The sequence below is a fragment of the Notothenia coriiceps genome, unplaced genomic scaffold (genome assembly GCF_000735185.1).
Source record: "Notothenia coriiceps isolate Sejong01 unplaced genomic scaffold, NC01 NC01_scaffold00008711, whole genome shotgun sequence".
NCBI classification, from domain to species: Eukaryota; Metazoa; Chordata; class Actinopteri; order Perciformes; family Nototheniidae; genus Notothenia; species Notothenia coriiceps.
This window is the reverse complement of record NW_011341412.1, coordinates 130,617-202,705: the sequence shown is the minus strand read 5'-3', so window position 1 is coordinate 202,705 and position 72,089 is coordinate 130,617. Positions and strand designations below refer to the sequence as shown.

Sequence of the window (72,089 nt, the reverse complement as noted above, 5' to 3'; positions counted from 1 at the left end):
CCTCTGAAATTGTGTCTGAAAATGTGCTATATAAATAAACGTACCTTACCTTAAATAAATAAATAAACCATTGCTTTATATAATGTATAAACGGACCATGCTGGGATTGTTCCAACAGGGGACTTCCAAACAGCAGGGAAGCTGGCATTGCCAAGTATGGAGGCAGCAACAACGCCAACACCTTGACAGAGCTTAGACTGCTCACTTTAAAGTTATGCAGCCCTGGTTGGACGCAGGCAGGTGGAGAGGAGGGCTGGGAAAAATGTCAGATGAGTTGATATGTTCCGGATGAAATATACAGTACCTGTGTGAGTAATTGATAAAGTGTCCATGAAACCTGGAAAAGGCTCCCTTGAACCCAGCATTTTCAACAGAAATAATGTTGTTGAAGTCTGCCCTAAATGTTTTACTTTTTAGTGATGGAAGTTCAAAAGTCACTAAGAGAAAATGGCAGGGTGGAAAAGGTTTATCGGATTGTGTGGTAATATGATTTCAGATGTTTGAAAAGCATGGGCCTTGCCATAAAAGAAAATGTCTCCTGACAAAGAGTTTCTGAAAGTGTACCTTTCAAAGGCTGTGATGCTGGTAGCCTTTGCAGCTTATTATCCATCCTCTTCCTTCAAACAAAGACCTGCCTTTTATTTAAACCCTTAAAGGTCAACCTGAGTGGCACAGAAAGGATGCTGCCTGTTGAATAGGAGCAATGTTTAAGATGATCGATTATGGTGAAGTTTTATTGACTTTACCTTTAAGAACGTTGTTTTAAAAAAAATCTAAATGCAGTACACTGCACACTACAGCCAAAAGAAAAAGTAATGTTTGTAATGTTTATTAGACCTAGTTCTAATGGATGCTTTACTGCTCTCAGATCACAGTGATTCAACCATAAGGGTGTGTTTTGAAAGCTTTTTAACCCTCCACACTAATGACAGAATGAGCACTCAGACACAGCCACCATCTTTTGAAATACACAGACAGCGTACTCCCACTCACTCTACTCCCAGAGTCTCTGTTCTGCAGAAAATATCTCCTGCCAGTATCAACTGCTCCCAGTGGGTTTCTGTCTTCACCGTACGGGGTGGACAACAGATAGACATCGAGCCTCCTTTGTGCCTCAGGCCATGCAGTTACAAAACTGAACAGGACAACAACAAAAACCCATGCATGTAATGTAGAAACAACTTTCCCCAGCTATAAGTAGCAGCTGAATAAATGCACTTACTCTTATGACCTGTGCCGTTATACGACTGTGGTTGAGTTACTGTGAATCACTCTGACCTCAAACAACTCCCCGGATTAGATGTAAAGATAGAAGACGTATTGGATTGGAGTTCACTGAAGCTAACAGACCATGAACTAAACTGAAATGAACCAGCACCTAACTGAACTGAGTTGGTGGTGTATAGGATGAAATGCTATTTCAGAAATGCTAAATGAGGTGTCAAGCGAATAAAATGTGAATATGAGCAATTAAGAGATTCACCTCACCTCACCTTTACTTTCACTCAATCCAGGTTTATACTAAAGTGGAAATGTATGTCTGGTTTCAGGGTTACTGCTGCAGAATAAAACCCCACAACAGACAGATATCTGACAGTTTGGTGATGTACTGTAGCTCTTGGCACAGAGGTAGTGTTGGTCTGCTGCCAAAAAAACATATATATTTATATGTACTTTTGTAAAATTCTTGACCACACTAGTAGCATGACTCCGGGGATTGCTATCTTCGTTGTCCGGAAAAATAATGGTCAAGAATCAAATATCTCAAAAAACCATTAGATGGGGAGCAATGAAACTTGGGTAGAGCGATTTAAATGTTAATAGGGATCAGCTCTCAACAGACTAAACAGCGTGTAAATAACACATTGCTGATAAACATTTGCAGCAGATATCAAGGACTCTCACTCCACACTCCACCTTCTTTTGGCATTTCAGCAGAATACATGCCAAGTATGTCGTAGATTTTAAGGACACACATGCAGACTAAAATACAGAGATTTCTTACATTTTTACAATATCTCAATAAATATAAAATGGAAAAGGAATGCTTGAAACAACCAAAACACTCAGTAGCCTTGTGGGTGTTCAAAAGTCAGCTTTTTGTCAGTTTGCTTGTTTGTTGTTGTTTATTTTTTACCATTTGAATCCCTCTTACTAGTGTTCAAAGAAAGATACACAATAGGGTTAACTACCAATATAACTCTTTATAATTACACTTTGAATCCCTGTTGCCTTGCACCTTGCTCACAGAGACGGGACACGTTTTGGGGTCATACAATGTTGTTTTTAAATGCCTGGTTAGCACAAATGCATATTAATGAAGTGGTGTGTTTGCAGAGGAGAGAGCACAGGGCATGTAAGGGGCAGGACAAAGGGATTGTATTCTATAAGCTCTCTAATAAAGGTTTTGAACCATAAAATCAAGATGTGCACTGATGCTATAGGTTGTCAACCTGCCCCTGTGACTACAATTACTCTCAGTGCACACCCGAGCCGGTTTATATGAAGCATGTAGTCTGTTAAATACAATCATATAATTATGAAGGATGGTGAAATATATTAGATAATTGAAGTGCTGTTAACAGTCTTTGTCATAAAACTGGCTTTAAGTAAATGTTTATTTCATGGGTATACATAACCATGGTACATTTTAATCCAATGTCTGAACTGGAGTAAAGCTTCACATACTGATGAATTAGCATGAGGACTGTAGCTGTGACTGGCTGGCTGGTAAATATGTGAAAGAATTGGAACAATGTGACCTTTTGCAAATATAAATGTCTCTCACAAGACAATATAATTGGCTCCACTGAATTCCACGGGGAGAACAATTAAGGATAACAACCAAATATCGTTGTCCCTGAACAGTGGTGCAATGGATTAGAAAAATAAATGATTCAAAGCTGTGCCTGCAGGCTTTTTGGCTAACTTAGCATGGCATTCATACGTTCACAATAACTGTGTACATTTACAGTAAATGTACACTTTGCTGATTAGACGCCTTTCTATTGAAATAGATTAGCCACGCGGTGTGCTGCAGAGGTTAAGCAGAGCTCTGCACGTGCAGGAAATGACAGTGTAATTACTGAGATGACTGCAGCATCCCAGAGACCTGCTTTAGCTTACTGCACAGCTGACAACCAACAAGCAGCTCAGCCCCTAAATATGACTTGTCATGTCTTTGTAGTGTAGCAGAACCTGCAACACACAGCAGTACATTCAAACTGATCTCAATCAAACACATGTTTTCACTACACTGTGAAGAACATGAATCTAAACCTATCTGTTTTCAACATCTATCATTTTTGACATCAGATAACGATGGCAAAGAAGTTATAAATGTTGCATTCTTTCACATTCATAGTGTGTAACATGTATAAGATAAAAATAAGAACACTATTGTTAATTTATAAATGAGTTTTTCAGCTTACTTTTATTCCTCAGGAGTTTGTGGAGCCTGTGCAGCACTGCTGCTGCAGTGAGGCCGTGCTTGAGGAGTCTGTTTTTTTGTTGTCAGCAGGATTTTTTTTTTCTTCCCACTCCTACATAATTCATAACTCTGTCCTTCACTTTCATATAGTTCTAGTTGAATGCAAGTCAACCCCCTCCACATAGACACAAAAATAGATTTCAGTTCTGAGCATCCTTTTCCTGGCACAGTAAACCCCCTAACTTTCATCGACTTGAAAACTGAAATGTGTTTATGGCTAAGTCTGGCTCAGTGATGATTACAATGGAGCTTGTATTTGCACTGGTACTCAGTGTGCATGTGAATAAGTGGTTTTATTATTGTAAAATAAATCAATGTGACAATCAACTTTTCTGATATGGTGAAGGAGTATATTTTAGCCCTTTTACCACAATGAAATGGAGCGTTTCTTTCAGGAACACTCTAAGTAATCAACATCTATTTTACTTTCATCAACACATGGGTCGGCAATAGGCGGCCCGCGGGCCATTGGTGGCCCGCCAGCAATAATATTTGGCCCAGAAAATTATTTTGAGAATACAAATGTAAAAAAAATTGATTTATTTTTTATTTTTACAATATCGGACCGACAGTCGCACATATAGGCTATAATGTCCGAATAGAGATACCTACACCTGAAGAATGCTTATTGTACTTTTATCCATGTTGAGAGTGAATGACACACAGCACTGGCACAATCTGGCAGCGGGGTGCACTGACACTGATAGTGGATCAATAAGTAGGTGGACAGCGCGTGGTGCTGAAATAGCCAACATGCGGTTTGTGGTGTGAAAAACATAACACCAGCTCACTAAATCATTCAAACGTAATGTTTACTTATATGTGAACAGTAACACAGTTCAGTCAAAGAACTGACAACAAAATCGGAGAAGCCGCTTGATCATGGAGGGCGAGGGGTGGTGGTGCATATGCTGCCACCCCAGTTGGCAGCTTTGTTTTGAAAGAAAAGTTGTGGCTCATCGGACATTTATGAGAGAAAATCCCTAATGTCCGAGTGCAAGTGAATGCAGCACAAGACGCGAGCCTTGTCTACAATGACAGAGAAGAGACTGTCAAGTTTGGCTGTACTCAGCATTGATTCAAAACGCACTAGCTTTGGATCTTAATAAGCTTGTGAGCAGTGGCGGACTGGCCATCTGTAGAATCACAGAACAGCACCGCAGCGAGGCTCCCCCCCAGTTCACTAGCACCCCCAAAAAAAAATTGGCCCAAGGTCAAACTTATTTGCCGACCCCTGAACTACACCTTCGCAACAACAAGCCTCCTCTGAATCTCAATGATCTCAATATTGATGGTAAAAAAAAAAACTAAAGTCAATCAATTAAATGGATCCGTCTTGTTAAGGTAATAAATTGACTTTATGTTTGCAACTTTTTTCGTTTTAACATTTGTTTTTGCACGATTGAATAATAAACAACGTTAGCTTTGTTGGTACTGCTAGACAGTTTGAGGAAAACTTGGAAATACTTTTGCCAGAGTTTCTATATTCTTTAAAACAAAACACATGTAATATGTAGCAATCTTCTAATCAACTGGCAAGAAAGGGAATACACATATTTTCAAGTTTACAAGTAATCCTGTAAATGTTACATGAAGCATCAACGGTGCAATTAAGGGAAGCTAATTCTCCGATAAAGTTGGCATGTGTTTCATTTCCTCGCATGTTTCAAGTGTTATCATTTATTCTAGGTTTAGTCAGATTAAAAACCAGACCCCTACAAGAGTAGACTGCTAGTAAATCTGGATAAGAAAAATGCTTTCAGCAACAATAATAATTTATAGAGGCTGAAAAAACACAGGAAAAACGCATAATTTAAAAATGTGTCAACTATTGAGTACCAGAGAGAAAAGGGATTGTATAAGCAATATTATGATGTTTCTGTTTGGTGTTCATCTTGTGCCATCTGGAGACAGCAATAAGGCCAAAGGTCTAGTCTGTCTAAATGTGCTAACTGCATTTCTTGGGATTTGTTTCCAGAATAGGTCAAATCATGTTGCCATTAATATTTCAAACATGCTAAATGGAAAAAGATGTTCATACGGTCTCGGCGTCCAAATAGCTGTCCCCTTTTCTAATAAGACAATATATATGAGAGACAATTTCCAACATCAGATCGGGAAGATGGCTCAATTTCTTGTTGGGCCATTTATCTTACCAACATTGATGAATTCATTATGGTGACAATTTCTTTCGCTATAATGAAATGCCACCTGGTTGAAATGGAGAGCAGAGATATCTACCCCAATTATTATAAAATTTCACTCCTTGGGAGATCCATCTTTCTTCTTCGGGCTGATATTACTAAGCACGCTATTGTGTCTGCCATCGCTGAAGGTCCCTTTGACACCTAAGAGTTTAGAACATCCCCCTTCAGCATGCACTCTCCTTTAATTGGAGCCTTAACACAGGTTTAGACAAAGATGCTTTGATTATGGCTTATTAAGGACTAAACCTGTATCACAAGTACAAATCCACATTTGTATTACAGTATGGGTCGATATATATATAATGTTAGTCTTAGAAAAATCATTTTACAACAATACCCTTTCATTAGCATTCATTAATTAGCTGACATCAATAGCTTGATGCAAACTAGAACAGAATAGTGCCCATTATCTTTTATTGTATTTAATCCATTTAAAATGTGGATGTATGAGTAAGTAGCCAATAATAGAAAAAAAGACTCACTAACAATATCTCCTACACAGGCAAAGCATACTCAAAAGCCATTTGGCAAAACACTTCAAAATACTGGAAAATAAAACAAAACACAGTCTGATCACGATCCTCACAATGTTATCACTCGCTGCGGCCCAGTGCTGGAAAAGTTTTTATGGGATGTGTGTCACTGGATTATCTTGCCTACATCCCCCCCAGGCTTTCATTGGAGATCTGTGACATGGGCACAGGCGTTTAGTGCAACTCCCAAGTGTCACTGGCAGCACAGCAGGACCCTGCAAGGCTCCAGGAAGCACCATCTATCATTGTCATAAGACCAATCATCCACATCTGCAGGGCCTTTCTTTCCGCAGCAACCATGACACCCATTAAGCGGTCTCACTGACCCTGTTTTGGTATATATTATTTCCCTGCTATCTTGTTTTTTTTTTATCAGGTTAAAAAATAAATGGTGCTGCTACCATGTTGAATTCACAGCAATTACTGTTTGATGAAATTGCTCATAGACGTCAGGGCAGAGTTTAAGTTTTGCCTGCTAGATATCCAGTTGGATTTGGGAACTCAATTCTCCAGAAAAAAGTCGAGGTCATTTTAAATCACGATCGATAGAACATCCTACTTTGTTCCACACCAGATAAGAAACTGTTTATACGATAAGCGTTATTGGATATTGGACTTTGAATATTCACAAAGGGGGTCATCCTGTAATAGACCCTGTGTAACCACAATTGCAAAGGAAATTGAACTTCATTTCTTTATTTCTCCAGAGAACACCCGGCTATATAATTCAGGGGCGGTGAGGAGAGTATCTGCATGAACTATTCTGAAGACAGATATGATGATGGGGAGATAAGGTCAATCAAGTTCACATTGAAGCTTACTGTGTAAAATCCCTGCTAAATAAGACGTCAAATTATATTTACAAACATCTCTGCATAAATGCCTATGTGATATACATACGTATATACATATAAATATGGATATTTAAATAAATACAACATAATGAAATGTTTTTGGAGAGGACTGGATGCAAGAAATGCTACATGATTGACTCATGTTGAATTCATCTCAAATGTATCCTGAAAGCATTCCTCTGCACCAATGTGATTTACGCATATATTCTATACACTGATATTTCCACTAAAGAGCAATATTTCTGACTTTTTGAATAATACTACTAGGATTTGCTTGAGCCTCATGTGTGCATATACAAATCATGAGGCTATAGTCATGCCCCTTTTCTGTGATTAATTCTAACATTAAACGCATGGAAAAGTCATGTGTGCAAACTGTATGTTGTGAGATTTGCACAACCGTTGCCCTGTTATATAAGCTAAAAATTATTGGTAAGAAAGCATTTGGATTTGAGTTGAAGTTGAAATTAACTTACGACCGAGTCTAGTGAGCCAAAAAGTTAATTTCAAGCCATGGTGGCGGAACACAAATGAAATGGAGTTTATTTTGGTCAGTAAAAACGTTTTCATGAGCCTATATTCCTTGCATGCTTATCGCTCACTTTACACAGCCTGTAGCTCAGCCATGAAATCCAACTACAAAATGTAAAATGACTGGTCAATCAAAATATAAACATCCCAAATCTCAATGCACCGAGGGTTCTTACAAGACATTCACAGGCGTTAGTGCTTGCTGAGCGCTCTTGCCCACACTGCTCCCACGCTCCCGCAGCTTGTTAATGCAGATTCCAACAACGAGAACCTCAGGCTTTTATTCTCTCGGTGCAGATCATGAAATAGAACGTTAGCTCAATCAGTTTGATGGAGCTCGCTGCTTGGGCTTATCCAGTGAGATAGTGCCTCGGCTGCTGCCTGTGCAAAGATGAGCTCTGGCTCTGTACACATCTGGAATAATCCACCTGCACCTCTGGAGAGTAGTATCAACTCAGGGCATGCAGCCATGTTTCAGCAAACCTGTGTCAAAACAGCTTACAAGCAGGATAATGCATAATTTCATTTGGTTGTCCAAGCAGCAAATGGTCATGTCAATAACTGTGTCAGTCAGTCATGAAGGAAACCATTTACATCTAGCATTAGCATTTTATTTCAGGATTTTAAATTATTCCAAATCCCAGAGTTCACATTTCTACAGGCCTTTTATTTCTCCTCTGTTGCACACATTTTGTTTATCTTAAAATATATGAACATCATTTAGCTCAACCCTTGAGTAACTTGAATGGATTGTCTGTACATCAATCATAAATGAACGCATAGCTGCAGAGGACTGCTGTTTTGCCCCAAGCTGGAGAATAAGTGCTTCTGTGCTGTCCTTTTGGAGACATTCGTTGTGAGAAGCTGTGTTGAACAGCAGAGAAAGAAAACATCCTGCAGCAGAACAGCCATGAACACGATTGATGTCGGCGACCGGGACGTTTGACTCTATCCAGTCGAGCTTGAGAGGGATCATTCAGCTTCATTGAGCTGTACTGAAGTTTTGATCAAATTGTTTTTACCACAATATTTTCTTCACCTGTTGCCAGACATCACCAATGGATGTCATATAATCGGAGGATCAAATGAAAGCAAATGTGGTTGGCTCAAAAGCTAACAAATGTTATGTTATGCCCTTTCACTAGGGATACTGTAGCGGTTTAACAGAAGATATTTAAGTACAAAAATGGGTTACTTCATGTTTCGAGTTGAAATGCAAACTCTCCTTCTCTCAAGAACATTACAATTTATTTTTTATTTTGTTAAAATACACAACCTAAATTGAAAAATTGAAAATAGATATTTCTAGTAGAACTATGATTAATTAGCATCCCAACGAATAAGCTCTGAAACATATTCATTTAAAATCACATTGCATTCAGTTAGAGACATATATGTTATATATAATGTATTTAATGTTCATCGACACTTTAATTAATGAGCTTTTCTAAGTTGAAGATAATTCTATTGATACAGATCATAATAGAAATACAATACAACGACAAGCCTTTGCTTTCACTGTAGATTCAGTTGCGCTATTTGGCAAATCCTGAAGAAAGTGTATCCATTTATTTGGCCATGAATAAAGATGACATCATTTTGCCTGAAACTCACATAGAAGTTAAATGGCGCATTCATGATTTGAAGCATTAAAACTGTATTTGAATTCATCCTTGTGTTTATGAAACCACTTTTGTATTTGTTTTGTGTTGTGCTGGGAGGCATTAGCATTCTGCAATATTGAAACATAATGAAGGAACACTGTTTGCACCATAGGATGCATCTGGTCCTGCAGAATATCTTCATATTCAGTGGGAGCTACTCATAATGCATTGCAATCATGGGACCTATTGTCCCTCCTGCAGGTGGGCTGTCCATACTATTACAGCCCCACCACCAGCATCATGTTAAACAGTCGGTAGCAGTCATTGCATTTTGAATGCAATCTTCTTCTTTTTTCCAGACTGAAGCCCATCTGGATCTTGAAAAATGGCCCTGAAATATGACTGTGTCCTGTTGCCCTGAGGTAGACCTACACGTATTCTGCTTTTTATAGTAGACCTTGAACACTGGAAATTGATCTTTTATTAGTTTGTTGCAAAATTAGATTAATTAGATGTCCTTGGTTCCGTGATTATTGTTAAATTGTTACTGTATCACCTGAAAAATATAAAAATCATTATACAATATACTTGCTTTGTCAACAGACTCAGGGACAGTTTGATCCCAAAGGCCATACGACTGCTAAACACCTGAGCCCTGTTAAGTGCCCCGTTAAACATTCCTGTTGTCATCTTGCAATATACTAATTTATATAAATAGTTATCACCGCAATAAACCGTATTTAATTGTGTCTTCATTTACATTATTTAATTTCATATTCTGTTCTTGTACATATTCCATATTCTATTTACATATATAGAGACTTTTTGCACTACTTTTTATATTTGTATTGCATATATGTTGCATTGTTGGAGGAGCTCAGGTCAGAAGAATTTCATTACCATTTCTACACTGTAGCTTTGTGTATATGACAATAAAACCTTTGAATCTTGATCTTAAGAAATTGTTCCCTCTGCCAACATTAATCTGATGGTGGTTGAGGTGAGCTAGGTTCAAAGATGGCGATATTTACAAATGCTACTTATCTTTTTAAGCTACATTTAGTGCATGTTATAATGTGCAGCCCCAGTTCGACTCAGTGTCCTCTCTGCTGGGCAGACTGTGCCACTGAAGTGTGTTTGGAAATAGCCTACATTTGTGGTATAATCCGAGGCGGCACAGGAACAAAGAAGAATTTGGGTGCTACCTGCTACACTTTTCAATGCACCAATTCAGGACATTGAAAAAGGAAAGTGGAAAGAACAATTTAACCTAAACTTGGTCTCAAATTATTCATTTTAAATACATTATTGACCTACATTCTGTTATATTTCTTTATCATAATATTTCCGAAAAATGGATGTAACAGGGAAGTAATAATATTATTTCCCTCTATTTCTTGAGTCCTGTGTTAAAAGAGCATGGATTTGTTGAACTGCAAAATTATGATTGGTTTTCTTCACATTGGATTCCAGATGAAGCACACCAGGCACAATTCATGCGAAAATGAGGGCACAAAAACTTCACTTTGCTAAAGCGGAAAGTCAAAAAGTACCAAAAAAAAGGTACAGTAGGGGCCTAGTTCCTCAAAACTCTTATAGCACAATTTGCATGGTATATAAAGTATACAACACAATGTCTGCCAGACCCTTTGTTTAACTCATCCATTAAGGTTTTGACTCGCTGTTTTTCTTAATTTTAATCCCACATATAACACAACACACATGTTTTCCCGTCATTTAATGCCTATAGATAAATAGATCCTGGAGGATGCCAGAGTGAATTGCAACTGTATATAATTAAGTAAATGCTATAAATGTATGTGGTAGCAATTTAATATTGCTGATTCCATGTCCTGGGTGAATACTTGATTGTAATCAAAATAGCCTTATCTAATCACTGCAATGCAGATTAGACTAAATTATGCCAAATTGGGTTTGGAGAGGGAATGTTTGAAACAGTGCAAACAGCCTGTGCCCAGCAGTGAGTATCTTGTTTAGTGTAACGACGCACAATGGATTTGAGACTGCAGATCTTTTAAAAAAATGATCAATTGAAACCCTAAATACTAATGAGGCAAAGTGTTTGTTTCAGGGAAGAGTTTTCCAATATGTTGCTGGGATAAACGTTCCACTTAAAGGGGACCTATCATGCAAAATGCACTTTTTTATGTCTTTTATACATATAAATATGTGTCCCTGGTGTGCCAGGGAACTCACAAAGTGTAAGAAAACAAACCCTCTCTCTTTTTCCCCGTAACCAAATCTCTAAAAACGGGGGTACAACGGAGCTGATCCAGATTTGCGTCCCACGAAATGTGGACCCACGGCACTATCAGAAAGTTGCTATCAGAAAAAAGGCCCGACGTGTTTTGGACTTAATATGGTCTTTGTCTACATTAGCAAGCATCGCTAACACTCAGAGCTAACCTTTACTGGAGAGAGTATGTGTAAAAAAGCAGGAAATAATATGGAACTTACCTTGTGGTGAACCCGCAAGAGAAAAAGCATTTGAGCTCCATACCGTTTCAGAAATAATCCTTGATGTGGTTTGGAACACGATATGGCCTTTCATCACGCAGCATTTAGCTGTATCTCGTACACCTCCTCTTCTTTTCTTTTTTTAATTAAGGACCCCGATCCTGCAGTTCTCTAATGCCTCTTTCACACCAACGCGGTTCCAGGGCCGGTTCAGAGCTAGAGCCTGAAAAGCACAGTTTTTTCCTGTTCACACCGCGGCGGAGCCGCCTCTAAGCTCCGGAATCCGGTTCGCTTCAAGCACCAAAAAGTTGTCGGTCTAGAAAGCAAGCACCACATACGTCACGCTTACGTTGGAGGCGGGGGCAGGGGCGGGATCAACCTCTAACAACAACAAGCCCACGTTTTATCCAGTTTGTACACAACTATGAAAAACCTAAAACTTAACAAGCAGCAGTGGTCCACTGAAGAGACCAGCTACCTACTGGGAATATGGTCTTCCGAAGAGGTACAGAGGAAGCTGGAGGGGAGCACGCGGTCCAAAGCAATTCTATAACAATTGCAGCAAGAGATGGCAACAGCTGGTTTTGACCGTACCGTTGAACAGATTGGCAAAAAATTGAAAAAAGTCAAGAAGGATTATCGGGACTAAAAGCGAGACCTCGGACGGAGTGGCGGTTTAGCTTTATGAAGCAGGCACGCAAATGGTTACGTCATGACGCAAACGGTTACGTCATGACGCAAACGGTTACGTCATGACGCAAACGATGACGCAATGACACAGCACCAGTCGGCCTCTGAGCGGTGTGAACAGAGCGGGAGCTGAACCGAAGAACCGGTTCCAAACCAGAAAAGCTCTAGCACGGAGCTAGAACGGGAAAAACCTTGGTGTGAAAGGGGCATAACAGGGCTGAAATAGAGAGATATGAGGGATTTCTAAAATGCATGATCTGTTAGGTATTTTGAGCAAAACACATCATAGACATGTTTTTTATATATTTGTATTAGGGCCGGGACTTGATTAAAAAAATTAATCTAATTAATTAGAGGCTTTGTAATTAATTAATCGAAATTAATCGCATTTTTAATCACATATAAATATTTGACCTGAGAACAGTGAGAAGCAATTTTTTTCACATGGATTTTAGTATACCATTGAATAATGACTGAATANTGGCCACACCCCAATCAATAATATCTTAGCAACGTTCAGCATGGATAGGTGTTGACAGCAATGGCATGGGAAAAGGATTGTGTAACATTTTAAAAGTGGCTTCTGCTCTTCACTCAACCAGTTCAAATATTGCAAAAAGATGGGAAGGTACACTAAAACTTGCACGGTTGTGATTGACATCTGTCCACATGCATTTAAACACTAGGCAAAGTACTCAAAACCACCTCGGTGTGTCTTCAGGACCACATTGCCATGGTGACACACACATGCAGACTCAATAGGTGAAAAACAATACCAGCGTTGCTTTAGCAGCTGGTAATAATGGCTCTGAATTAGCTGGGAGTGACAGTTCAAAAAGTATGCCATTACCGAAGTCATTATCTCTTATGCGCTAACCTATTATTTAATGTGCTTCAAAATGACATGAATATCGCCTTCATCAGTGACCAGTCCAACCTAGGATCTTACCATACGATGGCAACCATCGTGGTCGAGGGAAAGAAATGAATGAGCAAGCATTCTGCGTTAAATGTGTTCATATTGTTGAAATAATGACTGTCGGCAGAGTAAACATCTTTGTTACATCTTTTGTAAAATGTATGTGTGTGATCTGCAGATTGGTGGCCATTGAGAGTTTGTGACTGTAGTTTTACAAAAACTTTACAGATTTTACATATTTGGCACTGGTTTTAAATATGCAAAGGCCTCTGACTTCGATGTGATGGCAGCATTTATTTGCTGTGTCCCCATTTCCCATGGTAATATGGCTAATGTGTTTATATATTATTTGTGGGGCAATTTAAATTTGTGTTATTTATCTTTTTTTTCAAGATTTAAATGAAGCCCAGCGCAAGTTCTTTCAGGAAGACTGGGTGTATACATTCACTCCGCAGCTGCATATAATCAGCTCATCACAGGCGTTCTCTTTAACCTATTACATTTCACCTCATTCTCCAGCAGCCAATCAACGTGCTGCAGCCAAACTATAAAATGGTTCTCCTCTCTCCTACAGTCAGCTGTGATTTCAGGTGTTCATGCACCTTATCATATGGCATGTGTCAATAAATGTTCAAACAAAAATGAATTCTCTCCTGATTGAAACATCAAGTGTTTAAATAAACAACTGCAGTTCAAAATAAAAAGTGAATTGCCTAATATTTTTGTTGTGGAATCAATTAATTTCTTTCTTTAAAAGGCTAAAAAAAACAACTATTGAATACAATATATTTGGAGCAACTTAATTTATAAATGGTTGTCAACTTAAAAACGTGTGTTCACAATGATGGTAATTAAGTACATACAGCTTAAAATTCCTTTTAAATCATACGGTAAAACCAAGTCGGAACAACTTAATCTTTTGAGTAATCAACTTCAAAACTTGTGTTTATGCTACCAATTATTAAGTAGGTGGTAATTAAAAACACCTCTGATTGTAGAGGAAAAGCCTTCTCCCCTAAACCAAATAACTTTGTTGCTTTAAGACAATTTCATTAGAAGTTGTCTTAACTCAATAAACATTGATGCAAACTGTTGCGTTAATTTTCTTTGTTGAGCCAAGGCATTTGTTTTTAGAGTGTAATCAGCAGAGATGTTACATTTACATCAACATCGTAGAGAGAAAATAAAGCTACACAAAAAGACATTACTGTGAGTTCAAAACAGCTTTGTGGTGACAAACTGTTATTAGCCATATAAACTAATGTCAAGCCAGAAAGCCAATGTCAGGCTAGTAAATCTTGCTCTTCGTAACTTTGCCCCAGGTTAGCCATCTGTGAATGACCGTGTGTTTGCTGCTACATCTAGTTTGCCAGTTAGCCATTTTATGGTTGTAGAGGAAATGTCAACTGAGAACACCTTCAATGTTTAAATTTAAACAGCTCAACGTGTCAACCCAACCTGTAACTTTAGCAACCAACAGCACATCATTGTCCTGTTGTCTGTTTGTTGGCGAACTGACCTTCAACAAGAACAAAAGCAACCCTGTATCATATCAGCTTAAACAGAGGATGCATTCCTTTCATCCTCTCTGCTCTTTCTCTCTTTTTTTTATTTTTTTTTTAAAGCTGAGTGTTAGTCTCGCCCCAGTGGAGAAGTCACATCCTCTGCTCTAATGCTCCTTCCTCCGTGCACATATTAAAGCTTCTGCCTAATGTCTGAAAACAGACCTCCGTGCGCTTTTCTTCGACAATGCTCTCAGAATCACGGTTTTAAAAAAAATCCATTTGCTGCACATGCTGCGTACTGACGGGTGTAGCCATGAGTTACATCACTGAATGTGGATGTGCGCTCTCTCCTCAGATGGGGGACTCATCCAAAATCGTGATGTTTTGGTGATTTTAAAAACCATCAACAACGAATAGGCCAGCAACTTTAACCATTATATGCTTGTTAATAATCTCTATACTGAGGGACAGCTTTCTAGGTGGCAGAAATTGAGTGCTGTGCATCATTATGTAGTATTATTGGTATTCAAACACTGACACTTAGTGTAAAATTGCAGCGTAATTCTAGTGTGACATTTGCATTTCTTGGAGTGATTCAAACTGCAGTTCCTTGAAAATAAGTCAAATTATGGTCAATCAATGAAGTAGCTGTATACCTATCAAAGAGAAAGGCTGACTTCACACTGTACATGTTCAAATGTATTCAAATGTTAATGGGATCCTTAGGGTAGGCGGGACAGGTAATCACAATGTAAAAAAAGACTATCCCATTTAGAAATGGGGCAATAGCCCAAATAAATAAAGTAATTTCTCTTGTCCTTACCTGTGGCATTGGGTGGGCATCTGTTAAAGGCCAGTTCTCCTGAAGGCGTCCTTCTCCACACCATTGACACTGCATAGTCCTCCGGACAAATCTCATACGGCGCTTAAAAGCAAAGTGATACAAATGTAACTACATGGCTCAAGGAGCTTTTCAGTATTTCCAATATGATGCAACACTTTCTTCATATGACACACACGGAGGTATGGAAATATAGGAGATCAAAGCGGTATAGTATTGTTGTACAAGTATGCTGTTGATGATACGTGTACTCTCTTCTTTAATCACAATATTTGTGCATAGATGTGATATGATAATTATAATCAAAACAATAACTTATCTTTCGGGAATACTCTTTTATTTACTTCAGAGAATAGTATTATTAAGTGACTTTAAGAAAAAGACTCCACTTCAAAAAGGAACTTGAATTGAAGATCACATAATACGATTGGATGATACTTGCATTAATGAGTAAGTCAGCAGTATCATTCATACTTGTTCATCTCTCCTCTGTAGTCACTTACAAGCATCTCCTCTTCAGAATCTTTTATGTATCATCTCCTCACTCTCATTCAGCTTTTAGTCTTATTATCCTTTGGCTCACCTGGACATCGTTGCTCACTGCACTTCCTGACTTCCTCTCTGTTGCCATCACACTGCTGCCCAGTGACCGCTGCCCCCTGACACACTCGCGCTCGCCTCTTCCAACCGCCGTCGCAAGACTTAGAGCAGCCGCTCCACGGACCCCAAGGATTCCACTGGCCGTTAGCTGGAACAAAATCATCCTCTGTTAGAAACAGATACTCTCAGTGGCATAACAATAACATGTGTACATCTTATAATATGTAATGGAAGCTTTTATTTTATTGATGAGTTGATTATTATGTATTTATTTTGCTATCCAATAATTCTGTTTCTACATACAGTTTTTGAAGATTACTTTGAATAATCAGGAGAATGTGTATTTTATGGCTAAAGAAGCTGCACTGTGAGTGGTGATTATTTCATTCACTTTGCCAATATTAAAAGGTATTTATGCTGAAGTTTCCAAACCAGCAGCATGTTTTATGCCCTTGTAATGAACACTGTTAAATTGTGCATTAGACAAAAAAACAGATGCTCCCCTTCAGCAATGTAGTAAATCACATGCCCTTGTCTGAACGGAAAGGTACAACGCCCAGTGAGCAGGAAACACACTTTCATTTTAACCTCCGCTTACCCCTTCCTTCACACATGCGGGGCCATTTCATGTCCTACAACTAACCTTTCTCGCGGATGTATCCGAAAGAGAGACAAAACCGAGACCATTGTGACCTGTTGGCTAAGACTATTCGCAAGACATTGATCAAATCCCTGCAGATAGTGAAGCCTCGGCCCCTCCTCAGAGCAGCTGATTCCTCAGACAGATGCATGCTCATGGGTAACAAAGAGATCATTATGCCAGCAGCCCTGAAGAAAATCTTGAAAAAAATATTTTTCATTAAAATCCTACACAGGCCTCTATTGTAGTCATTAGTCCGTTTTCTTCTATATTTAAGTTATTTGTTTTTCATTCAAAAGAATGTCTGTTGCCTTGAAGCACACTAACTTAAAGTCAAAGATCATTTTGACTGCTTCTGAAAAACATATTGGGTTTGTAATGAACTCTTTTTTTGTTCTACAGAGAAGAGCAAAGCCTCCAGCAGTCATGGACACATGCTGACGTGTTCAATGGAGGCTTAGACGGCTTTGTATCACTAATGTTTGATCTCTCACCCCGCAAACAAATAAGAATTGCTAAATAGGTAGGCCTCATTAAATGAATAAATTGTATAATGCATCATCGCACCGTGAGGCAAACAACAGCATCTTCTGCTTCATTATCATAAGCACAAATTGGAAATACGCATTCAGAAGCATATTTAAAAGGGACCAAGAGAGCATAAAGGTTGACTGGTTAAAAATATTTCAGAGGAATATCTTCGCCACACACATACCAGTGAAACAAAGCCAGCTGTTTTAGGCTGTTACAGTGAAAATTGCATCAGGAGATTATGAGAGTGCTCGGGCCCTTCATGTGATCAGACAATTCAAAGCCTGATGGAGACCGCTAAGCTGACATAGTCAAGCCTCTAATACATCTATGATGTTGACAGACAGTTCCGACAGCTAACCCTGAATTACGTGAAAGGCACAGTATATCTAAATGGATTTCACAAATCCAATTGATCGAGCATGGTCTTAGACATTATTCTTGATTCTTACAACATGGCTTGATTCTTGCTGCAGAGCCTTTCAGTACGCAAGAGAAAGAGTAATACATTTCAGAAAAATCTGGCGGCTTTTTATATTTTAAACTGATGGTTATGATAACATAGGTTGATGATGATTAGGACAATATGGGACGGGTTGTTTTGAGTCTTTCCTTTCCCCCTCAATTGAATTCATGATTTCGTATTTAGACATCAAAGCGGATATAGAATTAAGAGGCTCAGGATTTTACCTGTGCAGTCAGGATTATGGCACTCTCTGCTCTCTGCCCAGTGACCGCGACACTCAGATCCCCCATGGGCGGCCGCTGAGCACTGCCTGGTCCTCTGCTGAGTGCCATTGGCACAGGTCACCGAGCAATCGCTCCAAGAGCTCCACTCCTGCCACTGTCCGTCCACTGAGGCACCAACCACAACCCAACAAGCATGTCCCATGTGAAGGCAAAAAGAGGGCAGACAGAAATGAGAGGAGATATTCAGATCACTATTCTCTCTCAGATTGGAAGCCAAAAAACAGAAAGAAAATGATATGACTACTTGAAGATTTTTCGAGAATTGTACTGCTTGTTTACTGCTCTCGTTAGAATTTCCAACATAGCCAAAGGCAAAAGGAGAATAAAACATAAAAGGTGTTTACAATATCATCATGTTAAGATTTATATTATTAAATGCCAAGGGTAAAAACTGCAGAGTTTATACTGTATGTCAGCTGTTTTCCTTTTTCCCTGTCTGGGCAGAGGGAAAGCAACAGGGATAGAGGGGTTTTTTCAAGTAGTCTGTTACAAGAGCAAAGCTAACATGTACTGTGTGGAAAAATGTATCTTTACTAATCTGCTTACCATTCACAGGCAATTATGGGTAGGAGATTAGAGTATTAGCCTACAGTAGTAACTCTCAACAGGGTTTCCTAAACCGCATTACAGTATAGGAACTGTTTCTTTAAACGCACCACAGACCTGGCTCCTTTTCAGTGTTTTACTCAGCTTTGAAGCTCTGTATTGATTGGGGATTATATATAGAAATATATAAGGTAAACTGATACCATTCTCAAAAATTAATCTTTTGAAATCAGACCATTCATCATGATGCCTTCAGGGAAAATTGTAAATATTGTTATTTCGAATATATTTACAGAGCAGATAGACGATACCTGGGCATAGGGCTATGTTGCAAAGCTTAGTCTGGGTCTCAGGTCCGTCACAGGCCCTGCCTCCATGCTGGGGAGGGGCACAGCTCCTAGTCCTAGTGCGGTGCCCCCGGCCACATGTGAATGAGCACAGGCTCCACGGTGACCACTCCTCCCATACACCGTGTACTGCGGGCACAGAAAAGGCGTCAGGCCTAATCAATGTCTCTATCTCTGCTATTGCATAAACACACCCATAACAAAAACTGCACGCAATAAATGAAATAAAATCAATCAAAACTAATGTAAATGAAACACTGAGCACACAGACACAGCGGGACTTTACAAAGCCTCAGCCGCAAGCTTCAATCACCTCCATACATTTAATACATTATAATAAATGCCATCCCACTAACAATGCTTCTAGCCACATGAAAGGCAAAGGATATGATAAATATGTCAATCTTTAACACAGCAGTTTTTAACATGGGAAGCCTGATTCTCAAAGTGTGGGTGTCGGAGCAGCAGGTCTGCACAGCGTTACAGATTGCTGAGTCTTCTTGGTTGACTGGGAATCTAATAGCTGCGAACCTTCAGGTTAATGTGGGCTGACAATGGTTCTGCAAATCTGTCGTTACACCAACATACTTATCATGGTAATGCTCAAAGCAGACAGCCCGTAACCTGGTTCCAGACCTCTGAATAATTGCCAACATTTTACGATTCGTAATAAAATGGCCACCCAGACTCAGTATCAGCATAGACAGCCCAAATCCAAGGGGAAAATGTTTATTGAAATGTCTAATATGGTGTTTCCTCATCAGAGCCTGAGCAAATTATGCGTACATGTTTCAGAGCCTATAATGTTGTCTGGCATATAGTGTTTCTTTTTAATCATTTCACAAACTTATAATTTAAAAGGATAATTTTTACATTTTTCAAATTCATTTTCAGCATTTACACTATTTAACACATCAGATAGTTTTCTTCAAAAAAAATATAGTAAATGTGTAATATTCATACATTTCTTAATAAAATACATATGTTGGAATTGATGCTTTTAAAATACTTTTTTGATATAATTTTAAACAATATCAGGCAAAAGGCATCACTCCTCGCGATTATTGCATTCGGTTTGAGTATAAGTTTAACTGGGTTCTAGCTGACGGTGTGGTGAGTTATTAAAGAACTGCAGAGGATATTTGCTATTGGCTTAAAGTTTTTTCTGTGGAGAGCAAAAAGGGAGAATCTGAGAGTTAGAGAGAAGTTAGACACCTCCTGCCTTGTCTTGGCAGTTACAGTGTTGGAGCAATTTAAAATAATGAACACAATTCAAAATGTAAAAGCTAAACTTCTGTTATTAGTTTCAAGAGCATCGGGCTTCTTTATACCAGGGATAAAGTGAATTTACTGACAGAATTGAGGCGCCCAAACAAGCTTTCAGGGGACTGCAATTGTATCAAACCAAAATCACACTGCACTACCAAAAGTTTCCTAGCTGGTTAAATAAAGCTTAAATTATACAATCAGAAACAACACTGAGATATGGAATACAAAGGGGGTTTAAGACCTTTGGAAATGTATGTAGGACTACTTTTTCCACTTTAGAGGGCTCACTATCTATAGCTTTAATGTTCCTGCAGTATATTAATTGGATCTCAGGATCGGTTGTAGAATAGTTGGATATTGGGATCAAGCTGATGGTCTGCCATAAGGGGGGGGGTTAGTGTCTGTACCAGGTCCTGCCTCTAGGCGCTGCTTTGATGCACTTAGCTAAGTGTCCCTTGGTGGGCAAAGCATTTACTTTGAACATTTCAAGTTCAAAGCAGGCTGTCAACAAAGCTTCTGTATCAGTGATGGAATAGGATTTTGCTTCCTATTTTTTTCTTTCTGAACTGTAGTCATAATTTCCCGGGTGCGGCGATGAGCAATTTTACTGTGCTGTTAGAGGGGAAATTATTGGACCAGCACAAGTTGGTGGACAAAGTAAATGTTTTGCCAAGAATGTTTTCATTAATTTGAGGTAAACTGGGATTTAGTTGATCTTTTTCATATCACTCCAGGGAGGTTTTAAAGTTTTCACATAGCCTTCCCCTGGTGCCCAACTTAACTGGTACATAATAACATAAACAACTTATTTCAGTCTTTAATATTTTGTAAGCACTTTTCCTCCTCATTTTCTTTGTGAAATAAGATGTGGTTATGATCAGATTTCATTATTGTAATATTTTATAGATTGTAACGTAGTAGGTGTTTCCTTCTGTTAGTTTTTAATGCACCTGCCGTTTTTGCCTATGTTTTGTTTCCATGGAAGCTAATAGCCTACTGCTTATGAAAATGTCCTCTGTTTATTCCAGGTAACTACATTCTTTATTCAAACCAAGTTGATGACTAAAAAAAGAAACGGTCTAATAATTGAATTAATTACAATAGATTAAAAAAAACACTCAAATGATTTTATGTTCTTGCATGTTTAAGCTTTGTTTACATGCTAATTATGACGTTATTTTATCCATTTACCAGGCTTCTTGTCAACAAATCCCATAACAAAACCACAACCAAACAACAGCCCAAGCCTGAAGGAGAAGTTCTACTACTCTTACTCCTCCAAGCAACAATAACTCCGCTGTCGCCAAAAACACATTTAAAACCAACAGAAACGCTACCTTTGCCGTTGAGTAACACACTTCAGCGGCATTAGCACAGCTAGCGTATTTTTATTTTGAAAATAAATCTGCGGATGCATTAACTTCCTGTATGAAGGTGCGTTACAAATGCGTCTGCGCATGCTCGATTAATTGGCGCATTGTTTATATCACTCTGCTAGTTTAACAAGCTGAGAAAATGCATTTGCATAAGAAAATGTAAAGGTATGGCTTTTAGATGTGTTTTTGGTGGCAGTGGGCTTTCATGGAATGGACGGAACTATATCTCTAGTGCAAAACAATTTTAAATTATACTGTATAGCGATTTATTTAGTGTTCTCACATTGACTGATACGATAATAAAGTTAATGAAAGCCCAACCACACATTGCGAAATGTTTGTAACAATAAATAATTTATATTAACTCAAGTAAATGAAAGTAAGTCTAGCCATTTTGAAAGTACACCGCCCATGACGCAATGGACTCAATGCTCTGTTGTATTCCTGATATTGCTGTTTGCACTTAGTGTGCAGTGTTTTGAGGAAACCATGCAGTGTGAGTTTAAATAATTTAGATAGTTACATCACAATACTGGATGTTGACCTTGTCTTTCTTTTGTATTGTATTCTGTGCTATAGTTAAAAACAAATGTTATATTGGATGTGGCATTGGCCCTGCAGGTAAATCCTTTACTGTAAAAAAAAATCTAATAGGATTGGACTGCTTTCTTCTGCAAAACTACTCCAGAATTCTAAAATAAAATAAATAAATAATACATATGAGGGTTAATGGTTTGGTTAAAAAAGGGGGATGATTCAGGTAAAAGGAATATATTGTAAAGCAGAAGTTTTATCATATTTTGGCAGAAGCATTGTGTTGGAAGAGCCGGATCAAGTGGGATTGGAGGCCCAACAACAGAACTGATTTCAGCCTGCAGCGCCTGATCCATTGTTCATCCGTGATGTTGATGTTTTCGGCGACGTTGGCTCTAAGGTAAGGTTGCTTTTAGACTGGTTGTGATGTGTCTGTTATTTAATAGGCTATTTTGGAGGTATTTTTCCACCTTGGCATACAATTTGAACAGAGGGAATTGATCTGTCTGGGATATTGGAGTGCTTTATAACCTGTATTTTTTTTATGAAGACTTAAAGCAAAACTTACTTTGATATCCCCGTGCTAGTTTATTATTATTATAACTAAGCCTAAGTTAAGAGAAAACTGCAGTGGTCTACTTAAAAAATCAAATGACACAATACAATAAATTAGCAATACTGACATTTTATACATTAAAAAGCCTCTCCCTCTTTTATTTTCTCCCAAAAGGAGAAGTTCTAACGCAGTCAAAATTACTTTTTTGAACCAGAGTGTAATGGCCCAGTTATTAGGTGATAAGTGTTGATGCGAAGGAAAGTTCTCGATCTACAATAAGCCATGAGCAAATGCCTAATGTCTACAAGTCTTAAAATAAATCAAGGATATTAATGAATGGGCAGCTCTGCCTCTAAATTAATAATTCTTCATGCAAATTAATGCATATACCTGGGATTGGGCTGTGTAGCTTTTGAGAAATTGGAACTTTAATACTGTCCGGGCTAAAAATAATGGCAAAAGAGGAGACACACCAAGCCTGGTGTTTAGGCAACTGCTCTTTGAAATGACTCATTCTCGTTCTAGCTCTTAATGTCCACGCACAGTTAGAGAGTGACCCTTCTGAAAACTGCCAACTGCCAACTTCCCACTTCCACATGACACATCTAAAAGTACAGTACATCATAGATCAGTTTGTCCGAGGATGCAGCTTGCAGTAGTTATTTTTTTATCAACCATAATCACCTAAGAGTGGTGCAGATTCAGAAGCATTACCTTAACCATTGCCATCAAATACCTTAACAAAACATGAGTACAGAGTCTCGTCCCTTCTATTTGTCTTTGTTAACAAAACTGGATAAGGTAGACTTGTTTCGGACGACACTCTGTCCGCATACAGACAAACATTAGCGCTGCAACCACCAGTCAGAGAAGCATCTGATGCGGATACCTGCCTGCCAGTGACTCATCTGCCCTGCCATCATGGATTGAGGAAGAAATGCCTTCCAGCGCGTTTGCAGAAATACTGCCAAGCTATTTTAAAAATGTACGGCTGACCTTCAAGGAAATGAAGCTGACAACAAATCAGAATCTACTGCTCCCCAAGCGCAATGCAGAACCAAATTTAATTAAACCATTTCAATGCTGATGAATCGCTTCACAGTTAAATGAAATGAAAAACACAAACGTGATAATAAAAAACACATTCACAAAATAACATCAAAGAAAAGAAAGCATTAGATTCATTATAGTAATAATAACTGCAGTCATCATACATTCTTAAATAAGAGAAATTGAAAAGTTTGTTAAAACACAGCAACACATTTCTTCCTACACACAACAAATGAGCAAAACATTAATATTCAAGAATCTGCGGCTAACACTACCTGGACAAGGGGCAGTGTTATTGCAAACCCTTGATTCTCTTAAAGGGCCGATGCAGTGTGTTCCGTATGGTGTGACACATGTTCTTGTTCGCACCTGCGACCCTTGACCGCATGTTACAGAGCATGAGCTCCACTTGGACCACTCCTCTGCACCTGATTCACCTGTGTGGGAGAAGGGTGACACTAGTTAAATGCAGCAATATGGTCCTTGTGCAGGGCTTACAGTACGGGGCAAGGTTGGCAGGGTTGAGTCAAATGGGGAGGGGCCAACATGAGGCACGTTGGGGTGAAGTGGGGGCTTTACGATTTACATAACTATCGTACATGTATACTACCTCTATGTGATCTTTGATAAATACTGGCTTAGTTCTTCAGTTGATTTCATTTGTATTTAGCATAATAAAGTGTTTTACAATCATAGAAAAAGCATTTGCATTGACAATAATCGTTTTAGTTCAGGAGAGATTTTCTTTTTACATCAAAATAAGCATTTATGCAAAGATCACAGTGAAGGCATAGCTATGATTATATAGAAATAACAGTAGATATTAGGGTAACATCTAACTGTTTCACTTCATCCTTAAGAAAATACAGCATGCATTTCTATAAAACCCAATAATATGTTTAAACAAAGCAGACAACAAACAAAGGAAAAAGTCATAAAAACATGGGTACATGCAAGGACAACGTCTGAGAAAAATAAAATGGAATTGGATGGGTGTTAGTTTGGAAGGTTGATATATGGATTCCCTTGCACTGTAGCAAACTTTCTAGTTACCTTGACAACAGTGGAGCAAATTATGTGTTTAAGGAGACTGTTTCAAAATATGATCAATCTTAAGTTGTTAAGTCCTAAGGGTGGAGGAAAAAAAATGAAAAAAGTTATCTGATTTTATTCAGCAGGTCACAGCCATTTACGCTTGTGTGAATGTGGCTCAAAGCTCAATCACTGCGATTACCCAGAATAAATATATATATATTTTAGCTACAGATTGAGAGTGGACTTTCTATTGTCCAGGCCTTTGCGCACATGCAAGGTTTTGGCAAGTATACTTTAAATCTGCATGTGTTCACATTATAATTAAATAATCACATTTTGCATTTGGTTCCAGATAAGTAAAGATATGAATCATAGTTGTTCAATTGATCTCAAGATATCTTTAGAGTTAAATCAAAAAAAGATTAGAGAAGATAAGAAGAAACAGCATTGAGCCTTTCAATCTTCATTGTCTAAAAGGGTCAGATGTCAAAAGCCCATGAAATGCTAAATAAAGTGGATTATCATGGTGAGGCTGTGGGATGATTTCCAAAGCCATGGTAGCCTAAATGAAAAAAGGAATAAATGATTTGGTGACAAGTGAATGGACAATCAAATTCCTGCATCAGAGTAGTCACAGAATGTGTTTGATTATGTTGAACTCTCAGGTACAGTATTCATTTCCTTTTGAGGCTTTATGCATTAGAGATGTAATTTAATGTGAGGAATAGTTTCAATTGCAGCTCTGAATACATTTATGTCATTGGAAGTCATCAAATCAATCATAAAATAATTTTAAGCACAATATGCTTTAAAGTAGTAAACTATCGAGGACATGTAGATTCAGCCAAATAGGGATCTAAACCCTGCCCTTAGTTTTGCAGATCATAAAATAGACTGAAAGGTGGATCAATTTGTTAAATGAGGCAGTACAGGGAGAGTAAATTGTGTGAGAATGAGAAACAGAAAAGCACAGCGATGCGACTCGACAGGGAAACAACATACCTAGGGCGTGTGTAAAATGGAGAGGTGTTAATGAGTATATGTTAGTATAGGTATGTATGTATGGTGTGTAGCAAATTAAGATGGTAATGAAAGGTGTTTTCGAATGATGACAGCAATTTAAAAGGAACAACACATGAAAAAAACAAAACATTTCCCAAAAATCAACAAAAGAATATATAAAAAAGTCTCAGCTAGACCTAAACCCACCCACTGGGATTCATTTGTGGAAAAAAGGCAAAAACAACTAAATAATAAAAAAGCTAAATGAAGGTTTGCTTTAATAGTTCTGTCATTTATTGAAATACTCTGATTTATAAAAAAAAATGCTTAGGTTGTAAAACTCATTATGAATTTAGATAAATTCTGTTTTTAATTTATTGGATGCCACACTTGATTAAGCAACAAAGCCTAATTTTATCTCTGAGGGCAGCATCTATCAGTTCAACTTTTGCCAAGTATGTGTTTCATATTTGGCTGAAGGGGTGGGTTTTTTTCATCGAATGACATTTAATTTATCATGCCTTGGAGGAAATAATTAGCTACATCAGGATCTTAGTTTTAAACTGCTGTTTAATTAATATTCTATGAATATACTGTACGAGTAACCCACTTGCCAACTCACTGTGTGACAATAAAATAAACAGACCCACAAAACCCAATTATGTTCTATATTCAAAGTAAATACTCTAAGAGAAATGGGAAATGTATCTTCCTACTTCATATGTAGCAATAGAGAATGAAAAAATAATAATGCAAAACATTTCCACTTAAAAGGTGCAGTACAATAGAGAGCATGCATGATGAAATTAAGTTTAGTTAACAAAATAAAGTAAAGAAACATAACTACGGTATTACCAGTTTGTGCCATAAATTTAGCAGATTCAGCTTGCTCCTGCAGGGCCTTTGTGTCATGAACTGATCTTGGCCGCTGACTTTTTACTGTATGCTCTCCGATCATTCCATATTCTATGGGACAAAGTAGAGGTTCATATAAAAATCTAGGCTTAAACATGATTTTCTGAGAACAAAAGCTTATTACATACTCTTTTCAATATGTTCGAAGCAACTGCAGTACATGGCTAGAAACAAAGACCACACAAGTTTGTATTTAATTTGTCCTTGACTCTAGGGCATAGAACAATGCAACGGATTTATAAGGGTGAGTTGGAAGTATTAATTGAGCTTGTAAGCACAGCGTAGACACATACAAACATGCAGATAAACTCACATTGTTTTTTTAAAAACTCTTACACTTCATCAGACCCACTCCCTCCCTCCCTCCCCACCCTCCTTCACACCCAGAAAACAAAAGAAAAACAGAATGAAAGTAAAAATGTGTAAGCCATCAGGAAGCCACAGAGGAGGGGGTCATGGAGATAACATGCTATTGATCCACAGTTTCCTCAACAGTTTGTCATCTTTGCAGGATTTCCTTTTTGTCTACCCAGTCGTAAATATTGTGAGCCTTTTTTTTTTTAATTCGACAAATGTATTCTGAGCTGTATTCATTACAATGCATGCCCTCTTTGTTTCCCGTGAAGGGACAAAGAGACAATGAGTGCAATGTTCCGACGCCACACTGAGAAAAGTGATGCTTGCAGTATTGCATCTAATTAAGACTTTGCAGCAGCTGTTTTAAGTAAATCGACACACTTTGTTATGTTTATCTTACTTACTTAGAAAGCTGATTTTTTTAATTTCAATTGAACAAAAGCATTACTTTCAACAGTGTGGTCCTTATGAGGTGATTTTATAATTTGCAATGCAGGTGATGCATCAACAACAAATTCACACATAGCTTATGTTAGTACATTAGACAATACAATGCATCAGCCATTGATAGTGGGGATGTTTGAATCATCTCTTCTAATGTAGTTTGTAGCCTCAGTTTCCTTTATTCCCTTCAGCAGACTGTAAACCTCGAGAGACTGACCTCCCTCACAGTGAGGCTTAGAGGGAGAAATCTGTCATCTCATCTGATCATGTTCCACTGAAAGCTGAGATTTTAGGACTAATTATACGGTAAATCGCTCGAGTACATGAAAAGACAGTTGTCTGATTCACGCATCAGACTGTTGGCATTAGCCAAATGATATCAACAAACATGTTCCATGATTGGATTAAGGAAAATTAATAAATAAATCAAGACCAAAAGACTTGGTTGTGTTCAAACAACATCCCTTCCCACTATAGCATCAGGAAAGCTGTGTTTGTGTTTGCATACAAAATTAGAATATTTCGAGGGTTTAATGAAAGGAGAGGAAGCCGCCAGGTAGAAACAAACATCGGAGCCTTTTGAAGCTGATTGGATCTTCAGGAACCATGACTGCACAAAGTAACTAGCCTCATAAGCGCATTCAAAGGTCCTTCAGTCTGTTTTGATCGTGTCCACATCTGTTTTGCTCAATTTAAGCAGAACACACTATTTGGAGTCTGTGCCGGACCAAAAGGTGTGCAGGTACCCTGATGGTTGGACAAACAGCGGGCAGTTAATCTAGCGTTCAGTCGTGCGATGCTAACTACTTATACTTTGACATGTTACCTCTTTACTGTGTTCTGCTCTACCCTGCGGTGTCTTGGATCATCAACCAATTCCCCATTTAGCAGAATAAAAGGGTTGTCTGATTTAGTCAGCCTGCATGTCTGCTTCTTTGCAGGAAATCATACAAAAAGCAGGGCTCACTGGTTTTTGATGAATTTATAGAAGTGAAACTAAACACTGAGAGCTATAAGAAAGCATATGGAGGCACTTTCATGGCACTTGGCTCCGTGGGGCTAGACAATACATACAAAATGGCTTTGCATTTTCTTTATTGTTTTTACTTTAAAGATACATTATAAAATGCAAAAAACAATTAATTAAATTGTATTATCATTCCGACTGTTCTGTAACCCCTAACATAGCAACAGTTGTAGACAAGGCCACAGGGCTTAAAGTAAATGAATTTCACTTTATTACATACTACCCAGTTCTCTGTTCTTTGAAGCATCTTTAATATAAGTAGATTGTTCCGTGTCTGTATGAAGGTGGACCTATATAATGCTGCAGGCTATTATATTCTACATTGTCCTTTTTAAACACTAATCAACATGACCGTCCTCGCCTATCATTGATCGTAACTCCATCATACCTTTGGTAATGATTTGCCTCGGCAAAACATTGATTAACTCAGCCTATTATACATTTATATTGGCCCTGCAGTCAGTCACACCTAATCTCATCTAGCTCTATGCGGCTTGTGATGAACAATACAACACAAGCATTGAAACATGAAAAGGATTATAAAAATGTCATTAAGCGTGATGTCAGTAACTTACTGTGTACTCATTACAGAGCACACATTGTATAAATCAAACTTCACACATTTTTAAATAGAGTTTTTTCATCCTCACGGATTCATCTCTCCATCACTGATGTTTGAGTAATTATATCTTCATCAATCTGGACAGGAAGCTATTAAAAAAAAGATAAATCTCTTAGTACACAAATAAAAAATGGGTAATTTTGTGCATAATAAGTCTCAGTTTTAATTGTACATGACTGGAATCTCTTTTGATGCCACAAAGCCAAGATGTTAATCCTAACATTGCGTTTCGTAGAGCCTGAAGGTAGAATGGAAAATAGAAGAATCTCGAAACATGACATCAGAAAACTTGGGAGAAATAAGCACAACAGTATGATTGAACTACTTTGATTTAATTCAATTCCGTAGCTATATAAACGTGAACACCAGCGAAAAACCTGCATTTTAATACCTGATGGTCGCCGACTGTTTGCCATTATTCAAAGCAGCCCAAAACAATGCGTCTCCACTGTATTACAAGGCAGAAAGCGCAGATGATGCACTTAGCCTGTCATTTCATTTCCTCAGTTTGAGACGGTATCATTTTCATGTTCTGGCCAGTATTCAGAACAGTGTGTTTTTAAGAAAATTAAGTTTAAGATGAATGAGGTGTCTGCCCTTCAGACAAGACTGAAGTGAACACTTATTATTGATATCCATCAAGCTCAAACAGCACGGGGCAATGCCATTCAGAGAAATCCGTCATTGTTAGTGTTCTTTCCTTTTGTGCAATGACAGATTCATTCACTTTGTTCTGCATGCAGATACCCTTGTTGGAATGACTGTAAACAATGACTATGCATGCATTTTGAGTATTAAAGAATGACATTTATAGAGTTCTAATTGTGACCAATAAATGGAGCAGGATTGACAAAACTGAGTAACAGTGGCATTGCTCTTTAGAAATACTTATGAAAGGTTAAATAGATTTGCCTTAAATATGGAGCTGAATGACTCCATGACCTTGGCAGACAGATCAGCAATGGCAAATTTAATTTCCCAGCAGGCAACACATTTTAACACAAGGTCAAATCCATGCAGCGTGTTCCAGCAAGCATTTAAAAAAGTAAATAATCTGCAACAGTCTGGATCCAATGGGGGAACAAGTTGCTGCTGAATTGCTTACAAGCAGACCTAATTTAGTTTATATTCTGTATATTGTAATAGTAAATGCATGAAATTAGTTAGAACTGAGGGAACAATTGGCATATAAAGAAAGCATTCATAAGCTAGTCTATATATCCGATACTGTAATGTAAATGTTGTAAATGAACAGTGTGCTGTATTTACTGAACAAAGTGAGGCTAAAGGCCATAATTAATATCATAGCAACTTGCATCATACTGGAATAAATAAGTTGTTTAAAGATACAGTGTAGATTGTAAACAGTAAATATATACTCGTATATGCTGTTTATTTTCTTAACTTTCCTTTTCGTACTGATATACAAACAGCATCATATGTTGTTCTGTATCTGAGACATAAGCGACGACAAACTTTGATATTTGTCTACTTTTAAGAAATACAGACACCTGAAAATACACACACACACACACACACACACACACACACACACACACACACACACAGGCAAATGCAAACGTATACATACACCCTCTTCCTGTAGCTCAGTTTTTACAATTTAAAAAAGTCCTAGTATGCTGAAGTAAGAAACAGAATTAGCACTCTATTCAGTAACACCGTGCTTCATCAAACCTGCAATTACTTCAAGTGGAGGCAGTAGAGATTTTTAAAGGAGTAAGCCAGAACCGTGCTGTGCCATCAATTTATAACGGCAGACATTTTTTCCTTTTTGTCAGGGATTATTAACAAATAATAAAGAGGTGAGGGATAAGATTAGATATTTAAGGTCTAACATATTATATAACTTTAAGAAACTGAAGTAATTTGGCGGCTGGTCTTTTGAGTCACACTGCTTTGCAAGATCTTATCGTGTCTGGCCGCAGTGGAAAGGATTATAACTCTTTTGTTTGAATGAGCTTTAGTAGCTGATCTCAAAGGGTGCATCTGTTAGCATAGCACTGCATGATGAAGCCGAAAACAGCCAAAACAATGGAAACCTTTGGCCAAAATGTCCGGTCAAATTACTGGCTGTGCAATCTAGCAATCACTGTGCTGTGACCTCAGCAGGTGACAATACATGAGGGTTATAACAGGGCTCCATTTTAAGGCAACAGTGTTACTGAATGTGCTGTGGCCCACACAGGCCTTCATCACAGTGTCAAAGATGTGCAAACATGGATAGTTCTGGACAGTGTTCTCCTGCCCAAGCCCAACTATTCATGTGAGCCTGATCTGGTGGGCTCAAAGCCTTTTTTGACCATCACAGCTCACTGATGCTTTCAAGCTTAATTATTGGCCAAACGTACGCTTGATTTAATTAATGTCCCACAAGTACTCGCAGCGCATATTACAACAAATAAAGACTCGACACACAATCAAAGAGAAGGAAAGGATCCATGACCTTTATCATCACTGAGGCTTTGAATAGTGCATGCAGAGAATTTTGGGCTTACACGCCCGCAGTGATAACGCCAGCAGCAGACACCCTAATGGAAGATATTTGATTTCCAGGTTCATCTTCACTGTGTGGACGCGTTCCATGTGTAATTTTATTGAAAGGCAGTAAAAGCCAGCCCCATGTCCAATGACTGATGTGTCTAACCTTGCATGAAATGAGCCTTTACTCAAAGGCCCCTACGAGGAGCTTCTATCAGGGGCGCTACGCTTCCTGCCCTCCATGCATTCCTGCCTGACTGACTGACTGTCACAAATGTAGCTCTTAATGAGAGCCACTTCATTACCACTACACTTTAAAGTGTGTGAGTTCCTAAAGTAGAGACAGGCGGACGGTCCATGCAGACCAGGATGAATAATACCTTACTTCCCTTTGACTTTCTGTAAACCATGTCTCAACTGAGCTACAGTCAAATGTTGGTCAAATTAAGATATACATTTGGGTTGTAACATGCTTAAAGTTATAGATACAGTATATTAGGCTTGTGTTCATTCGGTCAGGAATTACACTGGAAATATGCCAAACGCTAAAAGCAGACCAGGAGACCACATGCTAAAACAGTTGCAATATCATTTATGGTCCTTCAAAGTCTTGTTTGTTCCGACTGCACCTTTTTTATTTGCTTGTTTCCTGAAAGTAATAAAACCTAGACATCGAAGCAGAACATTTTTCAAAACCTGTTATGGTTAATTATGTGCTTTTCGCTACAAAATAAACAATTAACAATCAACACAAGTTTATTACAATAGAGAGAGGAATAAACATTATAATAGAAAAACAATAGAAAATCAGTCATGATGACAGTAAAATACATAAAAGAGACAAAGATAAAAACAGTGAAAATACATGTATTTATATGTAAAGCAAAGGTCCAACTATTTGGAGAGAGGGTAATACATTTTATTTTGTCACAGTAAGTATATATTTAATAAAAAAAAAGAATCATAAATATGATGATGATTATGACGTACAGTAATGGAGATGCATCATACTTTAGCTCATTAAAACACTTCCAAATCTAAACTGGCACTTAAGTGTTTCTTAAACCTTGAAAATCGGACTACCATTCATAAACTTACTTATGAGTGTTCTCAAATGTCCTCAATGTCTCTCCTTACAGCCATTAAACAAACCCTTCACCATCGATGCGACCATATGCTTGAGCCAATCTAAAAAACTCAATTAGTCCTTCATTAAGAAAATGAGGGGGTTGCACAGAATCAGATACAAATTACGAACTGTCCTCTGAGACGTACAATTATCCATCATATTCCTTCTGCCATCTGTTTGCTTCCTGTTGACTCTCCTAATGACTTAGATTGAAGCCAAATTAGAATGCTATGCAACTGCCACTGCAACTCATTGAGACATCGTGTGAACTCGCCTAAAAATAGAGAGTGTGGTGATACAAGCACTCAGAAACTAGTCTGCTGTTAGTAGAGAAGATGTATTTTGTATTACTGATGTGTACACAAACGAGTGGCTGCTGCAGATTGCATTGGTAATTTACAGCACAATGCTAAATCACAAGGTTATTGAGCAGTACCGCACAAAGCAACCTAGATGGAGCTCTGACGTTATCAAAGCACTGCATCAAGTAGCCCTGTTGCTGGGTGCCTTGAGCAGATCATTCCCCCTCTTTTCCGCTCACTTCAGGGAACGGGCCTCAGCATTCTCTCTTTATATCATTTCAACTCATCCAAACATGTGTCAATTGAATCTCTTTCTAGAGCCACACTGTTTAGATATATATATTCCACAGTCTAATTTATACTATAATAATCTGTCATCACAAGAATCAAAAGTAACATCCACATTTCTGGGCTCGCAAACAATTGCTTGCTTATCAATGTCCCAAAAGACTTCATTTTGATTTAAACAAAAGAAAGAAATTGGAAAAGACAACAATTGAAGATATTCATTTCCTTGTCATCTATTCCGGGTTTTCACAAAGATGTACCCACCGCATGATAATGTGAGCAATGTGTCGTGCTTTCAGTTCAGCTGCATGATGCTATCAGAAAATGGATCCGCCTATAGAGCATTTTTAAGTGAAAGCAATGCCAAGATTGCAGCTTATAACTTGCAAAATCACCAGCCTTTTCAAAAAGCGACTCTGCTGAACCACCCATGACTAAAAGTGGGGCTGCTGCAGGGACACAAACTGAAAGGACTACTGTGCGCCGACAGAAACAAGGATGGAAGCGGATTACTAATGAAACCATTTCAGAGAGAGAGAAGTCAGGTTACATGAATAGTATAGAAACTACACAATTCATCCTGCATGAAAAGCTGAGGCCTTCTCAAATCTGGGACACTCGTCAGTTGCTTAAAGCATTTCATGAAATATTCTCTTGTAAGTTTTGGCCTCAAAGCAATTGATATTTTTTTCTCCCTTTTTGACCAGCAGGATATGATCTTAATATACTGTATTAAATTATTCATGATTATCTTTCGGGGTATGCTGCACTACAATGCTCTTGCTAAGGGACATGGAAGGGACTATGGAGGCAGCTCTTGGCATCACTATAGAAGCACACAACCCTGGTGGATGACCTGGCAGTCAAACACACTGCCAAGCTCGATGCCACCAAGCCAAGCAATGCATCTGTCAAGTGAGAAACATGACACATTTTTTAGCACCTTTGCGGCTGCAGCCAATTTTCAAAGAGCATACCTTGTCCTTTCCTAAGCCATTTTGCTTGGCATACCGAGTAATGACCTTCCATTTAATAGAGTCATGGGTTTGCCGGCCATGGAAACTACTCGCTAATAAACGTAAAATGGTATAGCTAAGAAATTAAAAGAGCCAAACACAATATGGACTCTGTAACCAATGGAGGCTAATGTGGTTGGATGGCCATATTTCGTTGCAAGATAAATCATTTCCAACAGCCCCTAATGAGACTTACATAATTCATACTGTCAGCTTTTCCACAGCACCAATCATGTCTGATCCTTTTGCGGGGGTAAAATCCAGCACTACAGACTGCCACCCTGCATCTATCAGTGCAGGGAACATTGTGTCATACGCAAGTTAGTCATGAGGAAGATGCCTGCAACATGCCCTGTCTTCGGTCATTGGCTAAGCTCATGTTAAAGCAAATGCACTCTCCAAAATAATTACAAGGACACAGTAGCGATGCTGAAATGTCCTCAGACAAGAGCACGACAGTGGGGATTTTGTTTAATGGATTCTAATGCCATGTCTGGGAACATGAGAACCATCAAATTGCAATGCATGGCTGCTCTGGATTGTAATTTGGTTGTGTAAGTACATCATGTATTTGTGCTGTAATATATTATTCTTCCTTATTCCCATTTCAAAACAACTATGTTTTTTATTTGATATATGTGTTCAGTTGTAAAACAAAGTTCTCTACTCAAAAAGTTATGTGCTTGTTTTTGGTTTAACACTGTATTATCGTTTCTATTAATAGTCATGCTTTAATCATTAAAGTCAGTGAACTCCATCATCATCAGAATGAGCATTTTAAAGTAAGATGAGAGTTCCTCTAAACTGTAGGGTTTTCTATTCTTCTTTTAGACCTATAAAGTGTTGAGGGAGAGAGCAAATTAAAAACACTGTTGAGAAAACTGCAGGGATTCAGTCCTAAGACAAGGGGGGCATTCAGTTCAAGAGGCAGGGGATTTAGCCACTTGATGATCTCTGGAATCACGGAACAATTCAGAGAAAAACTTGCAACACCATATTATGAACAGAGAAAAAAAACTCCCAGTAAAATGTCTCTTTCTCAAAATGATAATTTGCCCTTTTTTCCCTCAAACTGCCAACCACATACAGTAGGAAAGGTTCTGAAAGGATATTGCATCTAAAATAAACTGCTGGGTACACATTTGAAGTTGAATCCATGAATTCACTGTCTTCTTTTTCAAACTTTTGCAAGCCTGTATCAAAAACATGCTAAGTACTGGTCAATTAGTAGAAAAAAAACATTATCTTAATTTTAAATAATGCTGAATAGCGCTGTTGAAATGATGCTGAGTCTATGTGGAGGATAATTGTAATTTTCAGCAGGGCATTTAATTGTGTGAAATCTGAAAGAAGGGCACAGTTTCATATTTGGATAATCAGCTCGTGTTGTTTTTATTTTGGTATCCTGGATGAGGTCTTGGGTTATTTTCCACTAGAAGCCTTTATATCAATATTCATAATTATAAGATTTGATGAAGAGCAGGAGAGTAAACAAATAGAGCAACATTTACATAAATGTGCACTTTTTTTTCCTTGACTAAGCCATAGTGACAACCATATGCAACTTGCTTTGCCTGAGTACAAACAGCTGTTTCGCCAATGTGACTTAAAACAAAAACATCACTGTTCTGGGTGAAAGCGGTATTCATTTATCAATAGAAATAAAAGAATGAAAAACATCAACATCTTTCAAGGCATAAACTTAATTATGAAACGCATCATTAAGACACTTTATAAGGGAAATGTATTAACTGTGATTCGATAATCAAACTATTGCCTTAGTGTGGTTACATTATTTCTATATGGTTGCTTAGAACTGTAACCATTTCAAAGTGAATACCCATGTGCTTATACATGAATAAATAAACATGTGCTAGATGTAATAAATCACAATTTGAATGAATACACTCCCAAACCAGAAAGCAAAATGAATCATGATGGCTGAACATGCTGGCTTTTTTTAATCAAATTAATTTCCAATCCAGCCCAGCCGCTATCAAAGTATAATTAGAGCTAAGAGATTGCAGTTTTGTGAAGTCATGTTGATGATTTCGGAAACTTTGATAAAGATGCCTTGCTGCCTTGTGGAGATGCCAAAGAATAACTGCTGCAGCTTGAAATATACTTTAGACAAGAGGGAAATAAATCTGACTCAGTGGCTAGAAGCAGAACATTATATCAGTCATTGACTAGACCATGACCTTGAGCTTTGCAAACAAGGAGAGAAAATACTTTCAAAAGATTACAAAAACAAAACATCACCATCAGGTAGCTTACAAAAATAAAGCTAAATGAAATGAAACAAAAAGGCTTTGTTACATAGCCTGGATCAAATCCTAGATGAAGTATGAAAGGACTAATCAGTGACAGCTCCTTGTTATGCGCAGCAGCAGAGGCAGCCAAGAGTGACATTAGTATTGGAAATTAATTGTTTTTTAATGTGCACGTCTCCATCGTCCACCACCACATAGCCATGCACCATTACTGTGGTCAATTAGCCATTCAACATCTTACCGTTGGCCAATATATGGAATTGATTACCACACCACAAGCTTTCCCTGCAGCCTACCATGTCCAGAATATTAAGTGTTATTTAAAAAATAGTTAAACTCAAAGTAAATTAAATCAGCTTCACCCTAACATGACTGCTAAATTGTTTTTCCCCCTCAGGCCACTTCCAATGTGCATGCAGAATCAACCATAGCAGCCTTTTGCATTTCCATCCTTATACACAAAAACACAGGTCTCAGTAGAGCTGGTCAGCACATTTAGGCTGCAAAACAAGTGCAGTCCTACATGTTATTATTACGACTTTTTGTTCTCTGATATGGGAGGAAATAAAGCCTCTTTGACTCAGCTCCTGAGCCTTTTTGGCTATGATGACATTAAGGATGATTGAAGTGCATTATCTGAGCACACAATGGCCGCTGTCCATTCAGCTGTGCTCTGCAGAGAACTGAAAGAGGGAGCTGGCAACACGCTCACTGCAGAGAAACGTGGAGTTTTAAAGGCCCACGACACCAAAGGCCCCCGATAGCTTTTGCTGAATAGCCTGTCTGACCTATTGTCAGCTAGTTCACGTTATTGTCGATGTACCTGTCTGATATGCAGTCAAAGCCCTCACGTCTCCTGCCTCTCACCAAAAGTGCTCTAGGGCTTTAAAAAGAGTCGATTTAAAACGTATCTCTTTCTTCCATTCATTGATAGTACCAGGTGGAGCAGTTAATTGGCAGTAAAGTCTAGCATATTCTACATAATCTTGCTTGGTTGAATATGTCAAAATTAATGTTACTCCCAGTGTTAAAATGAATCGCTGAATTGCTTGGAATAAATAGTTTTTAAATACTCGTGTTGAAGATTTGCTGCAAAGAATCAAAACTTACGCCGCAGTCAGAGTGATGCATCAAACATTTCCTCATATGAAGGCTGCCACTTGTTCATTCTGTGTTACTCACACAACAAACAAACAAACTGTGATCTGTTTGCGAGGCCGAGTGACAAAACCATTTCCTTCCACTTCCCTTGCACTTCTGTGAGAGCAGCCTTAATGAGCTTTCCAGTGCAAAAAAAGGGAGCCCCATGCATATATTTTCTCCCTCACTCTAATCAGCAAAGGAAAAAAAGCTGTCTTTACATGCACTCCCTTGCTCTAATCTAATTAGAATGTATTTAACTAGGCAAAAGTTCAAGGACATCAATAGCTACGATTTCCTCCACACACAGCTACTTACACAGTAAAAAAGGATAGTACATCAAATGGATGACGGAACCATGACTATCATTTCGCCTCATTATGGCATTTAGAGGGAATGATGAATGCATATTTTGTACATTTCTTCCTGATTTTCAAATGAGCGGCACTGAATGGTGCATGAATCAACTATATTCAGCAAGTAATTGAATCTCCATGGACATAAGATGATATAAAAATAGAGGGTAATCAGAGGGCACGATGTACTATTCTTTTATTTATGGAAAATTACAGTGTGCAGACAAAAAGAAGAGCAGAATGATAAAAGCCACATTATGTTCACCCTTAAATATGTCTACAACTAAAATGCAATAGTACATGGACAAATGAAAATCTTAATATATATGGAAATAATTCAGATGATGGGATGGCTGCCTGGGCTGAAAAAAAATCACTTGAGACTGTTAGGGGAAATTGGGGTTTGTATTGCAAGGTCCACTTTCTGATTTTGAAGGTATGACCCTGTTAACATTTTAAAATGTGTCGAAAATGACTATCTGTGTTTTGCTGCTGCAGAAACACATAAACATACAGTACATTTACATTTATAGGCAACTGTTCTACCAGTGGAATCATTTTGCAGACCCCTAACTGTCATGTTCTTTTTTAAAGTGCTCATAACACTAAAAATATTATTATATGTTTTATTGAGCTTTATGGTTGTTAAATTATTATTATCTAAAATCAGGTATATGCTATGCCATACCTGAAGGAAAACCCCCAACATGTAAGCAGTACAGAACCAGGTGCAAGTCTTAGTACGAGAACCATTGTTTATTTCTTCCAGTGTTGGGATATGCCTATCACATCACACTAGCTTGAAGACATGTGGCCTCGTCCTGCTTTGTTCTAAAGGACCAGTTCCTGACCATTTTGCTGAATATTTAAACAATGTGTGCAAATAATGAGAGTAAGGGTTGTTGGGAGCATTTTTACATTTTCTGTTAAACCACTTTAAGTATTTTTTGCAGGGTAACTGTCCGTTCTTTAATCAAAAACAGAATTATTTTAGCTATTTGCTTTGTGCCTATACCTTCTACCCTTCCTATAAAAGCTCTGTTGTGCGTAACAGATGTGGGAGGGTTAACCAGACATACATTTGCATACCCTCTACTACAAAATTCAATTCTCACCAAATGTAAATGAGCAGTGAGCCTCACGGGGCGGTAATAAGCCCCTCACAGTTTAGCACACTACACTGAGGCAAAGAAGACAATAGAAAACTTATTTTTGGGAGAACTGACACAATTGTGAGATTAATGCGATATCTGAAGGGTTTTCCGACATTATTTTTCGGTTTGGCAAGAGAAAAGAATTTTAGTAATGAGAACTAACTGGTCGTTTTTTCATGTATGCCTGATTAACCTCACCCCACCTCCACACAGCTGCTTCCAGAAGCTTTTGAACAGCCTTCCGGGACTGTCTCACCCACTGAGTTTTGGTAATTATACACTCAGAAAACATAGTTATGAATTCCATTTCTTCAATAAGATCCCACCAAATTCTACACACTAACCCTTAAATGTTGTATACAGTTGACACTGTAGTAAAACATCAATGCCATACACATTAGCAAGACTGCAATATGGGCCAAGCAAATATCACTCAATACAAAACGAGCGGGTGCCATTCTAGGTTATGGGCAAAGTATCAGATTACAGACAGACATGCATGACTGGTAGATTGACTAACTTGTCAAACTGATTCATGTGTTTATACCTCACATTTACTAGTTGCTTGAAGTACAGAAAGTTTCCTTGTACTTAAAGCAGCAGCAGTCTAGTTGCTGTTCTGCTTGTCTTACAAATCAAAGAGCCAGACTGACAGAGATCTAAAACGCTGTGGCATCAAGGGAGGGAAATCACCTATGAGAGGGGGACGGTTGTTCATTGGCCAACCTTTGACTCAGTCCTTGATATTGAGATCATTTTTCAGTATGTAAAACTTCAGTGAGGTTTTGACAGCACTGATTAACAAAGCCTTATATGAGATTTTTGGTAGAACTCAAAATACTTATTGTAATATGGATATAAAAATGAGCAAACCATACACAGACTACTGGGGGCTAAATCCTCCTCCAAACAGCCCCCACACAGCTGCTGATGTCCAAACAGTCCCACCTTCCTAACCAGCCAGCTACCCACCAGAAGGCACATGGGTTCAATCATACAAGATGTTCCCTTGTTTGGCATTTTATATAACTGACAGATGTTTCTTCTTTTAGCTTTATGCCTGGCAAACCTTCACAGACCCACTTTTTAAAAGTAACAGTTTGTTATTAACTTGATGTCTGGTTCAGAAAACAATAGCTACTACTGTATAATGAAAACATGCAAAAATAATGCAACTTTTCTATCATTTAATTAGGATCAACAATATATAATGCTGGGTTTCACTCCATCAAGTGTCTGTATTAAAACACGTTAACCAGACTGTGTAGATGAAACATGAGAGAGCATAATAGGCCTGCTTACATAACATTATTGATTCATCTAGTCCCACATGGCAACATTTTATTGCTGCTTGTGTTTTTGTTTATTAAAAAGCAGCATATTTTCACCTAGTGTCTACAAAGCCATTTTCCATGACAACAATTAGCATTCCCTGTTGTTAATTTCCACTGGCGTTCCTGGAGCAGACTGCATTGACATTTAGACACATCTATATGCTGGTAAGCTTTTTTACTAGCAAGATAATGCTATTCTCTTAGCAAAATATATGGGCATATAAATCAGTCTTTAAAAAATAAATAAAGTCCAGCGCATTTAGGGCTTGTTTTCAGAGCCAGCCGGGCGTAAAATAAACATAACCCAGCAGGAGTAAAACTATAAGGTTTGCTTCCCATAATACTTAACTGGGAAACTGTCACAACAATTAATGAAAAATAAATGACATCCAATAAATATATTTTTCCTTTCCTTTACAACAATCAATTTATTTTATGATGACATTTATTGCTATGTTAATCACTAATGAATACATAAATATTCCAAGCAAACCACGACGGTGGCGGTCTTTTCTGAAGTGAGGATAATAATTTCAAAACAAAGATTATATATGGCTTTTAATCTAATACACATTGGCACGTAAATAGCTTAAACTAATGAGCCCGGACACTTTCCTCATGACTGCATTTATAAGGTAATGCAAAATGCAATACATTCATTTGAAGTTAGAGCGATTCCGGTGTCTCTAGGTACCCTACAGAGACAGGAGACTGGATTCATTATATGGCATCCTCAATAATTCATTACAAATGAGCCTTCCTGTTTCTCCTTGTCTTAATGCTGCGGTCAACCATGGCTTGGCATCTTGAAATGAGTGACTCAACTGAGACATCCTGCTATGTGAAAATGACTTTCTTAACACACGTGAGGGGCACACACTTTCCCTCACATATTAGGCATTTGACACATGCAGCGGACGTAAGTAACTTCCAAGAGAAATCTCACAAGAGCACAAATCAGTAGGGGATTTTCTCTCATTATATTCCATAGCAGGCAGCACAGTTATTAAAGGCTGGAGCTTCATTCCACACTTTATTGGAGAATTTGACAATTAAATAAATCCCCACCACTTTCTTTAAAAACGACAGTAAACTTTATATGTTAAGGTACTGTGGAAAGCAGAGGACATCTATAAACCTTATAGATAATCTCTGAAGCTCAGTCAATGCAGTGCCCACCTTAATGCATTATATCAAATATAAAGTGCATCTATCTATCAACGTACAATTACATTCAATTAAATTGATACTATGGAGAGAGTTTCTTTGCAGTATTTTCTTGAACCAACACCATTTATTTATATAAAATAAACATTTCAAAACATCCACCCTCTCTGTAATTGCAGTACAGCTTCAATAGTTTCTCTTATTTTCAGTAGCATGTCATATGATGACAGATGCATGATTGGTTAGTTGACCCTGGAGCATCTTAATAAATAAGCAATTACAGAATATACAGGATTATGATATTTCAAACTCATCACAATAGTATCTTCTGGGACTACTTAAGATACGTAATTCATTAAATGCCAAATTAGTTATTGGTTAACAATCAAAATGGTTAAATTGGTTTTTCGATGTTTCAGATAGTATTTATTCATCTTGTATGCCATCATTTTTATATGTAAGTATTTAGTTATTGGGAGAAATAGCAGAGTAGAAACAATAATAAGAATATAACACATTATCATAACCTCAACTGGACACAATAGTTGTATTGTCAAGCACTTTAAATAACATTGCCCTTAAGAAAGGAATAGTTATGTGGTACATTTTCATTGCTCGCGGCTTAGCTCTAGGGCTGGCAATGTTTGTCGGTCTGTTGGTCAACCACTTTGGCTCAGACTGAACTTTGTGAGCAGCTTTTTGATGGATTGTCATGAACTTTTTGTACAGACATTCAAGGATGGATCCTATTGATTTTTATAATCCCTTTCCTTTCTACCATTTTTAACGTATCTTGTGCAATATCTCAACATTTACTAGATGACTTTCAGGGTTTCTGATGACTTTTTATTGCCATGATGAGGTTGAAATGTACAGTATGTTGCTAACGAAATGTTGCAATAACTACTGCTCGACATCAGCATGTTAACATTGCGATGAAGAGCATGTTAGTTGTGCCGACATTAGCAAGTAGCTCAAAGCACAGCTGTGCCTAACTACAGCTTTACAGTGCCAGACTCTTTGTCTTGATGATGAATGCTCGGGGATGCTTTAGCTTGATTCAGATGTTAATGAGGTAAATCAACAAACGATCAATCAAATATCAGCCAATAAAACTATATTTATGCCCGCAAAATATTTTTGTATCCACCCCCTCCTGCCTCTTACCCCACTAGAGTCACGCCTTTCTTCTATTCAGCAGCATCTCTGAGCGAGCAAAGGGGAGGGCAAAGGAGACCGCAATGCCACAAGCAGCACAAAGTGCGGCTTCTGGAGTTGGAACAAGAAGACTTTTGTTTGCTAACTCAGTGGGGTTCAGTGCTCTGATGTCTGCTAGATTTAGATCTGTTCCAAAAAAATGTCTACATTCATCAATTTATTCATGTGAGCTACCGAAAGAGCAATTATGTTTCCATTTTCGCTTGTAGACGAAATCTAACAATATTACATTGAGGAATAAAAACCTGCCAAGTGATTTTTTAGTGAGTCATCCTGCACTTCAACACTGTACTCATTTCAATCCTCTTGCTCAAGAATGTGGCACATTTTTGGTTTGTTTGTGTGATATTGAGCTGGGTCACTTTAGATGATCTCAAATGCATCAAATGAGTAAAGGTCCAAAATGAGCCAACCCGTGTATCACTTATTAAAGGGCTTCTTAATTAAAAGTGAAGCACATGGGTAGCTTCTTGTTACCAAGCAACCAAGTCAACCAATGTGTCTAGCCTACCACTCTGCCCGTATTGACGGCAGGATGGCGGGAATTGGGCTCCCAGTCGGATTTCAAGTTTTCTTTTTTTTGGAAATGCACTGTTAAAGGACAAAGCAGTAGAAATGTGGACCGCAAATCAAGTCTAAATGGAGAGGTTGGAAATTCCTTTAATGAGAACTTGGCTCAATTAGAGGCGTTATTGAGACTCCCATGTTGGTGTGACTTGAATCCAAAGCAGTTGGCTAGTGGTGATGGGTAGGGCAATACATTCTCTGCAGGCCTTTTAAAACAAGTAAAAAGGGAAGGAAGTGAGAGGCTCACAGGGGGAGATGTATGGGCTATTTTAGGTATTACTTTGTCTCTGGTAAGCCACAGTAAGAGGATAAGGATTATCAGTAAAGACAGTTTCATTATGTGTTTTTTTTTCTGAAGTCTGGCGTAGAAATCAAGGAATCACTGACACCGGAAAGCAGGCAGCCATTTATCAATGTGTGCAGGGGAGGCGTGTGGCGTAGTGGGTTGTGCGTTGGTGTTCGGATCAGGGGGTCACAGGTTCAAACCCCACTGCAGTCAGCATGTCGTTGTGTCCCTGGGCAAGACACTTCACCCCAAATGGCTCCTGTGGGGATTGCCCACAGTGTTGAGTATCTAAGTCACTTTGGATAAAAGCGTCTAACATGTAATGTAATGCATATAGAAAGACAGATGATACTATTTGCTAAAGACTATAGATAATTACCTCATACAGTATAAGATAGCTTTTAAAGGGGCACATTTAGGCAATACAGCAACAAAAAGCATTCATTTAGAAATTAGAAAAAAGATCTGCTCAAAGCACCAGATTGTCTTGAACTATATATTTAAAATTCTCAACCATGTTTAATTAAGATTCATGTAGCATGACACCATGTAGCTTATTGCTGCTGGAGCAGACATCCTAAAAGCCCTGAGTCATGCACTATTATAAGCACAGTGCTTTAAAGCACACAGCTGCCCCGTTATGTGTATGAAAGTGGGCAGAATGCATCCGCCCCTACCTAGTCATCCACACTCACAACCAATATCCATCCTATGTTTTTTGTTCCTGCCTCTGTGTCAAGTTCATTTCAGTTCAACAGAGGGCGGGAAGCGCATGACAGTACCACCCACCTTTTTATGGCACTTGACAGCCCTCAGCATGACAGATAACGGAGACACAAAATGCATTTGAATAATGCAAGCGCTCCCCAGCGAGCCGCGGTGCTGAAGCTGAGGTGATGGGCGAAAAGCACGTAGACAGACCAAATACAACTACTGCTCAAACAACCGCATGACTTCCCTAAATAAAGAGGCTTTTAATGGGAGTTACTATTATCACATTTTTGTGTCTACAAGGCTCTTTGTGAACAATGGAACAAAAGGAGAGTGCTGATTTTAAACGTGAGATTATTCAAAATTAGAATGAACACCGGGGTCACTGAAGCTGTCTGAGGTTACCGTTCCCTTGCTAACTAACCTATTTTTTTTCTTTTCATCTATTCTTATCTGAAGAACATTTGTTCCCCCCTCACTGTTTCATTTATTTATTTCTGGACTGAGCACCTGCCTCCTCTTAATTCTGCACAGATACATACGTGGTTGGATGGAGGTTAGGGCTATCTACCTATAGAATATTGCCATTTTCCAGAATTTCACAGCAACCTTAAATACATTTGAATAGCTCTTATACTTTCATCCACTGTATGACCATCTTCATTAAAACCATATGACTCTTGAGGGATGAGCTGTCAAGGGCTGTGCAGATAACCCAAAACCCTCCCCGCGTCATTAATCTAAATTAATGCTCTGCAAATATGTCATAATATTGGATGTGAAATATGATAAATGCTAGCTTCGGCCTATCCATAATTGAGTCCCTTTTAACAATATGGCAACATTTCAAATGCAGGGCCGGCGTGGCCCCTGAAAGCAACAAAGTTGACCTTATGCTTTTGCACAACCTTCTGATAATGAAAAGTGCAGCAGATGACTTCACATTTGGTGTGAGCCTCATACAAATTTGAACTGGAATCAAAGGGCTGAATTTACTCGAGCAAAAAGCTATTCTCCATGCATAGCTCATTAAAACAAAAATACCAACGTAATTATATCAAAACATAATTAATGTTCTGATTCATGAGAGAAAAAAAAGACAATATATTGAGCTTTGTTTCTATTAAGAATCAAATGAGCTATGACTAAGATAACTGTACACAGAACAGACACAGAGACCAAAGAGCAGCATGCATTATCATGGCCCAAATCATTTTGTCAACAAATTACTTGTTTAATGGTGCATGAGTTACTACATTCCATGCAGTATTTTAAGATAGTGCTTAAATATATTGTGACATGATATCTGTTTGGAACATTTTTGGAAATTGTAGCATTTTTAGTTTGTTGTTATTTGAGAATATGAATTTGGTCTGACACCTCTTGCTTTTTGTGGATGAATATCCCTGCTCTGGCCAGCATCTGACAACATCACTGTTCTGCAAGAGGCATATTGAAAAATGGAAATTCAGTCTGTATTTTCATCTTGCGCAAGTAACAATGATATATCAAAAAGAATCTCACAGCTGTGTGATACATGCCTAACCGGTTCATTATATCTGGTTTCTCAGTTGTCTTCCAAGGTGCTGTACCGCCCCAGGTGCCATCCTCTAACTAGACTAGGAGGCACATTCACTTCACTCACTGGCCTTCCTGGTAATGAGGTGGAAGAAAGTGTCAGCCTATGGCCAGCTGGGAGGCGCAGAGCACTGGTGAGTCAGACCAAGTGTAATAGGCAAAGCCAAGACATGAAGGGAGACTGCTGCACTGAGACTGATGTCACAAGAGCTTGAGGACAAGCTAATAATTGGACATGTTTTTGAAATATCAAAATATAACATGCCATGGGGTGTCCTGGTTGCTCAGCACACAGGGGACATGCAATATACTGTGATTTTTTATCTAGCTCAAAACCCTTTTTAACGCATCTTACGCCCTCTCCTCGCCTCTTTCTTCTCACTCTTATGAACCATCACACACTGTAGATATAACATTGAACAAAAGTCATCACACACATAAATATGTTAATTACATTGTAGTTTGTTAGATTTTTGAAAAGTTCATGATATTTTCGACGAAATTATGTTTCATGGAGGTAGAAATCAACCTCTAACATTTTAAATTAGGCATATTTTTAACCTTCCTCATTATGAAATCAAAATTAGGATTTGAAAACAGCAGTAGTAGAAAACCTTGAACACAATATCTTGTTTTGTAGTAAAAGCTCATTTCTACAGCGCATTATAATGCAGCATTCATTCCTCACACGTGTTTGTATCCACAATTATAGGCCAATTAATCAACTCAGACAACATCCCCATCATGAGCCAAACTGCAATCCGATGGAAACATAAATTACATATGATGAAGCTTCGGCTGCACTGGTCAGACAGAATTTATATTTATACTGTAGAAGAGAAATGTAACACTTTTTGAGTTACGTTTTTATCAAGCACATCGGTTTTATTTTTCATAATTTGTCTGCTTTTGGAAGCTAAAATATGTGGCTTTTATAATTTAGATCTGTTTTTTCTCTCTCAATCTGACAGTGTAGACTTTAAAGGGCGAACTTCCCTCTGCTCTTGTCTACGAGCTGATTTGAGCAGTTTCTAACAGCGCGCACAGAGGGATGATCAGAACTAGTACAAGCTTAACAGAGACTGAAATCCATCTCCAATGGGGATGCGTTAAACTATAATGGGAACATAATGTGATGTACTAATGCCCATGAGCCAATCTGTTTTAAATGTGCTGTTTAAAACCTTTCATATAAACCTGGCACTGGTGCCTTTGCCAAACTTTAAAGGCAAACATAGTTCAGCTGAGTTTTAGTTTCCCGGCTTTCTGTTATTCATTGCAGTGAAAAATAGTAATGAAATAGAAAATGAATTTGACAGGCAAAACTTTATCAATTCAGCCTCTCTATATAAGGCCTTTATTTTATGTTTACTACGGGGACCTTGAAGTCTGATGCAATCTAATCATACAATACATCTTCTAAATGTATTATTTATTCTATAACATATTGGCGCCATTCCGAATGAAAATGCAATGTGTGTGATATGGCAAAGAAAACTAAAACCAAAACCTTTTGTGCTGCATTTAATTAATTGTGTAAAGAGAAGGTGGCTATGGGTTTTTCAGTGGAGCTGAGGATCCCAGTGTGAACAGATATGCTTATGATTTTGGCCAGAAATCAAGAACAGGTTGTACTATTTTCTCTACTGTGCCTGATACTAACTGTTTCTACATGGCTACTGATTTTCACAGTTTACAAATTTAAAAAAAAACATTTAGTCTTCAGAGACATTTAATTTACATTTGAAAAATCTCATGAGAAAATGGAGTACTAACAAACCAGTGACAGATTTGTGTGGGTGTTTACTCTCTGTCAAAGCCAACACTGACATTATCTTATGGGCGGTATTTATTTGTTCTTGCCAGTCCGAGGTCCTGAATAATTAAATGGGATCAGCGTGCTCCTCTTTTTGTTAAGCGAGGAGGTATTCTGACAGTCCCTGTTTGACAGGCTTTGCCCTACCCATGGACGTGAGGGGCCTCCTAAACAAAGCCTTGGCTATGCGCATAAGAAGCAGGGAGACACTGTCTAGACCAAATACCTCTTTCACACCGAGTTCACCAATGTCGTTCTGTCCTGAAAGGCAGAGTCGGGTAGAAATCTCATTGCTTGCTTTAGATTCATTTGTCTGGCTGGCTCTGATGGCTTCAGTCCATCTGGGAATTCAGTCCGGCTTGGAGTTACACACCTGACATGCTGCAAGAATGGACACAAACCAACACTCCCTCTGAGATCGAATTTGATTTTTTTCACTGTTAATGTCAAAAAAATGCGGCGAGGCCAATAAATCAATGCTTTTGTCAGACGAACATAAGACGAAATTGATGGAGGGCATTTGTAGGACATGCACAAATAAAGTACTGGCCAAACATCCAAATATGCTCTCCCCTAAAGGCCAGAAAAAAGTGTGATTTTCTGTGTGGACAAGTGTAGCTTTAGGGCAGAAAGTATACACACAGACATTTGTTCAGCTTGTTTTGTTCTGTTGGAGAGTAACCCACATGAGAGCTCTCTTATCAGTTTCATGACATGGTTAGGAAATTACAAATTGAACCATAAACAACAAAAACCCTTTTGCACACGGTGACGGTGAGACAGCAACACACACTTACAGTAGTTGAAGTAGATTGTAGCTCAGAGGAGGATTTCTGAGGCCCCATTTTGCAAATCAGTGAGGTACTAATTATAAAACAAATCTGTGATTATACATTTTTTAGCATTTTGTATAATTTTACTTTTGTCCTTCCAACTAAATCCATTCAAGACAATGCATCACCTCTGTTATTGTAATAAACCATCAGCCAATCTTTTTTTCCGGAGTTGCCTTAATTCCCAGCAGAGCCAAAATGGTTGAATGCAATATTGTTAATGTGGTGTATTACATTTTAAACCATTACCTTCACCAGTTGACTGCCAGGTCTGCAATTTTCGACATTCGACAATATCACTGCTTTGATAATGATCCGAACCAATACCATCCATACTTCTACTTGCCTGCTTTGTCAAAATAACTCCTGGCTTAATATCTGAATCGTCAAATACATTTGCAAGTCGTTTGCTGAGCTCAGCAGCCCCCAAAGGAACATCACTGAAGTAATTTAATCACTGCATTACCTCAGCAAGTGCAATCAATAGAGAAGCGAGTGAAGGGAAAACCCGACCCATGGAGGCTATTGTGGCCTATATCGGACTTTTATCACATTACATTCTTTCAAACTCAAAATGTAAAATTGTAGATTATTTCATTCATCAAAGTCTCTTTTCACTATGTTTGCCTCTGTGCTTGAACATGCACACATACACCCACATCTATTTGCAATAAATAATGCATTGCTCTGAGACCACCATATCTAAAATGTAGGGCTGCACTAATGGTTTTTATCAAGTCTATCTTCGTCATAGTCTTTTTATTCTATAGGGTTTCAGGCCCTTTAAATATTCTGTTTATCCTGATCAATCTTGCATATCTGTTTCTTCCTCTTACCGGCATTGCTGCTGTGGGAATACACCCACCAATAATCTGTAACTCATTAACATCTGTTGTCCACTTTTTACTGCTGTGCCAGCAACAAATGTCACGGTTAATTTCTTTAAGAAAGATTTCCAATCAGCTTTCTGTAAGATGTGCACATTATTAAGTGCACAGCAGAGTGGAGGGAAGAGTCTGTAATGGGAAACAGAGGGTGAAATTCCCATGATGGACTAAACAGTAAGGGCTCATGGATTGAGACGTACCATAGAAGGGACAAGAAGACATAGACACTTCATAACATGCCCCTGTGATAAGCGCTGACATGAAGATGAGCAATCTCTGCATCCACTCACTGACCCTGACCTATGAGTCTTATTGTACTGTAATGCCACAGTCTGCTCAGGACACAGATAACAAAATCAACATCTTCAGTCACTATTCTTTATTGGTCTCTTGGGTCAAAGATAGGAGACAACACTGACCTTAACTCTGTCGATTACTCTTTCTTTACAGTCGCAAAGCTAAGGCGAAGTCTGTAATCTTCAAAGTGAAAGTAGAAAACAAAAGGCAACGCAATACGCCTCTGCGTTAGAAAGAAAATATATTCAGGCTTTAGCGCCTATCTGGAGCGACTCGAACGCTGCATCTCTTGACACCCACAAAGAACAACGTTTGCAAAATCCTTTGATTTTTTTCTCCCAAGCAATTCAGTATGTGTGCGTTCACTCTGCCAAATGGCAAAGTATTCTCTCACTCTCACAGCTAATCCTCTTCTTTCGCCCCGTTCCTCTAATTGTCACCTCACATCAGAGAAGAAAGCTGCAATTATGGCACTTCACTAACTGTTGAGACAACATCACAACAGTTGGGCTTTTGGACACCGCTGAGCTGATGGTTAGGCAAGATGGTCTGAGGAGCAGAGCTCTTTAACTGGAGGATCTCAAAGCTCCAACGCACCTCCTAAATGATAGCTTTCGTTCGCTGCGTGAAAGTGCTGGAGGGTATACACATTTTCATATAAATGTGCCCATTGAACGGTAAATCCACGGAGCGGGTCCAGGTGTTTGCGCCTAAAGAAACCTGAAATGCCTCTATTATCGTTGAGTAGCCCTGCAGCAGCACTAACTGTAATGTCACACATCTTTTGGGCTTATGGTTATACACGCTATAAAAGTAAATGGGCACTTTGTTGTAAAAATGGCCCTTTTGTTTGTAATGTGTGTTTCCAAAGGAAAATGATACATACATTGAATTATATTGTTTAAGGGAATGCATGATACCCATCATTTAGAACATATTGCTGATTGATGGGAAATACAGATATCTGTTCATATAAATAGTCATTAAGGCTGAAAGTTTAGTAGGGTTAGGGATAGCCTAACCCTGATTTCATAGAGCATTTTAATATAGAGCAATCTTTCCTCAATTTGTGTTGACATAAATAAGCTTTGCCAAATAAGTTGCTTTGCCAATCCGTCCACAATTATGGCTTATAATGGGACTAATCATGTTGGTTGCTCATGCATCTAAGGACTTTGGCTTCTATTGGGAATTTTGCTGTATTTTTTTAATCGGGTTGAAGAAGTCAGGTCAAACCCCTGCTAGACATAAACAGCACCACTAATGTACATGTACACCAGCAAGTACCACCCCTCAATCTTTCCCTCAATCACATTTTCTACATGACATGTTGAAATATACCCGAAAACAAAAACTGAGAATTAGTTCACAATACGACCCAAAGCATATAAACAAAAGATTATTTTGGCAAGGGAGTTTTAAATTGAAGCGTTGGAGGTTTGCCTCGAGGAAAATTGAATTTGTGTTCCGCTCTGTTTTCTATGTAGCAAGGCTTAACAACATTCGGTACTATATGATATTTGTTATGGCCTGACATGGGCTGAAAGAGTTTATGTTCATATTGTCTTCCTACATCCCTACATCTAAATGTACACTTTGAGTTGTACAATAAGTCTGTTATTCTCATAAAGAGCCTTCTGCAAAGTCAATTTGCACTTCAAACATATTTTGACATAACTGCAGGGTCACCTTTATATTCACCGTAGAGGCAGCTTTTGCTTTATTATGAGCGCGCTGGTATGTGTACGGAAAATGTGGAACAGTTTGAAAATGATTAAAGAGACTCTACAGTACGACACCACTGACTCTGAATGCATTATCCATTTGCAGTAATAGTTTCCATGGATACTGGTGTTCTTTGATATATTTGCACACACACATTTAGACACACTCTTGTAATAACAAAAGACAGAAAATATTATACAGTCAAAAAAGATGTAGATTAAGCTTTTGAGAGCAACTTAATAAAATAACCAATTGTATTCGACATGAAAACGAATGAAGTCATTTATTAATAAAGCTAGGATAAAACCAAATGAAACTTGAATGCTTTTTATATTACTGTATTATTTTACGATACAAATGTAATATTTGTAAAGTCTGTCACTTGCACAATTATGAACGTGAGTTGAATGTTAAAGTGGGCACAACGGCATAGTACAAGTAGAGACGATGGCAAGGTAATTTTAATGCACAGTCAAAATGAACTAGAATTGCAAGAGTTGTTTATGATTAGTGACAGAAACCATATCCTGGTCAGCGGCGAGCTAACAATCACAGTGATTATTTTCTACATTATCACTTCAGTGCCAGTTGCTCTATATTCATTAGCTTGATAAAATACGCATACACCAAGCAGCTGTGTTCATGACCTCTTTTCATAGATGCGTTTCAAAGAGACAGAATCAAAGGGTTGTAAAACTGCCTCAGACATAGAAATGATCTATTAATGTTTCCTTTGCAAACAAAGGTGCCTTTGAATGCACCAAATGAAAGACTAAACAGACAACAGAAGTGCACACAGTATTTATCACGCAGCCATAATTGATTTGCTTCAAACTGTGAGTGGCAGAAACTACCCAGGAGACAGCAAAAACTGTGGATGTCGAAAATAATCTAAGATCTTACAAAAATTATGCTTTGATTTTCCAAGAGATGATCAAACAGAGGGCATATTAAAAAAAAATCTTATTAATATGTATATATATTCAACACAAATATTAATAATAATAATAAATCATATGTAATGTCATTAAACATACTGATAATGTTTGTAGGAGTAAAACATGCGCTAGAAGGTTTTAATATTCAATATAAATGCTGTAATGGTGAAAGTTAATGTACTATTAGTTCTTTATCCCTTCAAACGCCTTACTGTATATGCTTTTGTTCATAGTCTACTCGCATGTATTAATACATTTTTTAATAATGCTGGGATTTGTCTAAGGAAAACATTGTTTAAAACAATATGTTCCCTTGTAGTTTACATAGTATGGATGACATTTGCAGAACATTTACAATTACTGCTGCTCTTCATATGTCAGCTTTGCCTTGCCCCACGTCATAGTTGAAATTCAAATAACCAGCTGACAGTGCAGAGATGACATGGTGCAGGCTAAGGCCACAGCAGGGCTTCAGTTACCAGTAATGAACACTTTGCCTCACACTGAGATGGACCTCTCCATCATTGAGGGAGGCCTGCTGATCCTTGCTCTGCTGGGTTGACCTCTTGCAGTCATACATTGATACATTCAAACTGTAATAAAGAACAAACTCTGTCAGCTGTGAAAGCCTCAATCCGGAGGTGTAAAAAAAAAAGATCATCGCTATATATTCAAGCTTTTGGGTCATTTTTTTTTTTTTTTCATTTGCATGTTCCATATAAGGAATGCAATTACAGAACACCTCTGTCAAATGGTAAAGGTAAAACGTTATGCCATCAGAGGTCGATCATGCTCTGTTGCTCCTGTAATGGCCGCTCACAGGGATGTCACAATGTACTGAACGCACCCTCAGGACACCTTTACATCACTGCAGCAAAGGGAGAACATTAACCAGTCAGCAGAAAAATGTACAACTGTTGTCACTGTTTATGAATTATCACGAAGAAAAGATTTGTGTTTTACAGTAGAAAGCTTGAAATACTCAGTGTGAGCCTCTTGTTTTTATCAGAAGCTCTGAGACATAATACGGTGATTTCAGATGTGGGCGATGTTTTTGTACAACTTCATGTCATGTTTGCCTTTATTTCTCAAGTACATTGTAGCCTGTTTTTTGTACTAAAACAAAAACAACAATCTAGCAGCGTCTGAGGAAAAACAAAAAGCTTTTACGGAGGTTCTGCTAAAACAGTGCAGGTCTAGGAAGTCCAGACTATAGCTGTGGTATTGATCCAGTAATCCAAAGCCATCTCCCAAGTGCTTCTGATTTATCTGTCATATGTTATTATGGCCCCTGTGCTCTGAAGCTCTTTCTCTTTAATACGATGCTGCATAGGGCATCTAACCATCTGATCTGTGTCTGTATTAGCTGAATGGATAGAACTCTCTTCAGTAGACCTTCTCGAAATTTGATTGAGTGGGATTTTCTCATTATACGGTTTAAAGAGATCTTGGACTGATACGGCATTTAAACTTCAAGGACACTGTGAATAAATAAATACATATTATATAAAGGAAGAGGATGTTTTTGAAAGTTGAATTCTCAAATAGAGAAATAACATGTTTCTAAGTCATTTGGCAGAAATAGTTGTTCATCATTTGGTTACTTTGGAGATCCAAAAGAGAATCTTGGAAAACAGGGAAAAGTGCCCTCTCGGGTCAAATGACACCAGAGGTTGTTTTTTTTTGTTGCAGTTGAAAAGGAGCAGTTATCTAAAAAATAAAGCAAAAGAGGAAGATGCCAGTTAACCACAGCAATCTTTTCCCAACCTACAAAGTCGTTTTTTTGTTTCCGACACATAACTTCAACTGTCCTTTTTAGCTATGCTAGCAGTGTGGCTCTGTTGGCAAATATGTCATTGGATTAAATGGAATTCTTGGTTTTGAGTGAATTATATCAAAAAAGTAACAGGCTGGAATAATTTGACATTTGTTACAGATATTCAAGGTCTATAGAGAATGGATTACAAATGACTTGTGTGATCCCTTGGCTTTTCATCTGTCCCATTTGAAAATATCTGACATTCCCATCAGCCCAGCTATGCTTCATTTTAAGATATACAGTAAATGAGAAATGATAGCATGCTACCAGGCTTTACTAAGAAGTTAACCTGGTAAGCATGACCTGCAAATATCAGCATGGCCATTTTTAGGGTTACCATTTAGTGCAAAGCCTGAGTACAGCCGCTAGCAGGGCTGCAGACTCTCATGAGCACAATCATCCCTTAAACTGATTCAAGGACTTTTAATTGCCTATGGTTATGACCAAATATTGTAAGATGAGATGGGAACGTCATGGCATGGGTAGGCCCTGACAATCACGGCGGGAATACCAAAGACAGCTGATAAAAGCTTTCTGGCAAAAAGACCATACCCAGACAGCTGTAAGATCCAATTTGTTTCTGATATCCAATTTAAAGATGAACTGTCCACAATGCTATTTGTGAGAGATTGATTAGGAATTGTATGTTCAGGCATTGTTAACCCATTTGCACTGGTTGCTATAGTAAGGGCTTAGTAGTGTGTAGCTATGTTAAGTGGCTGGCCGTAGTCAGACCAGCCTTCAGCAGACTAAAGCAATATCCAGTAGAGATGAAGAACCCCACCAAGGCAACAGACCACATCAGTGACAAGTGACTATTCTATAAAATAAGTAAAGGGTGCCTATGGTACACTTGGAGTTTCCTGATCCTGACAAATTAGTCTCAGGAGGACAGTTTTATGTCTTTATTGAACAATCTGGAATAAAGAAAAACATACGTGAGTTGAGTTAAATGCACCTCCATTAAACTGCACTTGATCTGTAATAGATGGTTATATTTGACACAATATGTAGATTCTATCGTTTCAGTTTTTCTTCTTAATTCCATGTGGAATATGTACATAGGACATGATATTACTATGTGACACTCATTATGTAAGTGTGTATGCTGCCCTAGATCATGTAAGTTTAAAGGCAGCATCCATTACAGCTACATGAAGACACTTGCCATACTGTGCAGAGGGGCTGCCACTGAGAAAAACCCCATGAGAGTAAAACAGGATTTTGCCTCCACTTTACCACATAGACCGTATCTCTGAGCGACAGACTCATTTGCCAGGTTTGTGGGTGGATGTTTATGCAAATGCCTCTCCTCTGTGGGCTGAAATAGCCATCCAATGACAGGCCAAAACTAACTGCGTTGAAATGCAGGAACATGCTACTGAGAGGCTGAACGCAGCGCATAATTTACATTTACATATCTGGCACCGCATAACAAGGGCTTTATAACATTTACAACATTAAGCAAGCCCACACAAAAGTTTGAATATATGATGTTTTTAGCCTATTTCCAGAATGACAATAAATGTTCTAGACATCTGACAGTGTTTATCCACCCATAAGAGCTTCAAAGACTCGCCCTCGCTTCAGAACTGTGGAGCAAAGCTGTAACTCGTGTGAATGTTCATGTTTTCTTAAAAGGATGAATATCCCTCTTGCTGAGCCCACTCTGAAGGATTTTGTTTTCCAAATGAATGTGTCACATGAGAATCACTTTTGTACTTGTCCAATTGTATTTTTTACAAAGAGACGAATAGCTGCAAAGATACCAAACCTTCATTTCACAGTCAGTTCTGGTTTGATACAATGGACCCATGGTGTTCCCTCTTTTCTCCTGAATGAGATTGCAGGAATATTTTTCATGGCAGAAAATCAGATATGATGGTTACTACTGAATTATGCATATGATGGCAGTGAACAAATCTAATTTGTATAATAGGAAGATGAGACACTCTTCTTCATCTACAGAGACTCATTACGTGTAGTGTTTGCATTCCTATAGAAACGCTTTTTGAAGTCAAAGGAAACAAGAGCACAACGATGCCTGCTCCTTTGATTTACAAGGTTCACTTATCTTTAACTCATACATAATTTGATTGCAAAATAGGGACTGGGTGCTCTGATGTCAAAGCAAGACACGCAATTACACATGGAAAAGTTTCATGATAAGTACACTTTGCTTTTGTAGGGATGAAACATTATCATACTGTCTTGACAAAGACCATCATGGAAAAGTATATGCAGCACCCGTGTGCTACATATTTAGCTATAGGATAACACGCTTTACATAAGACTTAAACATTGCAAATTATTTATTACGCCAAGCATTTTCTTTTTGCATTGAATCTCACAAGACCACATGCAATAAGTATGTTTCAGATGTAAAAGTAAATAATGTATAAGTATGCACAGTGAGAGACAATTTGAATTAAAAAGATGATATACTCAAATACAAATTCACTTTTCTTTTGTAATGTTGAACCTTTAAACTGTGTATCGAACCAGCCTCATTTCAACACTTTTATCTACAATCATTGGCAGTTAAGGTTTGTTGCTTTATGTTCTTTTTATTGAATGGTAAAAGCTGAAGAGTTGACAAAGGGATTGAGTGTTAAACAGGGGAATCTGCTGCATTGTTCAGGAGGAACTCTTGAATAGTTGTGGGAGCTGTTGCAGCGCACATATACTGGCTCACAAATCTGCCTTCATAAACATGCACATAGGTGGAGTATCCACGCTGATAAACCCGTCACGCATACTTCCTCATTGCTTAAGCAGGATTTTACTGGTGCCGCTCCACAATTTAGAAGAGGAGTGGCTGCTTCACATCAGAGAATTAGATACTATATTACGTAACCCATTACTCTGATTACGATGTCAACTGTAATATGACGTTATTATGGGCAACAACTGCTTTTCGCCGGTTTTACTACAATTGTATTTATTGTAAACAGTAGAGTTAAAGAGGTGGATTTGTCACCAACATGACACAGCAGAAACGATGGAGGTGCACTTGTGGTTGATGCACTGGTTGGACCTTTCTGGGTATTTTAAAGGCACTTTGCTGTGATATTTCATTTCAACTGAAAGGCTATAATGCTATTAATGAATTAATCAAGTACTTTAAGAAGACGTCTAAGGTACTTTACTTAAATCCATTTAATCTGACTTTGTAGTTCAGAAAGCAAATTGCACTTTTTACCTTTACTGCAATTATTGTATATATTCAATAACAATAATTACTACATATAGTTATTTTTTGAATAATGTTTTACGCAATGTATAATAACTAATGGTATAACACTCACAGGAGCCATTTATTTCTGAATTGTTGAGTTACTTTTTTTTTAACTTTAACTGAATTAAACTAATAACAGTTATGGAATTTTCCCTTTTTTAGATTCAGGTGAATACTAAAGTAATTATTTTTGCTTTAAAGGCAATGCTACTGTAAGCATTTTAGCAACTTTGGAACATTTAAGCTTAAAAGGTTATCATGCAGTGATTTTTCAGTATATGTAGCCAGCAATAATCTTCCTGTGTTATGCTACCTAGAAACCATGAATCATGTCCACACTTCTCAAAATAGTATTTTAGATTTTCTTCCGGGCGTACTGCATTTCATTACAACACCCTCTCCGCAGTAAAGCTGTGACAACACAAGCCTTTAATTATTCGGAGGCTGTTGCAGTACACATTCTGGGTATAGTGGATATAGTGGGTCTCACTCTGACTTGTAATTGCCATGCTGCTGAAACACAGCAGCACAAATCCATGTCAAATGAACCACAGTATGCACAGCTGATCACCCCCCCATCCCCACTGCCAGGTTAACATTGTTAGCATCAAAGCTGAAGCTAAATTGAATGAGCAACATACCCAGAATAATTTTCAATTTGAGCCAATGTCTATTGCTACAATATATTGTACTGTACAACCTAAGAACAGAACCAGCTATTCCTCATGCATAAATACATACTCATTTTACACAACCATATGTGCAATTTCTATTTAAATGCAACTTTTGACTTTTTGAAATGTCACAGCTTTAACGTAAAAAAGAAGTAGAGACATTTGAAAAGCTTTCTTATGGAGACTCCAGCAGTTTTACCTCTCCTAAACATGTTAAGCAGGCTCACTACATATTGTAACACTGAGATGATTTCATCTGAATTACATGTTGTGTCTCGTACTAAGTATTATATCAGCTGCAATAGCGTGATGTGGATTGATCATATTTGATTGACAGTGAGGCAGATACACAACTGTCATCGATTTTGATTCGAAGTTGCTCAAATGAAAAATGTTTTTGTTCTCTTTGGCGGCATTTATGACATTAGGCGGAAAAAAACGTTATGCAGATCCATTTATGGATGTCACTTCCTAGAGATTGCCACTTGTGATTTTTACCTTTTAATCCTTTCACTTGCTGTGCAAAATTAAGAAACCATGCCAGGCCTCATGTGGTTGGCCATATACTTTATCATATCATAAATATATAATGGTTGGAAAACAGAGACTTTTGTGTTTCCAAAGAGCCCATTTGCCTCCATGTGTGACAGTGTAAGTGGTTTTAGCAGAATTTTAAACTTGCAACAGTTTTTGTGGTTTTGTATCACTGCGTTAAATGATTTAGGAGTTACCTCCAAGCCTCATGAATTTTTACACCAAGAAACCGTGTCTTTGGCCATTTGAAGACACAGTTTATATATGTATTTTTGACCATGACTTCCTTCACTTCCATTTCTGAGATCCGGCAGTTAGGTTTTGGTGGAATGTTTGACCTCATTTTTCTTTATATGTTTCTCAAAATTGACTGGAATCGACCAAAAGCTTTGTAGTTGATCGCTGCATGAAACTAATTTGAACGTTCCCCACCCTGCAATGTCCTCAATTTTTTAAGGCAACATGTGTTGACCTTAATTTCTTTCTTTACTATTTCCATCTCAACACAGCTGTATTTTATTACATAAAAAAAGAACACAGGTAGAGCTACAACACCAGCAATAAAATGCTGTTTCTTAAAAATTCACGGCAACATTATTTACAGTAGGTTCAGAGGGTTTTAGGGAGAATTGGGACATGGGCTATTTAGGATTATTTACTAAAGTTAAAGACAAATAAAGCATGTCTAAGATTAAACAGATTGTGTGCTGTTGAACTGAGCGCCCTCCTCCACTGAATTGGAACTAAAATGGCCTCCAAGTGTACTGAACAATGGGGGTGAGCATAATGCAGTGTGACTACTGAGTGACTTGACTGAGATCCAAAGTGAATAAAAGACCTCTATGTGAGGCAGCTAGGCTGAGCCGCTGCAGTGCTCAGGACTTTGGCGGGTGACAGTGCATTAGAACGCTTCACACACCTTTCATTTGCCAGTAAAATCCTATTGCCATTTGCCACATGGCACACGCTCTGTGCCGTCAGATACCGCAATGATCAAATAAGCATCTGCAACTGCACAAATAAGCATCAGCGTTTATTCTTTGAGTGGATACGTTAGATTTGATGAAAACCTTTGGTAGTTGTTCAATTCCTTTCCCTCTTTGTACGTTCAGTAACGGTTGACTTGAATCCCCCTTGTCAAACAAAGCAAGGATTTTTAGAATATACAGTAACACCAATGTGTCAATTGGTGTTTCTATCAAGAAGAAAACTGAATATGGGGACTCTGTAAATCCGTGATGTCACAGTCAATGCTAACCTTCTTCTTGTACTAACAATGAATTTAGAGGCCTACTTTGTGGACTCATAAAATATTTATTTGAATATTTTGCATGCATATGAGCTCCAGTTCTTTGTAGCATAATCGGGTTTGAAACTAATTATGAAGCCTTATCTCCAGAAAGCATCTAGCTGCCACTGTCACATTTATCATCTTTACCCACGATTACAGTATACGTCAATGACAACACAGAAATGGAAAGTCGGGGCAGAGATGGGTGTAGTTACACAAACTGAAATATCTGATAGAATTTAAATAGGGTTTGAGTGAAAAATAATTGCACGTTTTACTTTAAAGGAATTACTTGGTGCATTGGCTTTTCAGCAACATTATTAGAGAACAGAAAGGTGTACTTGACTATAATAGTTTATATTTTTTATTTGTTTTATTTTATTTTAATTGACTCAAATTTCCCTTTCACTTTTTTTAACGTAAAATATCTGAGTTAAAGGTGGGGTATGTAATTTTGGCGAAACTAGCTCGAGTGCGCTAGAATTTGAAAATACACTACCAGAAAAAATCTGCCACTTCCTTACAGAGCCCCTCCTCCAACGCACACGAACGCGCACATGACCAATGAGGGCACGAGATCAGTTTGTGCACAGATGGAAGGCTGACAGGCAGGTAGGCCATCCAGTTATTTTAGCCGGGACGTTCTTTTTACAGTACTACGGCTTCCACAGATGAAATTTTTTTATGTATTTATCGTCAAAGCATTTAATATATTTATTGCTATCTGGATGTTAAGAGCATTCCATGGAATATAACAAAAAGTGTTTCTGAAATAAATTACATACCCCACCTTTAAGTATCTAGCTACATATAGAACATACACTGTTGGAAAATGGTGATAAACTGATCATTTTTTTATTTATGAGAAATCCATTAAAGTACTTTTTTACTACAATAATAACAAAAAACTCCCCCCATGATGTCATCCTGGCCCCAGTTTATTAACATTAGATTTCCACTGAGTAGCTTGGTTGAATTGCATTCTATCTTCTACAATTTACCATAAATTATTATAGTTTAATTCTTCAAGACAGCATGAGGAAAAACAACAGTGATTCATTGATTAGCAATGGCCAGAAGAGCGCCATCTCCTGGAATGTCAGGTTTAATATGTGTAATCCAAGGTCATGATAGTTGACAGAAATTAATGCCGACGAAAGCTTAAAACTAGAACAGAAATCAATTTCCATTCATTTTAACACATTTCTATTTGTTATTTAACATTGCAATATAGTTTGGGTTTTAATTGGGTGGTTCTTGGAAATACGGTATTGATTTTGATCTATTTAGTCAATATTTTCACTGCTTTTTTAATTTTAGTTACAATAAGATCCAAGCTCGGAGGGCATGCAACAAAGCTGAGTCCTCCCAAGCCATGACACTCCTCAACCCTGATCCTTGAAAACGTTCAATTTCCAACCAAACTAAAATAAACTGAGACACTTTCCTGCAGCCGAGGACATTCCAGTATGCTGAGCCACAAAACAAGACAATGCGTCATTTGTTGTTTATCTCCTGGAGCCAAGTTCAATTTGTGGATGATTTGAAAATTGCATTGTGAATATGCGGATTTTGAGCTTACATGTAAACACAGGCATCTGCACCGGATTGCACAGGGAAGGGGAATTTAAAAGTCGAATATGTCTGGTTGTAGTTGCTATCTGCAGCCTCTTCATGCATTTGATATATTTTTCAGTATAAATTCAGCAGGGACATTTACATATGTGACAGCTGATAGCTTTTACTTATAAAAAATACAAAACAATTCCCTCTAGCTTGAGTTTATCTGATCATTCATTGGATTAAAAGCCAAAAAGAGCCCAGTCACATTAGCATGGCATCAGAGAGCTAACGTAGACTGTCTCTCATTCACCTTCAGTATCTTAGACAGCAGCCCACTTGACTTGCATGCGTGGGATGTGGGAGGAAAACCACGCAAACACAAAACACAAAGAAAAGAGAATAGACATCAAATTCAATCTGTGTTGTATCCTTTCGATTCTTTTTTACAATTATATTCCTGAAACGTGTGAATGTGACAAAAATAAGACTGCATAAATGAGTCATCCTAGTAGTGACTAGTAGGTGACTCTTTGGTTTCCAAAATGTCACATATCAAAGAATGAGGTCTGTTCTTTGTCTGCATAATCATCTCAAATAGTTAGGAGCTTTAACCTTTAAAATTATGTTGTCCTCAGGGAAACACTGAAGGGGCATTTCAGTGGCATGGCTGGAGTACACAACCTCTAGCCCTGCTTTTCTTTGATGTGCTCTGAAGCCGTCCTCTACCAGGAACTGAGAAGATCAAAGACAAGCAATTTTATGAAATGGAGCCCTTGTCGACTGTTTGTAATGCTTTATTCTTCATCAGGAACACCCAGTCTGTCGCTGTGATGCCACGGGAGACACAGTGCTCTTTTAAACCCAGTGGTGATCTCCCCGTTATCCAGATGAAAACGGATTTATTCAAACCTCCCATCAACCGGCCCTATAAATAGATGCTAGTGGAAAATCTTCTGAGGGAAAAAAAAATAAGCTGTGCTCTTAAGCCGTTATTAACATGCTGATAGAAAAAAAATGTCAAATGTTATGTTGGAGCAAAACAAATCTATGGAAATAAGCATAATGCTTCCTAGTCAGTTGTATTTCATTTCAACGTGAGATTCATAAAATGATTAAATAATTCACCAAAAACACCCAGCTGAGTCATACGTTATGATGCTGTTAACTGCAGGGTGAGTTGTAATGCTAGATTGAATTAGAAATTGTATGCATTGTTGCTTAAGGGCTATAGTGAAAGGGTGGGTGCACGGTACTCTGAAAATGAGTTTATCATCTGATTTGATGGAGGCAAGCCCCTTAATAAATCATTTAGAAATATGCAGAGTAACTTGAGTATTTAAAATACCTGTACCTCTTAGTAAAATATTTTTTAGAAAAACATCCTGTACGAATGTCATTCAAGAACCTGTCTAAAAATGTAGTGTAACAGTCAGGAAGAGTCAACCAAACGGCTGAACTCCTAAAATCGATGTTCACATGTTCTTCTTGATTAGAAAACTGCCACCTGTTCTCAAGGGAGCTATTATAGCAACTGTTATTTTGGTGAGAGCCACAAGGGAGATAACTCCATAACATTTCTGCTATCATTATTTTTCCTCCCCAAAATCTAAAGGTTGACTCATTATTTTTGGTTCAGTGTGCCGTGATGAATGCCCCTCCTTTAAGTCTCACGGTGAAATGCACCTCACCTCTGAAGTATGCAGCATATTCCTCTGGGGTTTTTCCTCTGCTATCTGTTAATACGCAAGCAGCTAGGTGTCGAGAGGGGCTCCCTTTGCAATTCAAAGGCCTACACAGTATGTTAACTACAAAACACTCCCCCCTGCTACACTGTGACACTAATGAACAGAATCATTATAACCTTAACATTATCATTTAATATTAAATCTTCATTCAGATGTCTACATATGGATGTCTAGGGGTTTTATGTATGCACTTGTGCACATGCATAATTATATCTGCAAGCTGGTCTGCTGAAAACATTTTTTTTTTTACTCTAAGCACTCGACTTGATGTTAATTATCGCTGAATTCCAACATATAAACACGTTGCATTGCGCTATGGCAACACTGGACAATTAGCATCACTATATAATAGAGCAGCTTCTGAAAATACCACTTCTCTTTTATTTCAAAATATATTTAAATATATCAGATTTGATAAAGCACCAAAATCAATGTTGCATTGCATGAGCAATGTTATCCAACCTGATGCTGCTGCCTCCGTCGCTCCATGTCCCATAAGCCAATAAAACCAATGATGCGTCCATATTGGCAACTGTTGGTCTTTGTAAAGATGACAACTGACATAAATGTATAACACATTAAAAATGGTGTATTTAGATTTGCAGCCATTTTAACTCTGTACTGATGTGTAGAAAAAACAGCCATTTTAAATTCACAGCAATGATAGTGCATTTTGAACTCAGTCCAACCAAAAAAAAGACCCCCTGTTGGTGGTTTGATTTGTGCTGCTGTGGTCATTACTACACCCAACTCCTCTGGCAGCTTTGTTTTTGAAGTTGACACATTTCTGAGCCAACTGCAATCTAAAGGTCTATGTGTGCTCTTTGTTTCATGGGCCATCACACTTCAAACATGCAATAAGGGCAGAGAAGGGAGTGATTGACGTGCACATTTGACATGATTACTATCTCGTCTATGCATACAGTAGTCCATTAAGTCTACATCTATTTCACCATTAGGGGAAAATGAGTGGATACTCACCTTCTTTAGGAGGACGCTTCACTTCTGCACTCAGATTGCAGACCTGCCCAGCTTCTAGTTGAGGTGACAAGCAACCCTCCGTTTGTGGATTTAAAGGTAAAACCACGTTGTTGAGCATGAGCACGCTCTCTGATTCTCCATCGCCTAAATGCTGAGGACATGTGCATTTTGTGTACACAATCCCACATGTCTCCACTGTCCCTTTCTCTAACTTCAGGCAGTTTTCCAGCCACGTACAAAGCACTTGACAGCCAAACTGGCTGGGGCTTGCCTTATTCAAGACCAAAAACTCCACATTGGATTTCTCCTCCTCATCCAGCTTCTGTGTTGTCAATCCGTTGTAATCATATGGGAAAACTCTCCGTATTTGAGCGAAATTCTTGTCGTACAGCAAAAATACATATATATTCTTTGAATCGCACAGGTACACTATAGATTCGTTGACTTTCAGCAACTCGTTGATCTTTTCGTGCGAGTAATGGTCAAACTGATAAGCTAGCAAAGAATATTCAGAGCAGCCCAAGTCTCGCTTGTATAGCTTCAGGTAGATGCTGTATTTGGTAGGGTCTGGGTTCTCCAGCGTCCATGTACAGTTTGTGTAGTTCTTAGGAAACATTTCAGTCACCGAATATGATCCATAGATGACCCCCTTGACCAGAGTGGAACACCAATAATCTTGGGCACCAGTTAATCCAAACATAACCAGAAGATAGGTGGAAAATATATAAATCAACAGGTTTCGAACAGCCTTCATCCTATGTCATTTGGCCTGCAAAGAGAGATGGAGAGTGTCACACAAGAGAATGTTTGAACCAGAGGACGTGAAGCACATCAATCACACTTGAGAGATCATCTGTCAAGTCTCATTGATGTGCTTCACACACTTCTTATCACGCCCTATCATGAAAATGGAAGGGGGGGGGGGGGCACGTTAACCTCAGCAACATGTCTTTTGCATCTCCATCCTGCCTCCCTCTTTACTGTACTTTGTGCAAACATTGCCACCTTGTGGTTGCTTTGGTCGTGATTTATTAAGTTATTTATTTATTTGGGGGGGGGGGGGGGGTGTTGGGGTTGGGTGCAATAATGTGAGTCATTTAGACGTTATTAATTGGGTCGTATTTGGTATGGCACAATCCCTGGAGATATTCAAATAAAACTCTTTAGATTATCTGACATCAACAAGATAAACTGTGAAAGAGGTATCCAAAGTCACAGTGCCGTACTCACGAGCTGTGGGATGCAACTGCTAATTTTTACGCATGCAGTAACCAAGATCTCTTTCAAATCAAGCTGTTTTCTTGGTTATTTAGCCTGTTTCCTCACACGACAGTTAGACAATGTGAGGAACACAAATGCATAGAAAGGAAAAAAAAAATCTTTCTGCGATTGCCTGGTCATCATGGCTTTTCTTGTCTTCTGTGCGCTTTCGGTCCGACCTGCATGTCTCCGAAAATTCAAGGCTTGACATGTTTGACAATGCAATTTGATAAAGAGCCAGTGTGTGTGTGAATGTGTGGTGTGTGCCTCTGTGTGTGTTTGCGTGCGCGTTTAAGTGCGTTTGTGGGGGGAGAGAAGGAGGTAGGGAGAGAATGCAATGCGATGTCCTGATTGCTTTAATCCTACAGGCAATGCAGCTGTGAGCAGTGTCACAGCAGAACGTGCGCGTGTGTCTCAAACTGTGTGTGTGTTTGCGTGCGAGCGCGCGCGCGCGCGCGTGTGTGTGTGTGTGTGTGTGTGTGTGTGTGTGTGTGTGTGTGTGTGTGTGTGTGTGTGTGTGTGTGTGTGTGGGCGTTGAATTACGAAGTAGGCTATAGATACGAGAGTCCAAAGAATATCGCACTTATTGTGTGTCTCTAACTTATTTTTTATTTTTTCTAAATGATAAAACCTGCCCAGCAGACCACATTAGGATAATATGAGTTACATAAGGATTTGTAGCAGCAGTGTTTAGTGAAATCAGCTTTTAGTCGCGATTAATCCATATGATTCCGCAAGATTCATTGCCAAGGCTACGCAACACAAAAACAAATCAGTATTCTGGAGACGAGTGATCGGTCGTCAAGAGACGCTGATTTTATTGCCGGGCTTCTATGAGCAATTCGGTCTCGAGAGGACATCTGAATATAGAGACACGGGCTGCATCTCATGCAGTGTCAGTTCGACGCACGGCGCTTTAAAGTGATTTTTGCCTCTCAGGAGAGAGATCAGCTCTTAAAAAATCAGCTGTTAAGCACCCTGGACTAATGTGAGCGGATGAAAGGTCCAAAGCCATCATGTTGAATAGACTGGGCACGTATTAAACATGGGGAGACTAAACTTTAAACTGAGGGATGACATGACAAATGATCTTTTTCCATGCAATGTTAACAAATTGTAATAATGACGATAGAAATCTTACCTTACACTGCGGAAGCTATGGCTATTTTTCCAACATACTTGACCACATCCTTTATAAATAAATTCTGCAGCCCTCCAGTGAATCAGTACTCCCCATTCCCGACAGCACTAAGTCCGGCGCAACAAGATGGTTCAATGGATGAAAATAAAATGCGTTACACTCCGGTCTGCCCGTTCATATCCCCCCCGTCTTCTTCTTCTTCTTCTGGGTTTTTCCCATCAAAACGGAGCGCAACAACGCACGACAGCCACCGAGAAAGAGAGAGAGGCAGAGAGAGAGAGACCGAGAGAGACACAGAGAGAAAGAAATTCTTGGAGTGATACAAATAATAGAGGCAATTCTTACAGTATTACCATAAATAAATTCGCCAGACTCCACGTCTCTATTCCAATGTGTTTTCTCCAGCAAATCGCGCAAACCCCCCCTCTGAAAAAAAACAAGGGGGTGAAAAAAAAAGATCCGTAGTGGGTGGATGTGAGATGTTGGGGGGCCAGTGAGTTACAACAGAGAGAGAAATAGACGCGCTTTGCTTGGTGCTTGCAGAGCTCCAGGAGCAGGCTGCAATATCACGTCACACACTCAGCCGCTAAGATAAAGCACGTACGTACGCTTCTTACTGCCGCTGCGTCTGGCACCACCAATACTTTCTTCCCTGCCCTCCTCCTTCCTTTTTTTTTATTCTCTTGTATGCCTCCCCTTAATTCGAGTCAAAAGGGTTTCCCCCCTGAACTGGACCCTCTCAGTTGTGCACAGACAACGCCTCGCTTTGCTGCTGCAGCCTAACCAAAACAGGAATATTTCATGGACTTTTATTTACTTTTTTTAGGGGGGAAAGGGGAATGCATGAGAAAAACATGAGGTAAATCCTGCGCGCATGTATCAGTGGGACCTTAAGCTCGCTGGTGTATTTGGTAATTTTTCCATTCTCTCCTGATGGGTGACAGCCGCTGTTGTTTTGATTTCTTCACTGCTCAGTGGTGTATAAGCCTGCTGCTCGCCTGCCTGTGTGCCGCCTGCACGCTGCTGGAAGAACAAATGCTTATGGGGCAACTTGTGCTCTCTTTGGAAAGTTATTCTCCTTACAGGTGCAGCTCAAACCTGCTGTGTTTCTTTCCATCCCATTTCTCTTCTTAGACATCAGGAGAATACTTAAGTGTGTAGCCTTCTGTATAATCAAGGTAAGAATAAGATGTATTCATGATGACCTCCTAATTAAATGAACAAACTCTTAACTGTAATCTAATAGCCCTTTCTACTTATTCTAAAAACTCCACCCTGACTTTCTGAGAGACATGCTGAGATTCAACAATCAACAGTCAGTTAAATCCAATTCAAGCTCCAGGCTTCAGTAGTTGGTCACTGACAATGCGGCATCAATGACTCTGCAATAGCCTCCTTTGCGTAAATACATTGGTAGAATGGGACTATAATGGACTTTGATACAGAGTTAGAGAGTCATCTAAATCGCCTGCTGATCAACCTCCAATTGATGATGGAGGGAGGGTCTTGTTGGGTCTTTTCAACAGATGCACAATAAAGCATCAGATTAATAATTTAATCAATTAAATAATAAAGGAACGTGCAAACATTCCCAAATACAAATGTTGGAGCTCAGTTAATTTGCATTTTTTCGATTGCTTTGCATATTGAAAAAGGAGACATTCAATTGGTCAGTGCAGATATAACTTATTGTTTTTTCCACATTCCTTTCCCCCTTTTTTATGGAGGGTTGGTCAGCTGTTCTAAACATTCTGCTATGCACAGTTAACTCTCATTAGCCTGGCCGTCTTTTTTTTAGGCCTTGACTGAACGCGTTCCATCTGAGCAGATGCTGCATGAAGAGCCTCTTTGTTTATTTATTTCCAGGAAGTTTCAGTCTGAAGTGTTTGTAAGCCAGCCTCTCCAAAAATGCTCCAGAACTGAGAGTATCAGCCACCACATTGTGAGAATCTGAAGGAACTTGTTTATATCCCTGACGTCCTGTCCCAAGCAGCGTTTACAACACTGTTAATCTGTTGCCAAACTTATAAAGGAGATTGGAGTCATTCAGCACAGTTGGTTGCCGTGGCCGGTGACTGCAGCAGCTTTCTAATTTGAGTCTTCCCGAGGCATTCAGTGGAACATCAGGGGTGACCTCAAGCCAGCCACTCTTTCCACGGCCATAATGAAGACTTTGGCGTTTAGGGAGCTTTTGGCTGACTAAGCTAAGAGGTTGAAGAAATTCATGCAAAGCCTTATTGAACACTGAAAAGACAATAAGTGTCTCTCCACTGACTCATGGGGAGGCCAATTGCCAAGCTTCAGGAAAGCTGCCATCACTCTCCCCTGCAAAGATGATTCAAGAGTCCAAATGGCACCCTGCACGTTAGGTGATTTAGCAACCTGGAGGAAAAATGAACTTCATGACAAAACATGGTTCCATGTAGTTAGAGATGAATGAGTAAAGTAATGGCATGGCTAAGAGGTCGAATCTACTGTGGAATGGTGTACAATGTGAATGTGAACTATGTATTCCTTGCAATGGTTTGACATTCATTCAAAACGAATAAATAAACACAACATAAATGACATCATGTGGTCTGTAGCGTGATTTTAAATTGTACGTTAGAAACAATGCACTATTTTCCTATAGTCCAAGCCAAATGACTATCAGATGGCTATACAGTAAGTACAAAATATTGAATAGCTGGAGAAGGACAACATATATTAAGTTAACATATATAAACATTCATAAATCCCTTTGGATTTTTATGAAAGATCTTGATATTGCATTCGGTTAGCCCTTACTAGCTCACACATCAGATCAGTTATCCCCTGCTAGATCTCGAAAACCTTTGTGATATTTCTCAACCAATAGCAGTTTCAGAATCTGTCACATTATTCTGTCAACTCAAGAATCTGTTTGAGCACATGGATTTTGAATTATTCATGACCTGGCATAAAGAATAGCCCTATTATCACCTGCTCCTGTTTGAGTGACTAAGCATGCACTTGTGTGTGTGTGTTCGGTACGTGTGTGTTTACGAATAGAACGTCTGTTTGATATAATGGCTACATTTATTTCCATTACAAAATCTCATACGATAAACATCACTCTATCGATCATGTGGTAAACATCGTTTATTGATGTAGACCACCCATTATGAATCAATATAGCATGACTGCTTTAGGTATATATAAACTATTACTCTCATAAAACAATTATGGCTTTTCTGTAGCTACCAGTGCATACAGACACACAGACTCACACTCACTCCCACAATTCTCCAGACACCGGTGAAATGTATTCAGACTTTCAGCCCAACTCCATCACCATCAGGTAGTCCATATGTTACATTTGTCTGAGCACAGTGATAATGGGCTTCTCTCCCTGTAGGAATCTCAGCTGGATGACTTATGGGTAAACCCCAAATGAGGGTGTCTGAAAGAAGTTTTTCTTGGAGTGCTGTATACTGTTGTGTATCCACCTGTGCTGTTGTGGAACAAGTTATTGTACAATGTGTCATTACAAGAGTGATATGTTTCTTCATGGTCGGATCTGGACTTTTTTTTGTTATTTCACAACTGCAGTCTTTTTTGTCTAGCAAATTGACATGCAGAAGTACATCTGCTTTTCCTGCTAATGTATATAGTTTAATTTATGGAGGTGTAGATAGTTAGGTTCCTGTTGCCTTAAATATGTAACTCGTCTGTTTTTTAGATGGTGATGCTGATTGGTTGTTTTGAGTCAGTCCACAAGTCTCTCTGGTTTTCGGAATAAACAGACTTTAGGGATTCCTTGACTTTTCCTTTAGTGCCACCATTAGGTATTTTTTATTTTGTTTTGAAAGATATATTGGAAAATATGAATTACATCACATCTTCACGCTGTACTCCAGATGAATTATAACTTTGGTGTTCCCTTAACTGTTCATGTAGCACAATCATCAGGTCAGAACTTATATTCAACGAGTGTATTCAATTCAATACTGCTTATAGTATTTATACCCATTAATGTTGTCCAAACTGTATATATATTTTGACATCTGTCAAATGTCTATAGGCTACTTATATTATACCTATACTTTACACTGCACTTTACTGCTACTCTTGCACTTCTGGTTGGATGCTAACTGCATTACGTTGTCCCAGTACCTGCCATAAAGTTGAATCCAATCTTATCTAATCTAATAATCAACATGTATATTTTAGCATTAAGCTAAAAGCATTGCTATACAGCCTCACAGAAAGGTGTCTTCTTAAATATTTCCCCTTAACCAATAAAATATGTCTTTGTCCTACATGTAAAAATAGTATAACATATATAGCAGGAACACTACGATCTTACTATTTAGAGCAGCATGATTAAATAAGGAAGCCTTTACCGATAGAAGTGCACAATCACGTTCACAGACATGGCAATGCTAAGGAAACTTGTGAGAATGTCTAGACTACCGTGAGAATGGGGGTATTCACAAATGCCTGAAGTCTGACTCCTTTCATACGCTCAAGAACTATTAGCATTATGGATTCACGCTTACAGTAATGTTCTTCATGTGTCATGTCGAGTGGATGTCATTATTAGTGTATACAGGCTTGTGTCTTATGGTTCGATGCAATCATTACACTAATGATGTACCGCTCTATTAACAAATTAAAGTGTGGACACTTGCATCCCTTCAAGGGCTGTTTTCCCATTTTTCTTCATATTTAATTAAAAACTGTTGCAGATATTGCAGAGTGCTGAAGTCGAGATGAGGTTAAGTGCTAAGGGCAGTTCTTGCACTTCTTCTTGTATGGCAATCATAAACACTTCAAGTGAGTGCAAAGGGAAACGTGTGTTAACCGTACGAGATAATCAATGTCTGTCAAAAAGATGCATAGTTGAGGCACTTTGAAGATATATTGCACATGCAATCGATGTATCAAAATGACTTGCCATGTGTGGGATATGAGCCTTTTGACTCGTGAGCACACATGATCTTTGCTGCTCACTACCAATGCATTATTAACCACATTTATTATTTGCTTGCAACCCAATTTTAATGTGATGAAATGAACTAGTGATCACTCAAATCTGTGCTGAGGGAAGATGCA

At 38.4% G+C, this 72,089-nt stretch overlaps 1 protein-coding gene across 1 annotated transcript; it reads right to left on the bottom strand.

The window, feature by feature from the left end:
• Window positions 1-15,634: 15,634 nt before the first annotated feature.
• LOC104944730 (brain-specific angiogenesis inhibitor 3-like) lies at window positions 15,635-67,577 on the bottom strand (the record flags this gene model as incomplete). Its single annotated transcript, XM_010770304.1, has 8 exons — window positions 67,014-67,577; window positions 64,613-65,381; window positions 26,744-26,854; window positions 24,127-24,288; window positions 19,031-19,195; window positions 18,114-18,278; window positions 16,236-16,400; window positions 15,635-15,736 (listed from the first exon to the last, which is right to left on the bottom strand). Coding segments are annotated over exons 2-8 (1,624 nt in total), but the record flags the coding sequence as incomplete, so codon positions are not given.
• Between the last annotated feature and the right edge of the window lie 4,512 nt (window positions 67,578-72,089).